Source organism: Gossypium raimondii, chromosome 5, assembly GCF_025698545.1.
Source record: "Gossypium raimondii isolate GPD5lz chromosome 5, ASM2569854v1, whole genome shotgun sequence".
Taxonomy (NCBI): Eukaryota; Viridiplantae; Streptophyta; class Magnoliopsida; order Malvales; family Malvaceae; genus Gossypium; species Gossypium raimondii.
Window position 1 is genome coordinate 22,679,554 of NC_068569.1, and position 71,216 is coordinate 22,750,769.

Sequence of the window (71,216 nt, forward strand, 5' to 3'; positions counted from 1 at the left end):
CATGCATATCTTTTATTCATACGATTTTTATATATTTTTTATATTTTTTAAAACCTTTATATACTTTATATCTTATATATACTTATACCTTTTATTTTGTAAATATATGCACATATATGTTTCTTTATCTTTATTTTATTTTTATGATTTTCACATACATATATACATGCATTATTATTAGTTTTTTTGGTTTGATGTATTTCGTTCCTTCTTTTTGTTTGCAAATTTACTTGTATATTGTACTTGTATATATTTGTAAATATTTATTCATTTATGTTTGAAATTAGGGTATCCGTTTCATGTTATACCTTAACCCTTTTTAGCATCCATTTTAAAAATATATTTCGATTTTCTCAAAGTATTTAAATGATCCTATTTTATAAACTCCAAAATGTTTGGCATTCATGATTCTCGTGAAAGATCGTGTCCTAACTTACTGGACCGCGGTTATTTTTCGATGAGTTTAGAAAGCCAAATATTTGTTTTGCAATAAATTCAAATTTTAAATAAAAACTTATTCTCGGGAATTCAAAATGTTGGGTCCTAACTTACTGGTCATGACATTTTCTTCCCGAAATAAGAATTTTCAAAAACAAAAGGCAATATTAGGGTATTTTGAAGATTTAAAAACATTGTGCCCTAACTTACTGGGTGTGGTGTTTTATTTCTTTGAAATAAGAATTGTCTTATTATTTTAATCCATTCATGAAATAAAGAGTTTCCTTTTAAAATCTTTTCAAATTTTCGACACCAAGGCATTAAAAAAAATTAATTTGGTACCAATTTTGGGCGTTACGAGGGTGCTAATCCTTCCTCGTGCGTAACTGACTCCCGAGCCTGTTTTCTCGAATTTCGCAGACCAAAATTATTTTTAAGGTGGGCCGATCACACCTCAATAAAGGATCGATGGCGACTCCAGATTTTGTTTTTATTTTTATGTCGAAACTAAAATTTTTGTTTTCAAAAAACGGTATCGACATCATCCTCTGTTGTAGTGTTATTTCCATTCCGGCCGTGGCTGTTATGTGGTTCTGCACAAATTCCTATCGTCAACCACCACAATCTCCCGAATTGCCACTGGCCCCTCCTCCACCCATCAAACATATCGCTTCCGAATGAAGCACTCCGCCGCCAACAAGTGAGCCAACCTATTACCTCCCTTTTTTATATGCTGGAATTTGAAACTTTCAAAACCTATTATAATCTTTTTAGATTTCCAGATGTTATTACTAACATTCGATCTGTCTATATCTTGTATTCTGAGCTATGAAATAATCACGAGTGAGCCTCCTTCAACCTCAACTTCTCGAAACCCAATCTCTTGGGCAAATCAAACGACCTGAACAACTGCCACTTGCTAAAGCTTTTGTCACCTCCACAAACAGTATGTTCCTTTCCCAACTACATGTTACACCCATTATCAAGCCTTTGTTGTCCCCAATGATTATGCCCGAACTTGATGCCTTCAGGTCACTGTAACATCTCCTGTCGAAGTTAACCTTGACCAGTCGATCTTTTGGGGGTAACCACCTCTTTGTTTCTTTAGTCACGCTTCTCGGGTAAGAGTCCTCCAATATTTCTAGTTCTTTGATATACCGCAGTAAGAATGTACATAGTTCACTATTGGATTGCCTTTTACCTTTATGCAATAATTTGTTTCTCGATAGCCATAGTGCCCAGATGGTGATAATAATCAGTACCTGTTGCTGAGTATTTCTAGTAAATAACTGTTGGAGCCATTCAAACAACGATTCCTCTGTCTAATTAAAATTCCAAGTGATACATAATTGCTACCATACTTGTACTACATAAGGACAATCTCGGCAAGCATGAGAAGTAGTCTCTGCTGCCTCTCCACAAGCAAACATACATCATCATTTACTAGCCTTCTAACTTGCAAATTAGATCTAGTGGTATATGATTATGTAAAACTCTTCAGCTTGTAATTTTTATTTTATCTGGCATATTTTCTTGTCATAACTATCTGCTTTTTTAGACCTATGTCTCTATACGAATCATTCTTAATTATTGGAAAGCCCCGCAACAAGAGCTGATACCCATTGCGCATCGTATACTCTCCAGATTTCTTGAGACACCATCTCAACATGTCCAATAATCCGTATTGCACCAATGGGATACTCAGTATTCTCTTAGCTTCCTGATCATTAACGATGATATTGACTACACTTTCCTTACATTTCCCACTATGTTCATCAATCAAATCAGTCACAAAATTTACCTCATTAACCCGTGGTGATCTAATTATGTAGGGTCTATCTCCAGGCAACTAGGCTATATCCCAAACTAATATTGATTTTCCACTGCCAACTTGCCAGCTACTCCCCTTCAACAAGAGCCCCTTTACTACCCAAATGCTCATTCATATAGCCTAAGGTTGACTCCCTAACTCCACTTTTAAAAATTCACTACTCCCATAGTGTTTTGCTTTCAAAACACGTGCTACAAATGAGGTAGGTTTACAAATTAACCGCCACCCCTGTTTAGCCGAAAGTGCAACATTAAACTTCGTTAGTTTTCAGAAACTCAATCCCCTACTCTCCTTCAAATTACATAACCTCTCCCATGAAAACCAATGAATCTCGCGATTTGACTGTGATTTTTGCCACAAATAACGTCAAACTATTGCTTCTATTTCCTCACAAAAAGAATTTTGCAATAAAAGACAAGACATGACATGTGTGGGAATTGCCTACAAAATTGATTTGATAAAAATTGTCTTACCCCCTTGCAATAATCATCGATTATACCAACCATTTATTTTACCTCAAATTCGATCCATAATTATTCAAAAAGCTAACTTTCTGTTTCGACCCACTACCATAGGCCCTAAATACTTCTGAGGATCCATAGAGCTTCTTACTTCTAACTACCTTTCTTTTAATTGCCTATTTTCTTCATTAACATTTGAGCTAAAATAAACAAGGATTTATTAAAAGTGATCAGTTGCCCAGAACAACTCTCATATTCATTCAAGGCATTTTCACATTTATTGCCCCCTCTAAAGATGCATCCTAAAAAAATTAAGCTATCATCTACAAAAAAATAAGTGTGATACTATAGGTCTTAAGCGACTCACTTTCGCTCCCTTCATCAAACCTTCTTGACAAGCTAATCGTAATAGAGCTGATAATCCCTTACTACGAAAAAGAAATAAAAATGGGCTCAACATGTCACCTTGCCCAAGTCCCGAAGAAGTGGAGATTTGCCCTCTTTTTACACCATTCAGAACCACTAAGTACTTGACAAACTTTACACATCGCATTACCAACTTGACCAATGCCTCACCAAAGCCCATCTTAAGCGCTATCTTCACAACCAAGTGCCACTCCACTCTATCATATGCCTTCATTATATCCAGTTTCAACGCAAAGAATCCTTTCCGTCCACCCTTTTTCTTCTTGAAAGAATGCAACAATTTGAAAGCCACTATTACATTATCTGTAACCAACCTCCACGGTACAGATACATTTTACACCTCATCAATACAATGCGACATGATCATCTGCAATCTATGAAAAATTACTTTGGAAATTATTTTAAATAAGACATTACAATGGCTAATCGGTCTAAAATGCATCATATTAACAAGATTAGGTTGCTTTGGAATAAGCATTATATTAGTATAATTGATCTCTGCCAAAGACCCATCATTATTCAATATATTAAGGCAATAGTTACAAACATTGGTACCAACTATATGCCAAATATTTTGGTAAAAAAGAGTTGACATCTACCCCCGGTGCCTTCGTAGGGTGCATACTACGAATTGTCGCCATTATCTCCTCCCCCGTAAATCTTGATCTCAAGAACTCATTCAAGCCATTAGTAACATGAATCAAAATACTTGAAAGGAGCCTCTTATTATCTCCTCTACCTTGTGAAGTGGACAACTTCGAAAAATACTGATAGGCAATTTTTTCAATCCCTTCATCTCCAACCATCATCCGACCATCCCCATCCTTAAGTCCATCAATAGATTTCACCTTTCTGCGTTGAGAAGCAAACCTATAAAAAACATGTATTTTGATCACCATTTCTCAACCAATTGGCATTTGCCTGTTACTCTCAATACCTCTTTCATTTATCAATCTCCAAATTTAATTGTCTCTTCGTGATGACTAATTCTTCCAGCACCTCATCAGCTAGAGACTTACTATTTAGTTCATCTAACTGATGCTGTAATTTACTCATGGTCATCCTCGAAAATCGCCTCACCTCCTTTGCCCACCTCATTAACACAAACCCTCCGAATCAATCTATAGCTGTTAGACCTCCTCCTCACATGACTTCTCAAGTATCCAAGCTGCTTCAAATTTAAAGCTACGATACATATTCTCTTGCCTCTCAACCAAACTGCAAGTGTTAAGTAATAGTGGGCAGTGATCAGATATCGATTGCATATAATGTTTAAGGCTATAATTCAGAAATAAATCTCGGCACACCGTTATTGCTACCCCTTCTATCAAGCTTTTCCCGAATGTTACTTTGAGACAATTTTCCATGCTTTCACATAAACCATTGGCCTGTGTCCCACATCTAAGAGATCAGTCATCAAGAGCAAACCTAAAAGCTTCCATACTCCTTTCATCTTTTAATCTCCCATTTTGCTTCTCATAAGAATACACTGTCACATTGAAATCACCCATAAGTAACCATGGTTCAGTGCTCTCCACTGAAAGTCTTCATAGTAAATTCCATGATTGATGCCTTAAATTTTCCATTGGATGCCTGTAAAAACTAGTAAACTGCCAGCTGTTATCCTCTATGTCACCCTCCACCATCACATCTGTAATACCCCGAAAATTATTACAGTAAGAAAGTAAGATAATATCCTTGATATAGTAAAATAAGAAAATAAAGTGATAAAAAGGGTAATATTGAGTTATGTCAACATTGGGAAGTATATTATGACATATTAATTCAAGAAAGGATTAAATTATAAAAGTGAGAAAAGTTTTGTTACCCAATAGTAAATACTCAAAATTTGAGGGGTTAAAGTGTAAATAAAAAAATTTGAAGACCAATAGTGTAAATATTTAAGGGTGGAATAATCTAGAAACTAATGAAAATGGATGAATTAGGACCAAATTGGAAAGGTGAAGAATTTTGAGAGACTAAATTGCAATTTTACCAAATTAAGTGATGACTCAAGGATGGAATTTCAAAAGATTATAAAGGGTAAAATGGTCAAATAGAGAGAGAATTCTAGAAGGTAATGGTGATGTTTGTGATATTTTTAATTAATTAATTAGATAATTGTTATTTAATTAATATTTTATTAAAATTTTTAATATTATTTTATTATTAGATGATTAATATAAAAGGGAGGAAATATGATGAAAAATCATCATCTTTCCATGCAACCAACGTTAGAAGAGAAGAGAAGAAAGAAAATTTTACTTTCTTTACAATTTGGTCCTTTCACCAAAAATTCACTATTTTCACCTAGAAATCAAAAGAATTTCCATAGCTTCCAAGAGAGAAAAATAATAAGGAGACAATGGGGAGCTAGAATGTCAAGTTAGATTCAAGAAATAGAAGCTGGAGGAGAGAGAAAATCAAGTTAAAGATTGAAATCAATAGCATAAGGTAAGAACATCAAGATTTCAATATATTTTTAAGTTTGTTATTGTTGAGAAAGTATGGAAATGATGTTATAGTAGAGTTTTCTTAAATAAAGTCTTATGTTCTTGATATATTAGTGAAGGGAAATAAGTGAAAATGATGGGAAATATTATAGAGAAAGGGAATAAGGGAGTTATAAATTTATCAATCAACATCTTGCACTAAAACAATTTTGGACAGCAGCAGTAGGTTAAATTTGAAAAATCACCATAAATTGTGGAAATCGAATTAGAGAATGAAAAAAATGGAATTTAAACTTATTAAGTCTAGTTTCCCATAAAAGAAACGGTGTAAGTAATGGAATTGTAAATCATGAGATATAATAAATTTTGTGAGACAAGGTCAGAATGAATTTGGGTTCCTCTGTTCTGAATTTGGAAAATCATAAAAAATTGAATAAAAATAATTATAGGCTTAAATTTATATGTTTAAAATCCTGAATGAGTCTATTTTAATATAAACAAACGGAAACATCATCCAAATTCTGTACAAAGAGATAATTAATTTTTAGTGAAGAGGGTCAAAACTGTCAAACATTGAAATAAGGAAACTTTAAAGAATAAACTGTACTTATTGGCTAAACCAAAATTTTGAAAATTTTATAGTAAGAAGATAAGAGAGTCTAGTTTCATAGTAATTTAGAGGATCTTAATTTGGAGTTCCATAGCTCAAGATATAAATAATTTAGTGGCTATCACTCAAGTGGACAGCTTTGAATTAATATATAAATAAATGATGGAATTAGAGATAATGTTACATATAAGCATATTATACATTATGGATGTGGAATGGAGAGGAGGAGGAGGAAAATAAATGATTATTCAACTAGCATGAGTTTTCATTAAAATGGCCAATTTGCATGTTTTAGGTTGAATGACTAAATTGAATAAAAGTAATATTTTAAGGGTAAATTGGTAAAAATGTCAAAAAGTGACCAAATTGCATGAAATGAATTGTTTTATTATTTAAATTAATAAATTGAATGAAATATTAATTTAGATCATGATTGGGTGGAAATTGAGGAAAATAGAAAATTACCAAAATATCCTTGAATTTTTGGTATTTCGCAATTTAGTCTGTAAGTTCGTGTAACTTGAATTATATTCTTAAATGCTTGAAATGTATGTTATTTATATGAATATGATTTGAATGTTCATTGTATGAAACTTGATGAAACATTGATATATTTGATAAAAAGGGGAATAATGCATTGAATGGATGTATGAATGTTTATCACACTATCCATTAATTCTATCGGTAATTTTGGATGTTTTGATTCTAGTTATAATGACATGTATGAATTAAATTGGCCAATATTAGCTCATTAATGTTTTGATTTTGATTGATTTTAAATATGAATGCTTGATGAAATGAAATGTCTGTAAATTAATTTGTAAACTCCGGTAATGCTCTATAACCCTATTCTAGATATGGATACGGGTTAGGGGTGTTACAACATCAATATGGTGCAAAGAGAAGCTACGTAACAACACCTTACACCCTTGTTTCCAACATAATGATAATCCATCATTGTATCATCACTACTCACATCAATTCCTTCCACAAAAGTCCAACTCTTCCGAACTTTGTCCGTCCTTGAATTCTGTAGCTTAGTTTCCATGAAGAAAGCCATCTCGGGATTACTCTCCCTTAGCACGTGTCGAAGGCAAAGAATAGTCCAGGGGTTCCCTATCCCTTGGACATTCTAACTTAATAGTTTCATTGCATCTGGCTGCCCTGCCTCGCAAAGGTCGTTTCTTTCCTTCCCCAACCTTCATCGAACAATCCTCCTCCACCAGATCCCTATTCGAATCCATGTTTTCGTCCCTTCTAAGATCACTTGTTTTCATTCCTCCCATATTCAATCCTAATTTTGCATTAACTTCTCTAAAATCAACATTTCTGAAAAGACCCTATATATTCATTTACTCACCCTCCTCCTCCTCCTTACCGAATGCCTTTCCCAAATCACTAAGTTGAGGACCTTTCCCCTCTTCATGTAACCAACTTGATGCTACCATTACTCATTTTGCAATTGCTTTAATTAAAAGATCCCATTCAAACACTGTTTCTTTTTTTTGTGAACAATCCTCACTAGGCAAAATCTCTTCGAATGCCCCAACCGTTCACACAGGAAACAAAACGCTAATAATCTTTCATATTGGAATCAAGCAAATATGCAGCTTTTGTTACCCAAAACAATATTCTTCCTTCTCTTCAGCATATTCCTCACATCAATCTGTACCCTAATTCTCATGTAGCTTCGATAGCCCATATTTATGGATTTAGCGTCATAATCTAAAAATTGCCTAAGGAAATCACCAAACCATTTTTCCATCACCTTGGACATTAAACCCATCAAAAGATCATGAACCTGGATCTAAATCCACCCAAAACAACGGATCTTCCCCTACCTTTAATTTGTGGGAAATCAACAAATGATTATTAAACGTCCAAAGGCTTCCTTCCAAAAACCTATCCATGTTAATCTCAAAATAGAGCTTGAAAAAAAAACTTATTTCCCCCCAGATTTGTAATCATCACTCCCCCAAAAGGATGTCATAAATTAGTTAGGGTTGTACGCATAGCCTGAAATTGCACAACACTTGCAGTTAAGAAACTGCCCACTACACTCAAATTTCCCCCTCCTCCTCCGATCCCTCTTCCAAATCGATCTGTCGAGTCTCATCTTCTCCACTAAAAAATAGACAGTGTCGCCATCTCTTCCTCTATTTCGTTGTCGCCGCCTCCAATCTTGTCCTTGAACCTTTCGCTGCGCAAAGGAACCGCTAAACAAAAAAACCTACTTTGGCTAAAATTATGCTATTAAAAGCAGACTCGAGATATATTATTTTTAAACATACATTTGTGTTCTATATTTATAGTTTCCACTATATCAATAAGGAATTCAACTTTTTACATTTTACGAATCTATATTATAGTAAAATTTTTATATCTCAAGTCACATGGTGATTTGATAGAAAAGTGATTTAGAATTACTTTTAAACAAATAAGAGTTATAATGATATTTTATGTGAAAGGTTTAAAAATAAATAAAACTCACTGCTTCAAATTAATAAAATAAATAAATTCCAACCAATCGAACTTGAAATTGATAAGGATTTATAAATAAGTAATTTAACACTTTACCTGCAATGTAATTATTGAATACTTTTTTATAAATATATTTTTAACATTAAATATTTTCTTTTACAAGTAGATATGATTTAATCTAACATATAAAAGAAAAAAATGTCTAGTTTTTAAGAAAGAAATTGGACAAGTTCCAAATTATTTAAAAAATTAGAATGATTTCTTTAAGGAAACCCATCATAATGAAATTAATAAAAAAACTGACACGTGTCACTATATTTAATTAGAAGAGTTGTACATATATCAAAGAAAGGGTAAAAAAAATTAGATTTTGAATATATTAGTTAAAATTTAGTTTTAGTCTTTTTAATACATTCAAATTTGTAGTACTTTAATTTAGTGTAAAACTGGAAACTGATTTTAATATTTTTAAAAAATCATCATGTAACACCCCCTACCCGTATCCGTCGCCGGAATAAGATACGAGGTATTACCAAATTTTACTGAAATTTTTTTTAACTCAATATAACCCGTTTATAAATATCTACTCTTCCCTAAAATTTTAAAACGGAGACCAATCCAACACAACAAATCCATTTCAAAATATTTTCAAGATAGATTTATTGTATTCATAAGATAATCTCATCACATGCCAAAACCAAAATTTGTTAGTCATACCAATGGCTAAGCATACATTCATTCCACATTAACATCTACTTTACTAGCTTATACATGCCATTGATTTCCAAAATAAGTTTCTTTATGTACCGAGATCTTGACGTTGATAGTGTGATGCTTCTCCGACCAAATCCAACCTCTGAGCTCTTAACACTACAAAGCAGGGGAAAAAGAAACAGGATAATCACTTTGTGCTTAGTAAGCTCATGTAACAAGAATTATACTTACCTAATATTTTCCATACAATGTAATAAACATTCATACACCCATTCCATACATTATTCCCCTATCATGCACAAATTCAACATTCAAATTAGTCCAATAATTTCCATGTATCAATAATATATATACCATGATTGATGAGCTCATCAATCCCATGATTTCCATTTCCTTGTTATTTTTCCATATTTATCCCGTTGAACTACTTGAAATTTCGATGGATTTTTAGGGGTACACCTAAGTGTACAAATTCCGGGTCCGTCAATTCATATTCATGTGCGCATATTTCCATTTCAGAGAGCACACTCCCGCGAACCTCATCCTTACAGCGGGATTACCAGTCCAGGCTAAATCCCCTGTAATATAAACTCATAGAGTATTGTCGGGATTACCAGTCCAAGCTAAATCCCCTGCAACGACAATTACTCTAATGAGCTTGGATCTGAATTACCGATCCAGCTAAATTGAGACCCTAATTCGGATTACCCGTCCGGCTAAATCCATTTTCCACATATTCTTCGGAGGGCTATATCGAATAGGATCACCCGTCCGGCTAGATCCTTTTACCGTCAATTCCTTTTCAGAGATCCATCGAATTTTCCTTTCATTCAACCGGGATTTATTTCCTCTTTTCATCAAGTATATCAATACTTCATCAATTATCATACAATAAACATACAACTCATATTCACAACAATAACAAACATTTCAAGCATTTAAGAATATAATTCAAGTTACACGAACTTACCTTGATACTTGTTCGTAAATAAAAATCTACTAATCCCGAACTTTTTCTTTTCCTCGATCTAGCTTCGTATTTGAATTTTCCGGATTTGGGGCAAAAATTATGAAAAACCAGCTTGAAGAAACCCTTAGGACGTTTTTGGCTGATGAGAGTGCAGAAAATATGAAGAGAACTCTAGATATTCCACTTTAGTCCTAACTTTTAAAGCAAATTTTTGCAATATTCCAATTTTACCCTTAATTCTTCAATTCTCCTGATTTTTCTCAGCTATTGCCGCCCAAAATATCTTCTTTTGGGGTTATTTGTAATTTATGTCCCTCCTCATTTAACAATTGAGCTATTTAATCCTTCTAGTAACTTTTACACCTTTTTCAATTTAGTCCTTTTCACTTAATTGACTACCCAAACATTAAAATATTCTAACGAAATTTTAATACCATATTATTAACACTTCATAAATATTTATAAAAATATTTTTGACTCGGTTTTACGAGATTGAGGTCTCAATACCTTATTTTTACCCAATTTCTTCACTAATTTCTTTTTCTAACTAATCACTAAATCGGTAAAATTTTTCTATCTATATTTTCATACTATTTTCCTATCATACCAATATTCATGCAAAAATATTAAAATAAATTTCTCTTTAAATCGGATTTGTGGTTACGAAACCACTATTCCGATAGCCTTGAATTTGGGCCATTACACATCAACATTTTAGCTTAAATAATTATATGAACTATTTTGACTGAAACCAAAATTTGACAAATGTATTCAAAATCTAAATTTCTTCTATCCTTTCTCCGCTATCTTTAAGTTGTTTTGATTTCCTGAATAATTCAAAACCTTGATTTGCTTTTCCTAATCAACTCTTCTTTTCTTATATATATCTGGAAAAATATTGGTCATTCATGGTATTTTAGCATTTATATTATGAGTTAAACTGCATTTGATCTCTTTTATTAAAAATATGTAAATTAATTTATACAATAATTAAAGAACAAATTAAATCTTTGCATGTCGACATGAGATACATACGACATGTCACATACGTTAATTTTAACAGTAAAGATAAATAAAATTTTTAATTAAAAGATTATAATGACAAATCGACTTTTATTATTATTAAAAACAATACAATCTGACTCTAAACTCGTAACTTCCTAAAAGAGTTACAAATTCTGCACGTGGTTTTTTCTAATTCGGATAGAGGTATAGGGTAAACATATCTTAAAACCTACACATAAAGCCAACTTTTATACCATTTAAGAAGAAATTAAGGATTTAATATTTTATTATTATATAATTTACAACATTATAATAGTTTTAACTCAAAGCGCCAAGTTAAATTCTGAAATCATCATCTTTAATATTTTTTTATACAATGCCTACTTTTATCCATAAACTAAAGAAAAAAAACACGCATTAACGCACTCGAATTTACTTCCGCCTGCATTCATTTTAGATGTCATGCAAGAAAAAGGGTATATCAAAACAGGGTGGCGGGTATTCTTCACATCTTGCTAATACATGGGTGCAGTTTAACCATGAAAAGCAGAAGAGGCGTGTATGGTAAACAAGAAATGCTTGTCATCAAAACATAAAAAAAAATTCATTTAACAAGAAATGTATGTATATATAAAATAAATTATAAAAAAAATGAAGTAAAACACAAAACATACCACCTGCTGATGCTTTCACAGAAATCCCTAAAATTTCAGTTTAAGAATTGAGACTATACATGATGGGCTTACTGCTTTCCTTGAATAAAAAGAACCCAAAAATTTGACAGTGAGAAGAGATACGAGTCGCGAGAAGCCGACAGGTCCTCCATCTTCGTCAGACTGGAATGTTCCAGTGATCATAATATCGAGCAACCAACATATGACTTTTTCTTCTTAATTTTTTTCGGAGGCTGGAGCACTACCTTAATCGCTGAATCAAAGACTGCCTTCACATTCTGCAGTAAAGCAGTCACACAAAATCTCATGGGAAATAAAAAAACAGAGACTTCCACAGGTTTTCGGTTAACAAAATATGAAGAAAGTATATAGAGAATATGTAACCTGCTGTGTTTTTGAACTACATTCGACGTAGGAAGGGGATTCTATCTGTTTCCTTAATTCCTCTCCCTCAAGAAAAAGCAATGCAACACAGATATTTTAAATAAATGAGACACATCCCACATCATAAAAAAGAAAGAAGAAACAAAAAAGAATCAATATCGTTTAAATATGTACCTGAGCTGCGGATATAGGCGTTGAACCTGGATGGTCTATAAAGAATTGTTCATCATCCCGAAGATCTGCAGCCAGAGAAAACAAGAGAACGTTTGACGAAACAAAATGAATTTCATCATCATTGGTATAAAAGGATACTCTATGTGGCAATGACATGTGGACTTCAAGTCCATTGGCACTATGTCCAAGGTTCAAACCTGGTGCTCCAACCCATCCCATCCATAAATATATAATTTGTATGCTTGTTTCGATACTCTATTAATTTGAGAAAGTTTTCAAACCAAATGCAATTCACAAACAAGACTTAAATCATGTAAAAGAATACCGTTGTCCTGGGAATAAGAACCATACCAAGCTTAGTTCCAACAAGTACTATTGGAACACCAGGTGCGTAATGCTTTAATTCAGGAATCCACTGAAATGGAGAGAATGAAACACACATGAAAATCAGGCACATGCATTACAGATATACTGCACCAAATTATTATCTAAAAAGAGAAGACATTTGATGTTTAAACCTTCTTGGCAACGTTTTCATAACTGGCCTTGCTGATGAGAGAAAATGCAAGAATAAATACATCAGCCCCACGATAGCTCAGTGGTCTTAATCTATTGTAATCCTCCTGACCTGTTTCAAGACCATGATTTCAGACCCAAAAGCAAGAAATAAAACAAACTTAATAATAGAAGAGGAATTTCAGAAACTAATTTTCCAAATTACCGGCAGTATCCCATAAACCTAAGTTGACAGTGTTACCATCCACAACAACATTTGCACTGAAATTGTCGAAAACAGTCGGCACATAGTCCTGTACCATAACAATGTAAAACCAAAAAAAAAAGTTAGCAGAATCAGTACCAAAATAAGCTAACCCTCACAAAAGAGCACAAAGCCCCAATCTTGGTTTAAATTTACTGCGACAAGATGTGGTTGCACCTGACCTGCTTACATTGTGAGGCATTAAAACAAAACTTAACAGCATTTATAAAAGACAGCATAATTTTCCGAGGAAATTCAAAGTTGCAAATACAGAACCAAGCTCACACAAACGTTAAAGAATTCTTCTTTCACTTATTCGAAAACAATAAATACACAGACACACACACATGTTCAGCTAATATTAAAACCGCAGATAAATCATGAGATCATGCAACGAAGATGAGGAAAATGCAGGAAAGAGGCTGACCGTAGGAAAAGTATTACTGGTGTAGGAAATCAGCAAGCAAGTCTTGCCGACCGCGCCGTCGCCGACGGTTACACATTTTATGAATCTGGAGGCGCTCATTTCCCTTCGCCGCCGTACGGAAAACCGCCTAAAGCCTGCTTTACCCCTCTCTCGGATATATATATATATAGTTTTCCTCCAAAAAAATGATATTCTCAGATATGGTTGACGGTGTTGTTGTTGTTGTTGGAGTTAAGCAAAGAATGAGGATCCATAGGCCTCATCATTTGTCTCCACGAGGCAAACCCTAAGGAGCAGAAAGATTGGAGAGAAAAATGCAAAGTTAAAACGAGAGAGAAAATGTGGAGAAAGAAAAGGGGGGAAATGTGGCAAAATGAATGGAAGGAAATTTGGAGGAATTTAGAATAAATCACAAATGACGATTGCGGTTTAAGCGTAAGCCTCTATTAACAACTCCCTTACTATTAATATCATCCTTTTCACATTCCAATGATATCGTCGTCGTCGTCCTCCTCCTCCTCCTCCTCATCATCATCATCCAATAATTAAACAAAATTAGATCATTTGTTAATTTAGACGAATGGATCAATCATTCGCATGATTCAGGTTGATCATTCATATAGTACTTGTTTTTTTTTTATCATTATAATATTAATAATAATAATAATAAATTTAAATTCAGTAACATAAATTTTATCCATTTTTCCAAACTCATGTTAACACCAAATTTGAGTAAATCACACAGGAAAATTTCCTTCTCCTTCTTTTCATCTTTTCATCATCGTCTCATCGCGGATGCTCTTTGAAAAGATAAACAGTTGACTATAAAAATATGCTCTATTTTCATGAGTGAATATCAAACTTCAAGTACATGGTTAAAAAAATAAATCGAGCAATCACACTACACCTCATTTATAGAAAGCTTTAGCTGATAAATTTCCTTTGTATGGAGTGAATTTGCCTCCGATGAGATTAAAGAAAATGATGTGGTGTGCATTTAGATTCAACCGCAACTGTAGTGATGAAGTGAAAATGAAAAATAACTATTAAGAATATTATATTAAAAATAAAATATAATATAAGTTTTAGAATATTTTACTTTTATGAAATTATTAAAAGTGCCTGAAATTATAATTTTATTTAATAAAATAACAATGTGTATCATAATATTTTTATAAACATTTTAATTATTTGTTTTATATTTATTTTAAATTATTTATTATATTAAATGATAAATATTATTTATTTCTATAGTTAACTCATTTCTTTAAAATGACAAGTATTATTTTTAAAAATAATATAATAACACCATACTTTTGTCTTTAAAGAATTTACTTGGATTTTTTAAATACAAGAAAATATATTAAAATTGGAAATTGGAAATTATAATATTATTAATAAAACTATATGTATAAAATATTTTTGAACTTTTTGATTGATATAATTAATTATTATTTATTTAAATAATTATTTAGCTTAATCCTAATGTATTGATAATGATTTTATAAGTACTTAACGATATTTAACCTATAAATTTTTTAGTATTAACATATAAAAATTTACTTTAAAAAACCTATGAAATTTTAATAATGTCATCTATATGTTCATATAAAGTTTTTAACTAATGTATTTTTATTATATATATTTTTTGTAATTTAAATTAAAAACGCACTTCAATATGAGCAATTACAAAAGAAGCTAATAACCTTCAGCATCGAAAAACATTATAAAATGCAGGGATAATTTTGACAGAGAAGTTTTGTTTTTCTAAACCCACTTCACCCAATTACACTTCAACTTAGATAAAAAATGTTGAACTCAAGTACGATCAAGCCCACCCGCATTAATTTTTTATATAAAAATAAATTTAAAAAATATAATACATTAAATACACTAAAAATAGTTTAGGCAAATTCGGACCGGACAGGACTTGGGACAAAAATACTCGTATCCAAAGCCCAACTAATTTAGAGAATAAATCTTATTTTTTTTGTTGCAACTTAATTTTCAGACCTATATTTATTTAAATCCTTTTACTTTTCAAACAAATATAACCGGATTCATACATAAACGCCGGTTGAACCAAATATGCTTCACTTTCATGTATCGTTCACCGAGAAAAAGAAAAAGGGAATACAAGACCGAACGGCATGTAGCCTGGACAGCAATTAAAGCTTTTGCCTATTAGCTCTAAATGGCACAATTGTAAATTTACTTAGGCATAATAATATTTTTAATCTTTTAACTTTTCTCTAAAAAAATAAATTAGCTTTTAATCTTTAAATAATAGTGCCGTTAAAACATGACGTGGCATCCGCACGAGTATTTTTTAATCCAACAAAACTCTCGTGTTTTTATCTGTTTTTTAACCTTTTCTGTCTTCGTAATTTTTTCTTATTTCTTCTTTTCTCTTCTCCTTCTTCTCCATAGAAACCCTAGCCGCCTATTTCAGGTGACAGGTGCGCTCTTCCCTTTTTCCTCCTATTTTCTTTCGATCCTAGCCCTAGGACTTATTTGATCTTTTAGAGAAAGGTTAAGTGCTAAAAGTATCATTATGCAATTTATTTATTCCTAATTATTAACAATTTAGTTTAATCCATTTTAGTTTCTTTTGGTAAATGATTTTTTTTCATAAATGTTAAAAGAAATCAATTTAGATAATTGAACGCAAAAAGTTTAGATTTTTCTTTAATTCTATCTCACTTCTGTGGAGGTTTTGTCAACATGTATTGCGAGGAGAGACCCTATTGGAAGCAGAACAATATTGGTGGCTTTATTCCCTAAAACACCCGTTTCATATTCTTCTACCATATATTCTAAAAGTATTCTTCATACCTAAAATTCTCCAACTAGCCTGTTTAACAGAATATGAATTTACAGTGTATAGACACCTGGGAGACTAGCCTTCTCACTCTGCCTCTCATAATCTACAAAGCAACCATTTCAGTTTTTACTTATTACACCATTTAAATTAATCCTATTTACTACTCTACTAACATAAATATTATTAAATTTTATATATTAAATAAATATGTAAAATCATATAGGGTGAGTATTGGAATCAAAAAGTTTTGAGTTAATCGAGTTTACAAATCTTTTTTATCATTCTAATTGATTTGAAATTTTCTTCGATTCAATTAAGTGAAATAGAATTGAATCTGATCTTAAATTAAAAAATGACTGGAGCTTTTTATTTTTATGTAATTTTTCAAAAATGTTTTTTTAGGTTTTGAAATTAATTTGGTGGTAAAGGAGAGAAAATAAAAGATTTTGGGGGTAAAGAGGGAAGAAATACAAAAATTGTGGGGATTTTGATTCTCAAGTAAAAAAGGAAGGGAAAGTAAAAAATTTCGAAGAGAAGTGGGGTAAAGTGTTGATCGGGAGGAGATTTTTTTTTTAGTAGTTTGATATTTGGTTTATTTGAATTATTTAAGTTATTTTAATTTGAAAATTTAATTTGATTTAATTTAAAATTCGAAAAAAATATTGGAATAATTAAAAAAATTCGATTTAAAGTTGCTTCTGAGCATGAGAGTGTCAACTTTCAAGCCTTAGAATTAACCAGCAGTTCACTTTCCACTTATTCTGTTTCTCTAAGCAAAGAGAAGGAAATGAGAAGTTTCTACAGTTACCTTCTTCTCTATATTTCCATGATTCTTCTACTATTCTGTACCAGCACCAAGGGTTACAGTGATCTTGAAGTCCTGTTGAAGCTCAAGTCTTCCATGATTGGACCCAAAGCTTCAGGGTTAGACGACTGGGAATTCTCGTCGTCTCCATCAGCGCATTGCCATTTCTCTGGTGTCAAATGCGACGAGGATCACCGTGTTGTTGCTCTGAATGTGTCGTTTACTCCCCTCTACGGCACCATATCTCCCGAGATAGGGCTTCTGAACAAGCTCGTGAACCTTACCATTTCTAAGGTTGAACTTACGGGGAATATTCCTACGGATATGAGGAATTTGACTTCTCTCAAGACATTCAACATCTCCAATAACTATTTCCGAGGGAGTTTCCCTGGTGAAATTCTTACAGGTATGACCCAGCTTGAGATTCTCGATGCTTATAACAATAACTTCACCGGCCTTCTCCCCGTTGAACTCGCCAACCTGAAACATCTGAATCATCTGTCTTTCGGAGGCAACTATTTCACGGGAGAGGTCCCCGACAAGTACTCCGACATCCAGAGCTTGGAATTCTTGGGTCTAAATGCCAATGATTTAACTGGGAAAATCCCTGCCTTCTTGGGTCGTTTAAAAAACCTTAAAAGCTTGTTCCTCGGATATTCCAACGCCTTCCATGGAGGAATCCCACCTGAGTTTGGGTCCTTAACTCAACTCAAATCCCTCGACATGGCAAGCTGTAACCTAACCGGTGAGGTTCCCGAGAGTTTGGGTAAACCGAGAGTTTGGGTAATTTGAAACGCTTGCGTACATTGTTCCTTCAACAGAACTCCCTCACTGGTCGGATACCTTCCCAACTCGCTGGTTTAACTAGCTTGAAGGATCTTGATCTTTCCTTGAATGAACTAACGGGGGAGATACCAGAGAGTTTCTCTGCCTTGCAGAACATTTCTATGATCATTTTGTTCAAAAATAAGCTCCACGGTTCAATCCCGTCGTATGTAGGTGACTTACCCCAACTCGCAGTGCTTAAACTGTGGGAAAACAACTTCACGGGTGAATTGCCGGAGAATCTTGGCCGCAATGGGAAGCTCTGTAATCTTGACGTTTCTTCGAATTACCTCACCGGATCGATTCCACTAGATTTGTGTAAGGGAGGGACGTTACAGGAGTTGATTCTGATGGATAATTTCTTCTTCGGTCCACTCTCTGAAAAACTCGGAAACTGCAACTCTCTTACCAAGATTCGTATCAAGAAAAACAATCTCAATGGAACGATTCCGGCCGGAATTTTCAACTTGCCCTCGCTGAGTTTCGTCGAGCTAGACGATAATTTCTTCGCCGGTGAACTCCCACAGCGTATGTCAGGTGATTCGCTTGAAATGTTAAAAATCTCAAACAATTTGATCAGTGGTGAAATCCCTCCAGCGATCGGAAACTTGCGCAGTTTACAAGTTTTGGAGCTTGCAAGGAACAAACTTTCAGGTGAAATCCCTCCTTCGATCTCTCGCTGTACTTCGCTCACTTCAATTGATTTCAGTCAGAACAGTCTCAGCGGTGAAATCCCAAAAGGAATTAACAAGTTGGAACATTTAAGCAATCTCAATGTCTCCAGGAACCGGTTAACAGGTGAAATCCCTGCTGAAATCGAGAACATGACGAGCCTCGCAACACTTGATGTTTCGGACAACAATTTGATTGGAAGGGTCCCCTGTGCAGGCCAGTTCTTATTCTTCGACGATAGCTCGTTTAGTGGAAACCCCAACCTCTGTACCCCGAACGATAGTCATTGTCCAGCTAGAGGTTCAAGCCATGGTCACGCACCATGTTTCGCTGCTTCCAAGCTCATAATCACAACTATCATGTTAATCATACTAGAGGGAAACTAGAGTTTGGAGTCCAACCAACACAAAGGATGTTGAATCTTATAAATGTATACGTAATTCGTGTATTATAAAATATACTAGGTTAATGTAATATGGAGATGTTACTTCACTTCCAACTTCCTTGCTTTCCAAACTTGATCAAGCTTGGTGTTGTACTAAAATATGGGTTGGGAAGATTTACTGTTGTGTCTACGGACGTCGCATCAGCATGCATGGTTTCTTCCCTCTTGTTACTTTAAAGCCTTTATAAGATAAATGCCCTAAAATAGTTTTTAATCCAATCAACTCCGTTTAGCAACTTATGGAATATAGTTGCAGTTTACAACTGATGGAAAAAAAAATGGTAACTAATTAGGGTTTAATGTGGAAAGCTTAATTGATTTTTAAATTATTCAAGTCTAATAATTATTAAAATATTATAAAATTATCGAAAAACTATAAAAATTTAAAAAGAAACTATTAGAGATTAAGCAATATTACCAATATGTTATGAAATTATTATAAAAATTATAAAATGATAAAATAATATACAACATTTAAATATAAAATTTATAAAAATAAGGGACATATTTGATAAACTGCCAATGAAATTTAAAAATTTTACAAGTAAGATTGGATTAATGACAAGTGTAGATAGAGTATATTAAAAAAATTGGGCATGGCACTGCCAATTTACCAAATACTCACCTAATAAATTATAAATAAATATTATAGAAAATTTTTGTTGTTTTGTATGTTTGGGATCTTTAGTTTTAGTAATAAGAGACTCTTGAAGTGTGATGGTGATCGTGCTTGTATAGACTACTGACTAAGGAGTTTGAGTGACAATAAATTTAGTATTTGGTGGCTTAAAATGAATTATGAATAATAGTTTTGGCCAAAGAGAGGTGATGCAAGAAATTAAAGATAATTTTAAAAAATATATTATAAATTATTAAATATTATTAAAATAAAATAAAAAGTAGAAAAATATAAATCATTAAAAATTATTGAATATTATAAAAATTTAAAACTACTACTTTTATAAATTTTCATGATAAACAATCGAGTACATTTAATATTCATGATAAACAATTAGAATACTTTTATAAATTTTCATGATAAACAATTAGAGTACATGTAATAAATTTTCAACCAAACGACCTTCTCTGCAATTCTCGTACCAGGAACTGCTTCGAGTATAGGCTCAAACGAATTCAAATCAAATATAGAACCATAAATTATTTACTTACTTTTGAGTGAGAAAGCAAAATTCTCTCTTTAATAGAAATCGATAGAATTATTATTTCAAAAAAATTAGAATTTATATTTAGAAAATAAATTCTCACTATTTTCAAGTCTCAAAATTGTGTATTTAGCCCTACCGGTGTCATCTATTTATAAGGAGAAGAAGTAGAACACTTGTTGGATTAGTAGAAGTTTATTTCAATAAAATAAAAATAAAAACAAAATACAACTAGGAAAGAGAAGGGCGGCAACCCTAGTTAAATATACTAGGGTTTGTCGTCCTATATACTAATATAAGGGGTTTTAAGGCCTCTCCTATATCGGGTCTAATTATAAATGCTTCCTGAACTTTTAACCCAACACTTTATAATTCAATCCAATCCAATACATGTTTTTCTATTTTTCAAAATAAACATCATAAATTAATTTAAATAAATAAATAATTTTCTCAATTAAATAATTTTCTCAACCTGATTCTAATTCCGTCAAAATCACTACAACTTTACCGTAAAAGAATCTATGAGAAAACATATTTAATATTTCTACATTCAACGAAGCCACAATGACCAAATAATTTAATTCCATTTTCAAATTCAATTAATTAATTAATGTTCTAGGTCATTTCCATTTAGTGAAAAACTACATTAATTTTTGAATGTTTCTGATTTCTCTAACTTTACCATTTCTATTCATTTATGTTCATTTGATTCAATGTGTAATTTTTTTCTAGTTTCAACTAGCTAGTGGAGCGACCGATTGGACATACTCAAATGATTAATAATTAAGTTCCAGCCTTTTGCCTATTAATTATAAACTCATTTAGTCACGAAGTCATTCTACTATAGTATCGTGACTAAGCTCTCCTAATGACATACCATTAAGAAAGCAACTCGATCAGTATTCGTCTAATGACCTTGTCATAAGTGTGTTACCCGCATATGATATCCTTAATCTCTTTTGGATAAATCTTCTCTCCCAATATGATCCTATTTTATCTCATGGTAATCATTACATCTTTCTTCACGAAAAGTCAATTACTACTAAATAGTAATCAAGTCATTCATCACAAATAAGAACAACTCGTGGCCACTTTTACTTTTCATCAATCATGTAATGCTAATGAGAGAATATCATTTACTCGTGTATTGGGTTATGAATTCAACTATTGTGAATGATGCTACATAATGTAGAATTCATATACCTAACACACCAACTTTTGATTCTATTTAAACTCAGGTTTTTACTTACATCAAAGTATTCGAGTCACGCATATATAATTCATCATCCACTCAAGATTAATGTATGACACTCTTTAAACGTCATAAGTGAATAAACCCATAAACAAATTTAGAATCTATTCTTCTTGGCTCAAATCCGATGTATTGTTAGTCCAGCCAGTCACATCTATGTTTCTATCTTCTGAGAGTTATTTACTCTGATACCCAAGATAAAACATCTCTCCAATTGGACTTGATATGTGGCATATTAGTCTTTCAATCGATTTACTTATTTTCGATTAGACTAAGGACATGTTTAGATTTGTCTAATAATATAAGTTGTCTTTCTATATTGCAATCCGACCATGTAATATCGCTTAGTAGTAGATTAAACATTAAAAAACCAATAAGCTAATATTTGCTTCTATTTTGCTTTGCATGCAAAAACCATATGAGGACATTATACAAATAATATTAATTTAATTTATGAATAATTTTATTAACTAATCTATTTAAAAATTACAAGTTTACAAATGAATATAGTACACTTAGGGTACAAAATCCAATAGTTTACATACTCATACGCGTGTGATAAGATTTTTAATATTTAGTAAAATAACTTTCTTATGTTTTCTACTTATGAATTTTAATTCAACTTTTAACATATAATTAAGATTATATAATATATATTTTATTTTATTTTGTGAATTTAATATATTATATAATATTGTTTAAAATTTCGAAACAGATAAAACCATTTCAAGATAAAGAGCAAGAAATTTAAATAAAATCAAATTTAGAACAAAATTTGAAATTTAGTCATTGTACTTTTAACTTTAAGAATTTAGTTTCTTTACTTTTCAACTTTTAAAATTTTGGTCAAATTGTTAATTGTTTTAAATAATTTTATTAAATTTATGTTCACTTTTGTTATACCTCCTTTGGACTTGGACACGTGTTAGCATGACAGGTTACATGAGAAGTGCCCATGGCCAGCTCTTTGATTCCACTTGGGCGCTTTTGTGACTAGTCGTCCTGGATCCTTTGATCTCAGCATGGGACCTAAACTACTCACTCCCTCTTGGAGGACCTAAACCACCTGTATCTAGGAAATGTCCACTTGTTTAGCAAGTATCTTTGACAGGCACATACTCTTTAGGTATGAACACTCATTAAGTCTTACCACACCTCTAATGACCACTAAACTTCACCTGAGCGTAAGAACCTTGCATTGTCTTAACAGAATGGGGTCCATGGTGCGCGTTTTGCACATCCTACACGTCCTGCATGTACCCTATGAGGGTAGCCCCTTTGCAACGATCTGTCATGTCACACTAGTGACAAACAATCCTTCTCTCACCTCTATATTTACTACCCATTCTCCTCCCTTCCCTTTTGCCAAAACAAACCCCCCCCCAAAAAAAAAAACAAAGAAGCCTCTAAATCCCTCCCTCTCTCCTTTCTCTGTTTCTAAATTTCCATCTCACCCAAACTCAAAACCATGAGAGAAATCCTTCATGTTCAAGGAGGTCAATGTGGGAACCAAATCGGCTCTAAGTTTTGGGAAGTTATCTGCGATGAGCATGGCGTCGATCCTATGGGAAGGTACCAAGGAGATGGATCGTCTGATCTTCAACTGGAACGTATCAATGTGTATTAGAATGAGGCTTACGGTGGAAGGTACGTCCCTCGTGCGGTTCTCATGGATCTAGAACCCGGTACCATGGATAGTATTACATCCGGTCCTTATGGCCAGATCTTTAGGCCTGATAATTTCATCTTTGGACAATCCGGTGCCGGCAACAACTGGGCCAAAGGTCATTACACTGAAGGAGCCGAGTTGATTGACTCTGCTCTTGATGTTGTTCGTAAAGAGGCAGAAAATTGTGATTGCTTGCAAGGTAATACAAACATACATACATACATACATACATACATACATACATACATAAATACATATATATATATATATATATATATATTTGTCTTAGAAATCTATATTTGGCTAAATCTGCATGGATTTTTCGGGGTCTTGGTTCTATTAATATGGCATTTCACTTTTACCTTAAAATTTTGAACTCTTATCCGTTTTGAGCTACCGTATCACTTTCATGATAAAGATATACAATTGCTTTTGCTTTTGTTTTTTTTCTTTTAATTTTTCCAGCTTTTGACGATGACCACATCGAGAGGAAATACTCATTTAGACCTATCAAGATTAACTCTCTTGAATACAAATAACTGTGAAACTGATATGGAAGGATTGATTCTTTCGTCATTATCTACCCTTTCAGCTTTAGTTGGTTAGCAGTAGCTCTTTACATTTTGTTCTAAATAGTAAACATATTTTATCGACGATATTGAACTATGATTGGTAAGGCTATTTTTTGTCTGGTCTGAACCTCTGAAGTCAAAAAAGGGCATGGGTTTTTATCTACCTTCTATATATATAATATTATCTATATAAGCTGATCTATGTTTCTATATGATTTATTTCTTATCGTGATTGTGATTGTCCCATATCTCTTTATCATTTTGTCCTTTATCGTAACCACAATCTTCTTTTCTGGTAATAAAAGAGTGGTAATTAACAAATCAAACAAACTAAATTGAAGCTCTTAACGCATTCTGGGCATCATTTTTGAGCAAGGACCATGAGCTTGGAATCGGATGCTCAAAACAATGAACAACTCCATCTTGAACAGACCCAATCTTTGCCATAAAATCAGCCACTTCGTTCGCTTCTCTCGAAATCTTAGCAAACTGGACTTCCCAATCCCGACGGCAAATTTCCTGGATATTCCCAACAAGGCCTGTTGAGTGTTGGTCCGTATGCAAGTCGATTAACATCCGAACCATCATCTCGTTATCGCTCTCAACGATGACCTTTTTGTAACCCCTTTGCTAAGCTAAACACAAACCATCCCATATTGCTTATAATTCAACTTGTAAAACTGAACCAGTCCCCATAAATCTGTTTTAACCAAGCAGCCAATTACCAGATTCATCTCGCAGAATTCCGCCCGCAACCGCCCAAGGATTAGTCGTTGCAACTGCCCCATCCGCATTAAGCTTACCCCAACCGTTGGAGGAGAAATCCAGGTATTGACAGGGCTGCTATCCGTTCTCTGAAGAGAACCCGAAAGTGAACTGTGTGCAACATGCTTAGCCCAAGACCAGCATTGTCTAACAAGATCCTCAGCACTACACGATTCCTCCTTGAAAATAATCATACAACGGTTTTTTCCAAATTTGCCAACAAGTTATCGAGAAGATAAAGCACCGTGGGACGGACTCATTGCGCCAACCGAATCTGTCATAGATGCCATCCATTAACCATTGGGATAAATCTGAAGAGTAGAAAATGGACGAGCCTAATGTAGGGACCAACTTCGGCCATATTGACTGGCGACATGGCAGTCTCGTAAAGCAGGCGAAACAGTTTCCTGATCCGCTCCACAAAGCTGACAAGAAGTAAACAATGTAAGATGGCGTCTCCACCACTCATAATTACAGAGCAAATGATTTTTCATTGCAAGCCAGAAGAAACTCCTAACCCATTGCGGGACATGTAGCTTCCAAATCTTTTTCCAAACATTATCCTTGGGATCAAATGTGACTGTGACGGCACATTATATGCATTGGCAACAGAAAAGGGTTGTTGATTAGAAGTTAGAACCTTGCCACACAAATTTATCTTCACCCTAGCTTCGCATGGGGAGGCATAGATGCGATCCGCACCAAAGCAAAACAATCAATTAAATGAGCAAATGCATCTCACCTCCAAATCTCATTCCCATCCACCATATCAGCCTCCCTAGGTCACAATTAAATGGTCTTTAAGCGGCCCTAAGCCCGAAATCTATTCATCCGTCCAAAATTTCACTTTCTTATCATTGCCAATAGACCACCCAATGTGTTCTTTAAAAGAGTTCCAAATGTTCACAAGGGATCTCCATAAAAAAGAACAATTGGATCTTGCTAGCAAAGTTGGACAAGCTTCCTGAATCTTATATTTACTCCTCAAGATCCTAACCCAATAGGCATCCAGCTTTGTCACCATACCAAGCCCCGACTTAAATTAAAAAAACATTTATTTTGAACCTCTAAATTCCTGATCCCTAGCCCTCCATTTTCAATCGGTTGGCAACAAGTTTTTCAATTGACAAGTGCAATCTTCTTCTCACCATTTCTTGACCCCCAAACAAAATTCCTTGCAATTGTCTCAATTTTCTTGCACACCCCCACAGGAATAAGAGCAAAAAAAAATTAGGAATCGTTAATGAAACAGATTTAGCATGCGCATTATACCCAAGGTGTTTCCGGATTTTGTCAATAACAAACTGAAAAGTCTCTTGGTCACCCTCGATGAAAAAGAGGCATTCCCAAGTAGCTTCCCAAATCAGAAGCAAATCCCATGATACGACAAATAGAATCCGCACTAGATTCAGAAACATTAGTCGAGAAGAAGACTCTACTCTAGCCTTGTTTGAATTCACTTTGTGGCCTGAAAAGGAGTAGAAATAATTAAGCACATCAATAACTATTTTCGCTTAAAAATCATCTGCTTCACAAAAGGGAACTAAATCATCCGCGAAAAATAAGTGCATCCCTACTAAGTCTAATTGGTTTCCAAGCTCCTCGCATCACAGAAGCATCAACACTTTGCCCTAACCTCTTCATCCCTAGCACAAAAAGATAGGAGACAATGAGTCTCTTGTCGAATCCCTTTAGTCGGCTTAAATTCATCAGAAAAGGAGCCGTTCCACAGGATTTGCATGAAAAAAGTAGATACACACTCATAATCACCTTTTAATGCATTTGACGGAGCCTTGATGGCCCTTAATTGCCACTCTTACCAGCTCATCATCATATGAATGATGTCTTCACAGTATTATGTGTTGGCCACATTTTAATATCTGAATCTTGAAGGAAAATGAAAGATGTTAAATGAACAAGGAGAATAATGATTATTTTATCCGTCTAAGAATAATTCACATAGTAAATTACCGCGCCCATTCGAGTATCAGATTTATATTTTACCCAAAAGTTGAAGAATAGTAAGTATAAACCTATTATAAAAAAAAAAAAAGGGACTATTTCTTTCATCATCTGATAACGGTATGATTGCTGTGAAACTGTGAAATATACAACACTATATTGTAGACGATGGTAATGGTAGACTACTGAGTACCATCACATTAAGGGAACACAAATATATGCGTGGGATACATTAGGTATCACGATGTGGAGTACAATGATCATGGCTCACTTCGAACATGTAAGGTAGCTCGGGTGTTGCAAGAACTTTTCCATCCAGATTCCGAGTGGTTAGCTGTTTGGCTCCTGGTATTAGTAAATTATAAAGCATGCATGATAATCTTATTATTCAAATTGAGTTCTTTTGCTAGTACGAAAGGGTTACTTTGAAAAAAATCCTTGAGTTGAACTGTTGCCAACTTAGCAATAAAGTCTTGCTGGCAAGTAAACAATGGTTATTTTCATTTTGATGATGATGCTCACTTCTTCACGTTACTTATGGACCAGGCTTCCAGGTATGCCAATCACTTGGAGGAGGCACAGGTTCCGGGATGGGAACTCTCCTGATATCAAAAATCAGAGAAGAATATCCAGACAGGATGATGATGACATTCTCTGTTTTCCCTTCACCTAAAGTCTCTGACACAGTTGTGGAGCCTTATAATGCCACCCTCTCTGTGCACCAGTTGGTAGAGACTGCTGATGAATGCATGGTCCTTGACAATGAGGCACTTTATGATATTTGCTTCAGGACCCTAAAGCTCACCACTCCAAGCTGTGAGTGATATAATCTTTTCATTTTGATGGAAAGTTTGCTATATAGTGTTAAAACAATTTAAAATTCTGACCCTAACGCTACATTTGTAATTTGCAGTTGGAGATCTGAACCACTTAATTTCTGCAGCAATGAGCGGTGTAACATGCTGCCTAAGGTTCCCCGGACAGTTGACCTCTGATCTCCGAAAGTTGGCTGTGAACTTAATCCCATTCCCACGTCTGCACTTCTTTATGGTTGGGTTCGCACCACTTACATCCCGTGGTTCCCAGTAGTACTTTTCTCTCACTGTCCCGGAGCTGACTCAACAGATGTAGGATGCAAAGAACATGATGTGTGCCGCTGACCCTCGCCATGATCGCTACCTGACAGCTTCAGCTATGTTCCGGGGCAAGATGACCAAAGAAGTTGACGAACAAATGACCAATGTCCAGAACAAGAATTCATCATACTTTGTAGAGTGGATTCCCAACAACGTTAAGTCCAGTGTTTGTGACATTCCACCAAAGGGTCTGAAGATGTCATCCACATTTGTCGGAAACTCGACATCGATCCACGAAATGTTCAGAAGGGTAAGCGAGCAATTCACGGCAATGTTCCGTCGCAAGGCCTTTTTGCATTGGTATACTGGTGAGGGAATGGATGAGATGGAATTCACAGAAGCAGAGAGCAACATGAATGACTTGGTGGCAGAGTATCAGCAGTACCAAGATGCAACTGTGGAGGATGAGGGTGAGTACGAGAAGGAGGGTCTTGAGGAGAACTACGAGTCATAAAATGTGTGGCCAATCACGTTTAAACCAAATGAAAATTGCAACCTTTACCTGCCTATATACCTACTATTGTGCGGCTACTGCTGTTTGTTCAGTTCTCTGCTCTGCACTTGTATTTCCCAAGTTAATATTGTTTGCTTTTCTTTCACCTTTTTTTTAGACTTCCAAATAATGATTTCTGGTTTACTTACAGCCCTCAAACTGAATTTATTGATTCTTCTGACAATTCTACAAATTTTTAGAAAAGAAAGAAAAGAACAGCCATTTAGCATACATATATACATACATAGTAATTAAAGAAGAAGTTCATAGAAACAGCTGTCGATTGAAAGAGAGACAATATGACATACACAGTGAGGAACAAAATGGAATGAAATTTATAATCATCTAGCACGACAAACTAATAGAACCCCCAAAAAATAAGGAAATAGCCATTCATCATTATAATCAATTAATAATATATCATTAGAGGCGTACGCATCAGAGTCATGGAAGTATGAGGTTCAAACATCGCTCGCATTAAAGTATCGGCGAGCTTCTCATACCCAAAATGATTCTCATCATTTGCATGCCTGTCTGGTCTATTACATTATAAAAATAATCAGAAATAAATGACCCAACTCAACCTCCATTGGGAATAGCATAAAAAGAAAAAAAAAACAGTATCACTGTTGTCGGAGAGTGGCAAGTTGCAGCGGCAAGTAGGAGAAGGATGTTGGCGGATTGAGATTATCAAAGTTTATATACCCAAGGAAGGTTCCCTAGGGTTGCTGGGAGAGTTTAACTTAACCAGGTCTAAACCATGGAGCAGAACTAAGGTTAAATAAATGAACGCACAAGATTTCCTCTCTGCAGACTGGGCTGCCGCCAACACGATCCGATTAGAGAGTAGATGGACAAGTACTTAATGCTATAGAGTGTTATCACGTGACATTCATCCTCGTTTGATTTCATAACCCCTCTCGCTCCACATGAAATCCTAACTCAGCTTAAACCCATATTCTCTAACTCACTAAAAAACTATTAAGGTGATGAAACAAGCAAGAACAGAAAAATATCGATTACCCAAATGAATAGGTCAAATTTAAATTTATCTACAAGATAGAGATTTAAACAAATTTAAACTCCCTGTTATATCCTTTAGAATTAAAATTTATAAAAATATTTATCGGTTCACTGGAATTCAAATAAATAAGTTTTTTTTTTTTTAAATTATAAAAATTGTCTTATTTTCTTAGATGAATGCTTTGGGCTACATGTATGTCTTGACCATAGGTCTCTGTGCGTGGGCAATGACACTAGTGCATACCTTTAGCCAACGAATTTTTGTTTTATCTTTTTAGTCAAGTGCTATGTCCAAAGAAAATGAAATGCTCGTTATGCATCTTAACTAAAACAACTAACTGTTATTAGCTTATGGTATCTGATAGTCACATTGAATCTCGATTTAAAATCAAATCATCGGACCCTTAAAAGTGAACAAAATTCTCTCATTACTATTTTTTTCTTTTCATCTGCGATATTCACACTGAAAACTTTGCTTAAAAGATATTAAATGTCTTACTTCTTGACTCAAGAAGCATAGACTTACAAAGTTTGATAGTATTGTTCTGTTAGATATTTAGATCAAACATGGTTTTCGAGAACCACTCCACCAAACTTGTACGGTCTTGTAATAAAATGCTACGGCGGCGCCATAGCCTTATATCTATATGGCTGCTCCTGGAAAAAATATATATATATACTCTTCACAAGCAACCATAGGGTATCTAATCTCTCTTCAAGTTTACCAATTAAGAGTAGAAGGGCTTTGGATAATGGCTGATCTGATCTTCTTCCTCTTAGCCTTATACTGGAGAACCAGCCAAAGATTAGCAACTTCTTTATCTGAATCGTTGACCCATTTTTTTAATGCTTGCTGTTTCACTAGTTTCACAGCCATAATGCAGGTTTTCTTGTTGTTAACAAATAGGGGTTAATCTGTCCTCAGACAACTTCCATTGGAGTCAAGTGTCAGTGTCATGCAAGGGTTAATCTGTCCTCAGACAACTTCCTTTGGGGTGTAAGAACATAGTTCTCCATTCAGCAGAAACAATTTTAGCAGATTAGGGAGATTTTGAACACTTCCAGTCTTCCATTGAATGTTCACTAAACAATGCAATGATCATTTAAGATCAGTTCAATCAGGCCCGGATTCAATTAGTATTGGTACAACTAATCAAATGAGTTAAAAAGTACCACAACAGAACAAACTAGAAACAATCAGTTATGGTGGAAATCAAAATTAGTTTGCTTTCTGTTTCTTCATTCTACTGACCAAAGTATTCTCAAAATCATCATCAGAGCTTTCGCTTTCTTCGGCCTTGCGTTTCTTAGTCTGCTTTGGGGCAACCTTGGAATCTGTTTTCTTTTTATTCGAAGAACCCGGGGAGACCATAGGAGTTCTCTTAACGGTGACGGATCCTGTACTACTCTTTACAGCTGAACCAGGTTTCATTGGGGAACTCAGCTTTTGCTGCTTAATCTTCTTCTGTTTCTTTTCGAAGACTTTCTTTGCTTCTGCTAAGGGGAGCAAACCAGACTCCATCATCCTGCAATTACATATCAGAGCATCCTTCTCAGTAAATGCATTCAACAAAATATGGTAAAGAGAATATATGTTCTCCAAGATGAATGAAAAAGTTATGCAAAGGATTTTTTTTCTATTCATTTCTGTGTGTAAAATCAGTTTAATCAACCGTGCACTGTATTGATATGAGTTGAAATGGAATGGGTATAAAGAGATGACACTGATCACAAGAACCAAATAAATGAGACAAAAATATTCATCATCAATGTAGCAACATATTGCAGTATCATTCTTCCATCCAAGAAGAAGAAAAGTCTAAATGTAGCAACATATCGAATTGATGAGCAAATTATTGAGGTACGAATCAGCAGATTATGACACTCAGCTAGAGATTCTGAAGAAAGCTTTCTTGCATTGTACAAAGAAGGATCACAGACCATTTGGCACAATATTAGCTGTTTCAGTTTCAGATGCACAATCAATTTTCTTTCAGATTGATGAGTTCATAGCAATAAAGTAATATATTTGGGGCAAGGCTTGCCCCATTGCGGGAATTAAAGAGAACAAATAAGAAAAATTCTGGCTATTACAAAAGAAAATTCGTCACTTGGGACTTGAGAGACAGAAATAGGAATTACAAAAGAAAACGAAAAACTATCAATAGAACCAAAACCTAAAGATACACACTTTAAGTTGCATCAACTCTATCTGGGCAAATTTTTGCATTACTTCTATGAATAAACCCGACCGACCGAGGGAAATATAGTAACCCAAATGACAACCTTGACACCCCAAATCTGGTCAAGATTTTGTTTATTCACCATTCTTAACTGCACCAGTCTTTGTTAAGGCAAGGCTATCACAGCATTCAAGCACATACTGCCCCCAAGGAAAGTAGCAGACACAGCTTTCAGTTCTCAAATTAATGAGATCACAGCACAAACAGTCGATAAAATGACTTCTAAGCATTCACAATCCTTATATTGCATACATTACAGAACTACAACACGCCACAGAAATGAACTACATTATCCATAAAAAGTTAATGCAGGACTTGGGGAATTATGTCTTACCAGAATTGTGCCATTTCACTATGGGGAATTTGCTGGTACATTGTTTCATAAAATATCCGCAGTGGATCCCTCTGAAATTCAACAGTGAAAACAATGATAAATTACTCAAAAATTAGGAAAATAAATCCCCAAAAAAAATGCTTAAGTCCAGGTACCTCCTCAGGAGGATCCCTCTTCTGACCAGGCAAATCATAAACCTTCTTCTCCCGCTTCACTTCCTTCCCAGCAGCCGCTTTCTTTTCTTCCCCCTTTTTCTTCTTTTTCTTCATCTCCCTTTCCTTCAAAAATTTATAGCGGAAACAAAAATACCGAACACATTATCTTTTTTTTTTCCTGCAAATACCGAACAGAACAGAAGTCTTTTTGGACAAAGAGAAAGCACAAAAGGAATTCCAAAAACCTTATCTGCTTTAGTAGCGGAGCTCCTTTTGGAGATGGGTTTTTCGTCTTCATCGTCGCTCTCTTCCTTCTTGGGCTTGGTTGCTTTAGTAGCGGAGCTCCTTTTAGAGATGGGTTTTTCGTCTTCATCATCAGTCTCTACGGGATCTTCTTTCTTCACTTTGGCTTCTTTGGGACGCGATTTCGAGTTAGAAACAGCAGCATTGTTGCTATTACTCGCGGATTTCTTCTTACGATTCTCCGCCATCGAACTCAGGCTTTTGAGGTCCTCATTATCGTCTTCGGGTTCCTCCTTTTTCACTGACTTGGAGTCCTCAAATGGCATGCTTAATCTTCAAGAGAACAAACAAGTTCTGCCTTTGTGCCCCCAAAGAAAGTATACAGAAAAGGGATTGGGATTTTCCAACTGTTTCGGCGCAGAATACATGTAAAAAATCCCTCCGAGCTGCCGCTCCAATCAGAAAATGGTTGAAGACGGGCCCTCCAAGCCCTAACCAACCACACGTTACGGGACCTAACGGCATCGTTTAAACGTCCTTGACCCAAAACATAAAGTTGGCTACTTTTCTTTCTCTTCATCAAATTTAAAACCAAAGATAATGTAGGAAAACCCGCCTTCTTAAATTTGCACGGAAAGAATAAATTATGTTTTCTCTCTCTATATCTTCTTCAGAAAAACATATTCTCAGCTACACCTCATCATGCCCCTCTTGAGTTTGGCCAGCTTCAATCTACAATTTTAGGTATATCTTTTTAAGATTCGGGTTGATTTTAAATATGAGTTTAAAATTTTCATCAAGTGTTAAATTTGAACCTAGTTCGTTTGTATTAAAGTTTTCATATTTTTTACATTAAAACAAGTTTAAAAATATAATATATCAAATATATTAAAAACATTAAAATAAATGTTTTCTAACAAATTAAAAATACATTAAAAAAGTTGTATACTTAAATAGCTGCAACTTAACAAATAGATGTCTCTAAAATAGTAATAAAAATAATAATAAAACAACAGTTATATAATATCTAAATAATAATAATAAAATAGTAGTAATATAATAGTAAAATAGTAACAAAATAACATCAGCAGTGAAAAAATTAGACAAATTTGAGCCGAGTCGAACCCAGGCAAAAAAAAATCTCACCTGAGACCCAATCCATTTAAGAAAATATTTTTACTTAAATTCTTCCACTTTTTGAATGAGGCTTACGATGAGGTTTATTTCCAACCTTAATGATAATGAGTTCAAAAGAAATATGTTGGTTAATTATAAGGTTTGGTCATTCAGTTATACTTTTATTATTATTATTATTATTATTATTATTATTATTATTATGTAGTAAGGATAAATTAAAACTACAAATCACTTCTATGGCCATTCAAAAGGTCTAAAGCTGAAAACGCATGTTTAATATTTTTCACATTTTATTAATTTGATCTTAATTTTAATTTTAAAAAATTCAAAAGTTATTAAAAATTTAGTAATTTCTCCTAAATCTCTAGAATCAAAATCAATCTGACAGAATGTATAAACATTGAACACTAAATTTGTTATTATACTAATTAAAGCCATTATTAATTTTCCCTAATTTACTTCAAAATTGGCAATGCTTTTCTAGAAGAATCAATTTACTCAATATCAAAACTACACAGGTTTTATAGGCTCTCTAAATTACCTTCTCATCACTTATTCTTTTACCTAAAATGAAAACTACATTCACTTTTTGTGTTAATCGCTTACTTGCTTTTCACATTATTGGACGAGTAATACAGTTAACTCTTTCAATAAGAGTCCTATTTGTCTGTTCAAATTTTGACTGGTATAAAAAGATGGTTGTTATACAGAGATAATTGTTATAAGCTTGTCATATAAATTATATTGTGAATTTTCAGAGAGAAATAAAACATAAAAATAATTAATTCGTGAAAATTTATTACAAAAGATTTAACTGTTATAGCATGAGACTGTGATATAAAGGGTTAATAGCACCCACCACTTATAAAAGGAAAACATATCCAGATTGATATAAGAGGATACAAACATATCCAGATTCATTAATAATTAGCCTTGTTCCAGGGTATGGAACCAATACATATTGCACAAACTACTTAAGACAGACGTTGATGGAAAAGCAAGAAACGAAAATGACGGTGCAGAGTCATCTTGTCTTGGGAGAGGAGGTTTTCAATCTGGGAACTTTAAATGTAGAAGTGAACAATTTTGGAGTTTCAGATATGGGTTTAGCATCTTCTTTTTTTCTCTTCGAGCTTCTACTTCCCTGAACGACAATAAGAAATTAACATTTGATTAGACAATGAATCTTTCATGCTATTAACAGAATATGTTCTGCCTGCAAACTAACATAAAGAAGTACCTTTTCATTCTCCTTCTGAATATCAGGAACATGAGGAGCAGAATTTTCTTTCTTCACAGTAATGTTACAGGGATCCCTGCCACTGTTCTTACCGCCCATGACATAAGTTCTTCCGCCTGCTGCGCAACGTTTTATTACAGGTGTACAAGAAGCACTTCTCGACTTCCTTAACGATTCTACATCCCCAGAAGTTTTAGAAACCTGTTGGAATCTACTTGCATCAGCCTTTTTCCGAGACAGTTCCGCTTTTAATCTCTCGATTATTTCATCCTTTTCAGCAATGGATGACCTGAGCTCCTCCATATCGGACATAAGTGCCTCAATTCTCTTGTTAGCCTTGTCTAGTTCAGACTGCTTGGTGTTTAAATTATCAGTGTACCGACTTTCCAGAGCATTAAACTGATTCCATGCAAATTTATTCTCTGCCACAAGTGCAGTGACTTGACAACTCTTTTCCGAAACAAGATTTTTGTATTGAAGCTGCAGCCTTCGTATATCGTCTTCCAACGCCTCCAAAGTAACAGACTTGGAGCCACTACGCTTGCGTGCCGACGTCCCTTTTTTGGTTTCTATGGAGTCCCTTTGAGAAATATCCTGAAAATTATTAAAAAGATTAGAAACTGTACAATGGATATGATTATGCAAAGAAGAAAAGCCGTGGGAACATACTTTTGAATTTTTACCGAGGATATCAAACCAGATTCTGAAATCAGTCAGTTCATCCTCCGCTTCCTCTGTAAAAAGCCAATTTAAAAAAAAAAAATCTACAAACATCAGACCATAACTAAATTACCAAAAAAAAAAGAGCATAAAATCAAAACATGAATCTAATTCAACATAAAAGAATTCGAAACCAAATTGAACAACCACCATTACATCACAAGTTTGTTCTTCCCTAGTGAATTTGACCAAAATATTAAGACGAAAAATAACAGGTACCTAATTTCATTTTGCAAAGATAAGCTTCTCTGTGCTTCAATCCTACCATCATATCGGCTTTTGTAGCCTCAAGCACACGTGCTATCTCTTCCGATTCCAAACCACTTTTCATCTAAACACCAAAATATAACCAAGATCTCCATTATGAACCCTCCGAATAGGGGAGCAAAAAAAAACCCTGAATTTACAAAAAAAAGGGTCAAAACCCTAGATTTAGAAGTCATACCTGAGAAATGTGATCTTCGTAGAGGCGAACATCAGAGACCCAACGTTCATATTGCATCTTGATCCGATCTTCGAGAATCTTTCTTTCTTTACTGAGAGTTTCAAGCTGTTGTTGCTGGGTTTTAAGCATCTTAACTAAACCCTCAAAAATTTTGTCCCACTTTTGACGCTCTGACGAGCCTTCAGACCGCGTTTTCGCCCCCATTGTGGCCTTCTTGATAGCAGAATTACCAGAAGATGAAGAAAAAGAAAATGATTGAGAGAAAATTCAAATGTTGCAATTTGAAAAGGGACTTCAACGGTCTGATTTCTAGTGTATTTCAAACAAAAAGGATAGGGGGTAATACTAACGTACGCACCTGGCGTACTAATACCTTTTCGCTTTTTGGGCTCTCACTTGGGTTCTGAACTGAAACGCTTAGCCCATCATAAACACTCGATTTAATTAGAAAAATAAATAAATCACATTTAGTGTAATACATTTAATTAGAAAATTTCAAAAACCAAAAAAGTTATTTCATCCATCAAAATCAATGTTTTCAAAACTAGACCAGGAACCAATAGGGGTGTTGGGCCAGATATAAGGGTTGAACCGACTGACTTGTAAATTGATACATACCAATTGAACCAAGCTAAAAAAATCAGTTGAACTGAATTTCTATCTATTTTCTTAAATATTTTTATTTTTATGAATTTTAATAATTTATTTGATTGAATCAAATGAATTGATCAAATCAGGAACTGGTTACATGACCGGCTTAACCTTTAATCTAGTTCTAAAGAAAGAAAATAAAAAAGAATATATATATATATATATATATATAAAAGAGAAATAATACTTTTTGTGTTTTTTTTTATCACATGTCAAATTTTAATTGGTTGTTTTTCAAATAGACTTAATAGCTTAACTAACGTTTGGACTAACAGAGGCACCAACTTAGAAAAAAAAAAGTTTAGGTACCACTTGTGACCTGAAAAATATTTAGGTACAAAAATGAGAAAAAGAAAGGACATATTTTAGGTACCAATTTGTAGGTTAAGCCTCTTTCAAAATAGACTTAACAGTTTGACTAACGAATATACTAATTTGGAATTAGGTATCACTCATGACTAAAAAAACAAGTTAGATACCAAGACGAGAAAAAATATATAATTTAAGTACAAATTTGTAGGTTAAGCCTTTTTTATAATCATGCAACACCTCTCTAATGTTACTATAAATGTGAAAACAACATGAGTCCAAATTTAACAAAATTAGAAAGATTAAGCCAAATGAGTTTTAGCTCGGTTGATATCAACATTATTGTTAGTATAGGAGGACGTGAGTTTCGAGTGCATTAAAGCGTGTTTATCTTTTTATTTAAGGATTGAGAATGAACTATGAATAGTTCTAGATGTTGTATAATAATAATAATAAGAGGTTAAAATATCCTTCAATTCTAAAACTCGCTAGCTAAAAATTATATTGTAATGAACCGAAATTTATTAAAAGAATATTAACTGTATTAATAATTGAAGTTGAATTTTCAAATCCAAAAATTAAGAAAACTAATATTATTTTAAATAAAAGGAAGAGAATGTATTTTTGTATTGCAATAATTGATATTTGTATTGCACATTAATTAGGCATTGGCTGCTAAGAAAGCAAAGTAGGGGAGGGCCCTGAAACTGATATAGTAGAGAGTGGGGGGTCCTTTGATCCGTTGGGTATAAGATAGTTAAAGAGTCCCTCTCTTCCGCCATGAAACAGGCGAAGCGAAGCCCATATGAACAGATATTCCAGTGAAGTGGACGCGAAGCAACGAACCTCCCCCTTCCCTTCCCTTCCCACCAATATTATTATAATTGCTTTTGCTCTCCTCTCTCTAAATATTTAACTAACAACACCCTTCACTGCTTCCCTAACTTTCCATCTTCCTTTGTCTGCCAAAACTAGTTCAGCAGCATGGACCGTGAAGGGGGAGTTGTGATGATGAATAGGGCAGAAATCGATACCAGGGCACCATTTAGGTCTGTCAAAGAAGCCGTTGCCTTGTTCGGTCATAAAGTTTTGTCTGGCCAGCTTTATCCCATCAAGCTCAAGGAGGAGGAGGTAACCTCCTTCTCATTTGCCCATGCTTCAGTTCACTACTTTGATTTATTAATGGTTCCCAAATCCCTGAATACTATTGTGTTTTGCCCTTCTTCATATTAAAAATATGGATGTTAGTGTATTATGAAATATTTCTTGATCAAAAAGCTTTACTGTGGTGTTTAAACTCCAGGTAATTTCTTTATCTGATGCTTGCTTGTCGCTGAGTGTAAGTGTTATCGGTGTAATAGTAGAGAGAATATAAATATAATAATTATCAGGGGGCTTAATTTAGCTTTTTTTAAGGAATCATTCTCTTACTCTTGATGAAGATATCTCCATTAAAAGTTTAAACATGGAGGATTATCTATCAAGCAAGCAAGCATATCTGTTACAGTACTTCCCTGAAAATATCCATATATAGTCTTCTAAATTCATCAACTGAATTAATAATCAGGAAATGTTAGTTTACCAAGTTCATTTACGACAGATGAATGGGCGTGAAGGCAGTGAAAATGGTTGTTCAAGGCTTGGAACTGTTACAGCTGAACTGGAAGAGACAAAATACAACCTTGAAAAGGCCAGAGAAGAGAGTTTGATGATGGCGAATTGCCTGTGTGCTCTTAAAGAAGAGCTCGAAAGAACAAAGACCGAACTGCAGCAAATGAAGGAACGAGAAACCGAGAAACTGATGATGGAGTTCGAGATGGAAGATGTCAAGATTGTTCCAGGCTCCGCAAGATATGAAGTCAATGAAACACGCACGTTTAACGAAGAAGGTACCACCGAGTTTCAGCAGAAGAGATACGTGACCTTTTCAAATCAACCTTGTTTGACTCAAGTTGTTGGTCCACAAGGTGTGGAGAAACTTGAAAGGCACCCTTCATTGCGCAAGAAGAAGAAGAAGCCATTGATCCCTCTGATTGGAGGGTTATTTTCCAAGAGAAAAGGGAGTCAATAAGTTCATAGTGCCAACATAAATAATACCTTATAAGATTTTACTTTTTGTAAGGTTTCATATTTCTCTTGTATGTACACGCCTAGCAAGTTTAATGTATAAGAAGGGTGTAGATGTTTTATGCGAGAGTTATATAAGAAAAGATCACATAAATCACTTCATTTTCTACCTTAAAGAATAATCCAAAACTTAGCTTAATTGATTCATTATATTCAGGTGGCTTAAAGTTCGAACTTCGAACCATTGAAGCATCAGAAGCGTCGAGAAACCTGAAAGAAATCAAAACCAACAAAAACATACCTCATGTGAAGTGTACAAAAGAAGAACAAAGTAACATTCCAAGTTTCCCAATGTCTCTTTCTATGGTAGATTCGTAACCCACGAAGGAAGAGACTAATCGAATATATATTCATTCCAAAAAGCTGCTATGCATTAATAAAATAAACTTCCAAACGAAAAAAACAAGGAAAATATAACGAAGAAGATCAGCAGCAGCAGCAGCAGCCAAAATTAAAAATATGATGATTAAACCAAAACATCAGACTTTCGACCATCATAAATCCCTTCTTGCGATGACTTGTTGAAGAACTCAATGCAGTCAGCAATGGCCTCAGTGTAATGGGAGTGAGAAGAGTAATAAGAGCTGCATGAAGTCTTGGGTGGATCGAACCTGTCGCAGCAGTTATTTTGCTTGGCAGCCATAGTTGAGGTGCTAGAAGGTCCACCACAAGGAAGGGAAGAAAATAAGAGCCGCATAAGAAACTTGCGGAAACGGTGAAAGAGTTTCATTGTAGATCAGAGAAAGAACTGGCTAGAAGGGTATGGTGTTTATTGTAGGGTTTCACTGCTTCATCGATCTTTCATCTGAGGCAACATTGTGTGAATTTGTAGTCTCTCTCTCTCGGAGGTTTTGGCTTTGCCACTTTCCAGATACCCTCGGGCTATCATGTGTGTGATTCATTGTGAAGACATTAAAAAAAGTTCGAGGTTATGAAAAGGGTGTGTTTATCCATGTGCCCAAATCATTTGTATCTGTGCGCTTCACTTCACTTGTGTTCTCCTATGTAGTTTTGTTTATTCTAATTTTAACTGTGAATAAATATGGATATGTATATTGCTTGTTTACTATGAATGATCTGAAGTAAGCAAATCCATGGATGAATGTACATGGAAAGTTTTAAAAGGCAAGGTGAATGATGAACAGTGACCCTCATTTGTCCCATAAAAGAACCCTTAAAAAGTGTCTTTAACCCAAGACTTGAACATTTGTGGGGCCCATATACTCATACACTTTCACTGTGTTGATATCAAAATCCGCCATTAAAATTTTAAAAGCTAAAAAGAATGGTGAAATAAAGTGAAGGCGCTGGAGCCGGGTATGGGTAGTATGTTTATTCATGTTCTTTGGCGGCCTTATTAACAAAGCTATGATCATTCATTGATTAGGTAAGTTTGTCTAATGCAGAACAAGTACTATGTTTTTAGGCATTCCAAAGGCAAGGAATTTGTGGTCCTAACAAGCTAAAATTCATAGTTTTTATCCTCCGTACATGGACCAATCCCAAAAGCAAGTCAAAGAAACGAACAGTAGGGAAAGCAAAACAAATTATCTGAAAAAGTGGGGGGGGGGAGAAAAAAGAAAAATTGGAAAGAGTGAGCGATGATGAGAGTTGAGATGAAATCATTAAGAGTGGAGGGTTTAGATAATGATTCGGTTAAGACAGACATACGTACATGATTGTGTCCTCGTACTTGCATCTTTAAACTAATTAACACAAAAAGGAACAATCATGAGCTTTTACCACATTTCCTGTTAAGTTTCATTAACAAGATAATAACATTACTTGCTTTCTTTTCTTAAATGATGTGGTTTGGATCTCTGCCCATTAAATCGGGTTTAATTATTTAAAACATAAATCCAGCCATTTTGATCATTTTATACTACTCAACACGTTTGAATAAGCTCACCACAAAAATCAAGCCGCATAATTTACTAAAAAAATAACAATTTTACCCTCTAACGAGATGAAAAGTGACCACATGCATCAGGTTCAACCATTTCCAACAATCAAAGCAATTTAGATTGCAACGTTCATGTTCAACAGTTCCTTATAACAGAAAAAATAATGCTTGATATACAAGACATTATTGTTTTTTTCAAGTCATTAATTGGTAAAATGTCAATTCAAAAGTTGATAGGTGATCAGAAAAAAAAAAACAAGACTACTTTACGGCCACCTTCAAAATATGTAATATAATAGAAGACAGAAAAGAGGGGGGAGAAGCGACCATCTTATGCAATAAGACTAACGCAAACAAATCAAGAAAATAAACCCACGTTACATAATGCCTAACAACGAAGGACTTATCTTTCACCCGCAAGGAAACCCCTAGCCACTCGAACAAGTAGTATACAACAATTCAAACATCAAATGAGTTAGAGGAGCTTTAGTGGTTGGGGGGCCTCCGATGACCTCGCCTGTCTAGTGCAGAATATGGGTTTCCTCTCTGTTGTTGGCTACCCCCATGCTGTTGGTTGCTGCCATAATACTGTTGACTGCCCCTATGTGGCTGGCTTCCTCTTTCTTCATAGTCTCCTCTCTGATGATGATGATACGATTGGTTACCTCTTTGTTGCTGCTGGTCACGGCCTCTATAAACACCCTGGTTCACTCCACCTTGTTGATATAAGCCATACCCTCCAGAAACATTTTGGTTGGCCTGCGGAGCCATTCTACCACCCCACTGCTGATAACTACTGTTTTCAGGTGCCTGGTACCTACGGCTGCTGTCATAACCACCTGGATGAGAAGGATACAGATCAGCCTCTGTTGACATTTGTGCCATAGGAATGTGCCTTGCCCGACCATCCTGATAATGTCTTGGAGGGTAGTGCATGTTATTGGCAGCTTCTTCGTTATTTATTTGGTAGTGATGGTAGCTTTGGGAATTTGGATGACGTGATGGAGGATTCTGAGAATATGGGTAACTTGCACCAGGATAATCTTGTCTAGGAGGTACCATTCTAGGCTGCCCCTGGTTATGATACCCATAATTTGCATGGGAATTGACTGATGGGTTATAGGTAGCAGTCGCATATGATGAAGCCTGTATATTATTGCCAAACCCGTTACGATCCATCTTCAACTGTAAGCTATTAGTAATAAGTCTGTGTGATGCATCCTGGCCAGAAACAGATCCAGAAGAGTTATGCCTGAAATGAGAAGGCAAAAACATATGGTAAACACGGATGTAAATGGTTTCTCGCACTGAATGACAAGCACGGTGGCAAGGAAAAAGGGAACTTCAGAAACAAAGATAAATATATTATCTTTTGAACACAGACCGATCCATTTGATGACCTCCAGCAGGCTGCCTTCCATTTTCCCAAGGCCTCCTCCCAGAATCTTCATGCCATAACGCAGGTGCAGGTTTTAAATCGCTGAATTGCACCATCTGTGAAGCACAATATTGAAAACTATCAGCAGAAGTCGTATGACTAAATCTATCAAGAGAAGCATTTTTTTACTCCTTTTGTTAAAGGCAAGCTCACTCAATACATAAATTATCCCAACTTCTTTTTCCTCCTTTCTGGTGTGTTTTAGTGGATAGAACAAGCTTAGTACTGTTTCATACTAAAAATTTGCTTCTGGCATGACATTTTGAGGATATTGTACATAAGCAAGTGGAAACTATTTTTTTCATAAAAGGCCCCAACAATGCCATCTAGAAGTCCTTGAGTTTGGTAAGCAAGAAACTTCACGAGGAATATAAGTTGGCAGGATTAAACAAAAGTCTACTGCTTTAATTGGTCACTTCTCATAATTAAAACCTCAGAAAATTAGCTATGGCTACAATATTTGGTCAGCTACCATATCCAGATAACTTCAAGGAGTCAAGCACAAGCTAAGTTGAGATGACACAGAACAGGCAAAAGTAGATCAAATTAAAGGTGATACAACATTACTAAGCAGAACATACCTTAGGAGGGAATGCAACTCCTGGTGGAGGACGGGTTATATGCTTATGAGCTCTTGGAAGTCTATATATACAACATCTGTAAAGCAGGCATGCAAGATAGTTAAGGTATCTTCATTTAATAACCTGCCCCATGCATATGATCAATAAATACGTAAAGCATCAATAATTAAAACTTACATGACTTCATTGGCCAAAATATCTTCCATGTCCTTGATTGGAGACCTGAACACTGGAGGCTGTGTATCTCCAGCACAAGGGGATATGTAACCATTCATCCCATCACTGCATTCATACCTAAATAAATCAGAAAAAAGTGGGACGTGTCTTAAATTCAACTAGCATGGAAAATAATCAAGGCAGACTGAATTCTAAATTATATCCCACCTCAAATCAGGTTTGACTTCCTCCTTGACTTCAATCCGTTGCCTTTCTGGCAATTGTTTACAACGACTGTCAAGAGAAAAGATTTGTTCAGAGAGGCGGTGTGATGCAGCCACAAAAAGCATGTCACACATTGTACTGTTTCTCTGTGCTTCTTCCTCCTGCATAAGATTGTAGCATTTAAGAGGCAGCTAAAACAAAATTCAGCGAGAGAATATAGATTCTAAACCAAAGGAAGAAAGAGTGCAAGGGACACATGAAATGATGACTTCAACAAAGAGCCATACCGTCAAAGTGTGTTCTATTTTTGCAACCTCAGCAAGAAGTCGCTCTTCATCAATGAAAGGCAATTTTGCAATACCCTTCAGAAAGAACAACAACAAATAGATCAACTTTCCACTTCAGGAAAAGAGAATTTCCATAAACCAATTGGCATATGAAAGTAAACGATAAACCTACCTGCCAAGAATACCGCTTGCCATTCATGTCAACTTCAAAATCTGATAGAGAGAGGAAGTTCAAGTTTATGGATCTTATGGAAGAAGTTAAGAACAAAAACATATGATGCATGTTTGTTTAGCAAAGTTGCATACCGGTCGGATAAAAATCAATAATGGGTGAATTTGGATCAGTCATCAACTTCCTATATTGTTCGGGAAGGGCATGGGAACTGCAAATTAAATATATTATATTACCATACTGGCTCAAAAATTTAGATGGAGAACAAAGCAGAAACAAGTAACAGTACCTTGCAGCAGGAAAAACCCCCAATAACTGATTGAATGGTTTGAAGGGGGAACCCAACTCAAACTGAATATCAAGCTGGCCAAGATCCTTCAGATCAGATGCAAAGGGTGCATAATGGTAAGGATAAAACCTGAAACAACAAAGTTCAATGACAGAACAGTGACAAATAATGTCTATTACAGCAGAATGATGATATTCTGATTAACTGACCAGTCTCACCAAAACAAAGCACAATCAGGCCTAAAAATTCAACTCAGGTAAAAACCAAAAAGGAATAAGATGACTGATTCTATGCACTAATAATAACATCCACAACCTCCAAGAACAACCAGTAATAGGAAAGTAAGAATGTAAAAAAAACTCACCACCTCCAAGAACAACAAGAACAACCAGTAATAGGAAAGTAAGAATGTAAAAAAAACTCACCACCTCCAAGAACAAACACCTTCATAGTAATAATGCATGACCCAACATAGACCTTCAGTGAACTTCAAAACCTACACAAATGAAGCTCCACTGATTATTAAAGAAATAATTCAAAAATACAATAGACAACAACCTCAAATAGATCCACCAACTTACAACATCTTTTCGTATTTCTTCCATTTCTTCTGGAGTTTTTGCTGAAAACTTTTCTTGATAATACCTTTCTTTCCACCCTGGCTCTCCCAGTTTAATCTGACAAGAGCAAGCAGCTAAAATATTAAAGTCATGGAATAGAATGGCAAAAACATTGTGAGCTAATAAGAGAAAGAAACAGCAGCTTTTTTTGTATTAAGGTGGCATGCTGTGTCCAAGCATGCTGGTCTCAACTGCCAAAAAGTTGCAAGTATTAGGTAAAGCCCCTTGAATGTTGCATATGATGACAAATCAATATGAATTTTTTTTTTAACTTGTTTGAGATAAGAGTGGGACAATCTATGTTTTGAAAACTAAATCACAGAAAAAATGAAAGCAGAGTTCCCAACCCTACTGCCTATACCCAAAATATTCGTAGAAACTGCATTATTAAAAAAAAAAAATCATAAATTACTTAAGAACATATTCAAACCTTATCTTCCTCGTGATTACTGGAGTTAAAAACATCAGATTTGTCACGGATCAACTCCTTAAGTTTTGCTTTCAATTCTTCTTTGTTCTCATGCACCTGATGCCAATGGGAAGAAAGAAACAGCATAGTAAGTGTCATCAGGTAAAAATATATAGCAGGATAATTAATACTCTCTTAACTCCTCGCCTGCAAGGCTCATACCAAATCATAGGTTAGCCCATGGAATATGAGTCCTAAAGAATGGCTGAAGGAGTCAGAACTATATTAAAGTGTCTCTCCTGAAGCAGGAAAACATACATCTGTTTCAATACTATCTTCTGCTTCAACAATAGCAGCACCAATATTGGCCCCCGAGGATAAACGTCGCACTTTATGTGGGCGATTAGAGGATCCATTACCATTAGACTCCACCATTTGCTGAAATGGCACAGGTGTAGGGCCTGAGGCAAGACGGGAACCATGAAATCTAGCAACTGGAACCAGAGAATCAGGTTGAACTTGAGGCTGCGCATCATCTCCTCTTCTAACTTGTGCTTTTTCTCGTTTGATTCTTTCTGCTTGACGCTGTATGAAACCAGCATAGAACAAATTAGTACTGAATTCTTTACCAGCTTAAAGGATGAGTAGAATTCATGTGTAATACATTCATTCCAGGAATCCTCAAGTCAGATGGTTAATTTGAGTTGCATATATACCCATATAGATCAATGGCCTAAAATTATAAAACAACTAAAAGAGAAAACAGCATAAGGTGTTGCTACATCCTTAATCTCAGGAAGTTATTCAATTACACAAAAGGTAATCTTGCCACCAAAGAGTGCTAGACAAGTCTCCTTTCATGGTTCAAATCATGATAGTGTAAATCTCTTACACAAGCACTGAAAGAGGATTGAACACATAATGAATACCACATGCAGAATGAAATAGAAAGAGACTAAGAGACTACTGGCTCACAAGGTAAGACCCAACCTTTTTTACATGAAAAATGAAACAAGACCATTTGCAAGTTTTCCAGAATAATTTGGATCAAAGATAAACGCTATATACAAACTAATTTTTTGTTTAAGTTAAAGAGAATCATATTGATCCTAAACTCAAACAAACCTGATGCAACCGTGCTCTTTTGTTGAATATTTTATCTTCATAGGACCCCACAGCTTGGATAAAAAGCTCTACCCTGCTCAAATTAGGCTGAAATAAAAATCATACAGTCAATAGCTTTAGTTTACCAGATGAAATTTGATGACTGGAATAATAAGTGGCCATCACAAATAAGATCAACAGGCACCTTGCTTCCATCAGTCAAATAACCACCAAATGATCTAAATTCCTTCTTGTATACTGCCATTAACAAATTGATTGCACCCTGAAATTAACAAATTGAAAAGGGGAAGGCTTTCAATTAAAACCTTGGCTTCATATAAGAACCCTAAAGTTACATTCAAAATCACAATATAAAAATACAACCCAACAGTAGAATAATTACTTCAACAACATACAAACCTCACGAATCTCAAGTGTAGGCATATGAGGTAAGAAATCATTGCCAACAAAGAAGCATATGAATATAAAATCATCCACAACGCGTTCCAAGTCAATTTCAAAAGGAGGATTGGGGATTCTCATCTCATATTCCAGATACTCCCTAAGGGTCCATATGTTCAGGAACTGCAAAGATGAAGCAAATAACAAGTTCTAATTTTTCCAAATAATTCATTATAATAATTCCAACTGTAAATTCAATTGCAAAGTAACCTGATATGGCTTTCTGGCCACAGCTTTTCCATCAGCTTTCTCATCAAATTCTCCTTCCTTCCTCTTTGCCTTTCCTTCACAATTTGCCGCTATATGGCCCATCTGACCACATATGAAGCACTTATCTTGCCCAGGGGTGAAGACAATCTGAAAATATTTCATAAACCCTGTTACTTTTGGGCCAAGAGGGAACATGATAATAGAATGATAAAACATCCTTCGAAGAAAATTCATTTAAGTGGTAACATCTACTTATTCCTACAAACAAGTAAAATAGCCAACCTCGGGTAGAAGTTACAAAATGAAAGAAAACTAGATCATAGATATTATTTTGCAAAGTAAAATATACGAACCTCTCGAAGGATTGAAAAGTGAACTTCATGAGTGGCCAAGGCCAACATAATTAAATCAGCATCCTGTCGTATTTCAACAATAAGCAGAGTGCATGATCTTAGTCCACTAAAGTAGGCCAAAGAAAATAAACAGAACACATGCTTAAATTTTTTATTTTTTTTTAATTTGAAACTTAGAAATGAAAATATTGAAGGAGAAATATACCAAACCATATAGGCAATGGCGTGTGTTTGGATCAAAACCAGGAAGGTTCCTTTGGAGCCGTATATATGACATAATTTTATGTTCTCCTTCACCAGGAACGTTTGCATCAGATAGAATAACCTTCAAAAAGAAGAAAGTAAGAGAAATGCTAAAACTCTCCACCATATCAAGAGAAAGCAAAGAATAACACATAAAAGACAAGGAACCATAAAACTGATACTACCTTGATGTTTTTCCAGCCGGGATCGTAATTTAATCTGAGGTGGATATAATACTGCAAAGCAATTGATAGAACAGCCATAAATGGAGTGCCAGGTGTAATAACATTCGAATCAACAAGCTGTGATTCCTCTTTAGGAGGAAGCCTTCTGCCCTCCCTCTCAAACTCCTCTCGAAGTCGTGCTTCTTCAGCTGCCTGCAAAAGCAAGATTAACAAGAACAAAATTACCAATCAAATTGTCTTCTTTCTTGCAACAATTTCTATCATTAAAGTGTGGGAGAAAATGAAATATCAGTACCAACAATATCTTGACGACCTAACATTTCATCCAGTATTCAAATTGGTACCGGAATCAACCAAATATATACATACCGCCTCTGCAGCATCTTTTGCTGCTCTAAAACGCCTAGATCGCTGTTGGTTCATTTTAGCCCGAGGGGCAACGCCATCTACAGCAGTTTCCAGAAAGAAATGACAGTATCATCAAATAAACATAAGTACACGATATCTGCATGTCAAGAATATAAATACACTTTATCTTTCAACCTAAGACAAGCACTACTTACCAATAGCCATATACAAAAGCTTTCGAGGACGGACCATGACAAACAATCTATCAATGTAATCAAATATGCATTGAAAAACTTCATCAAAAGTTGTTGGTGAAGGCTGCATGAGACATCGAACAAGCCAAATTACATTGGTTCTAAAAATTCCGAGGAAGGAAGAAAGAAGAAACTATGGAAAATGCATGTGTCAAGACGGTTACCCTGTCTTCGGGGTGGAAACAAGGATGAATAATCCCGTTCATGTCGAGATAAAGATTATCGTACTCAAGTTTATTTGGATTGGGTTTACTAGTATCCACCGGAATGGAGACGCCTTCGATCACCACCGGTTCTTCCTCGATAACGTCCACCACAATCAGCGGATACTTCTCCGCTAACCACCTGTAGAACGCTGGCACTCCCATTTCCAATCGCTTGCAATTCCAACCGCTCGCGGATCTCTAATAAAATCGAACACCAATGAGGAAACCCTAACCCCTAAATTCGAGAAAAATGCGGAAGAAGAAAACAATTTGGATAGCTTCGATTTTTCTTTATAGCTTCTGCTAGTGTATGTTTCGCAAACAGTCGGGTTTAGGGCACAAAAATAATGTGAATGGACAGTTATACCCTTATTGATTTGGCAGTCTGCTAGTCAGAATAGTTACAGGTCTTTGTGCACACACGTATGGGTAAGGTAAGTTTGGAATTTTGCTAATGGTATCATTTATATCCATTTAAATTGGGACAATTTACCAATAAAAGCCCTTTTTTTTAAAAAATTACTGAAATGGGCCCATTATTTAATTATTTACCGGAATGGTCCTTTTTTCCGCGAAATCGCGTCCACGTCAGCGCGAGTTGTTGACATGGACGCGATTTCCTGGCGCGTACCCTGACATCGTGCTGACGTGGACGCGATTTCGCGATTTTTCCCACGTTAGGTTTTTTTGGCTTTTAGGATTTAGGGTTCAGGCTTTTAAGGGTTTTTAGGTCCTGGAAGAAATAATTTCGAGTTGACGTTTCTAATAAAATAGTATAAAATCGCTTCTAGCAGAATGCTATTTGAGAATAATTTGTGAAATCGCGCCCTCGTGGACGCGCTTTTGCTACAGTAGGTCACGGAAGAAATAATTATTTTTTTGACATTTCTGAGCAAATAGTATAAAATAGCTTCTAGGAGGATCCTATTTGAGAAGAATTTGTGCAATCGCGACCTCGTCAGCGTGCTTTTGCTATAGTAGGTCATGTAAGAAATATTTTTTTTTTGACGTTTCTGTAGAAATATTTTTTTTTGACGTTTCTGAGCAAATAATATAAAATCGCTTCTAGCAGGATGCTATTTGAGAAGAATTTGTGAAATCGCACCCTCGTGGACGCGCTTTTGCTACAGTAGCATGTTTGGGCTGAGGCTATAAATTAGGTAGAAAATGTTCTCAGAATGCATAAGTCACAGCAGAAACAATTTAGAGAGGTTAAGAAGGTTAGAGTTTCAAATATGAGTAAACGTATTAGTGCTGTTATTTACTACGATGGGGAGGTTTGCCACACCGAGAATGGTGTTATTTTTTTTGTCGGAGAATACGGTGCGACTGGTTTTTAACCAGAACATAGATTTGACAGAACTTCGTAAAAGGATTAGGCGTAAAATTTTTGGAACGACGCCAATGAAAGTTCTGTCTATCACGTATCGATTTTGTTCGTCTGTTGATCCGGTGACATATGACTCGTTCGACATAAAAGGTGCTCGTAGCTTAGAGGTAATGGTGCAGGCTCATCTTGCTAGTGGAGCATCTTATATTGAGTTATATGTACAATTTACATCGCCAACTGATGTACCAGCGACCGGTGTTCGAGATGTATACACCACCCCTGGCCGACACTCAGTCAGCGGGTTACAAAATACGGAATAGCCCATGTTTGGTAGCAGTGTCGAATGCACATCCCCTGCAAGACACTCTGTCAGTGGATGGGACATGTACGTCGGTGGCTCGATGTTTGATGCTGGAAATACGTACTAGGGAGCGACATCAAGTTCTAGTGGGTGGCAATCTACGTCCAATTGGGGACGTTATCAAATGCCCAGAAGAAGGGATGATGTACTCCCTACGACGTCAACCGGTGAGGGGACTTCGTACACTGCAGATGATTGTGGGTTAGAATATGACTCCAATGTGGATCCACCTCGAGAGCTCGGGCCGGATAGTGCAGAAGTTGGCTTATTTTCTGAACCGGAGTCTATTCCAACAGAAGCTGAAGATGCTGAAAGGAGTTTAGATGAGGAAGAAAATCCACGATTCAGAGCATACTCACTTCTAGCCCACATGCATAATGTCGATCTGTCTGCAGATGATGCGTTAGAGTTTCCAGATCTACCACACTGGTTGCGTGATCGTACAAGTTCGGGGGTAGCTTTCAGTAAACTTGAAGTTGGTAATCAGTTTACCAACAAGGATAGTTTTATTGGTGCTTTGAAACAACATAGCATCAAAAACGGCGTTAACACCACGTCGTTAAATCAAAATCTGATAAGTTTGAGGCGAAGTGTGCGGTGCAAGACGGCACATGTTCATGGAAAATTTACGCCTCGTTAAGTAAAAGGACAGGGTTGTGGGAGATAAAAAAGTACAAAGGTCCACATACATGTGCTGCAGGTACAGTATTGACTGTATCTGAATAATACTTTTATTATGCAATGTTGCATTATTTAATGTACTCCCTTTGTAGGTGTTTCACAATATCACCCCAAAATGGATTCAGCTATGTTAGCTAGCTTGATACTGCCCACGATAAAAGCATATCCTAGGACTTCAGTGCCGGTGTTAATTGCCAATATCCGTAGCCAAATGGGGTACACGTCCTCTTACCGCAAGGCTTGGATAGCTAAGCAAAAGGTGTTGGAGAAGATGCATAGTGGGTGGGACGCCTCATATAATAAAATATGGCAGTGGTGTCAAGTGCTAGAGAGATACGTCCCCGGTGCCATCACAGACCTTGAAACGGAACATGCGTACTACAACGGCCGATTGCTACATGGATGCCAAGTGTTCAAACGCCTGTTTTGGACCTTTAAGTAATGCCGAGGCGTGTTTCCATACTGCAAGTCGTTGGTATAAATTGACGGTACCTTCATGTTCGGTAGGTATACTCATCAGCTATTGCTTGCAGTGGCACAGGATGGCGGTGAGAGAATTCTTCCAATTGCATTTGCAATAACACCGGGGGAGTCGTCTGATGACTGGGATTTCTTTCTCTCTAGGTTAAGGAGGCATGTGTGCCCCCAACCTGATATCTGTGTTATTTCAGATCGGCTCACCGGTATACTAGCTGCATTTGATTGAGAGGGAAGCTTATAGCAGCGCACACACCATAGATATTGCCTAAGACACGTTGCTTCGAACTACTACAGGCAATATCCATCTAAGAGCGAACGACGACAAGTGACCAACATGAGTATTTAGTCTATATATGTGTTATTTTGTTTGTCAATTTGAATTAGTTTTATTGGTAGAAGTGGTATAAATTATTCGCTATGATCTTATATTGGCAGGGTATGAAATAAATAAAGATCGTTTTCACGAGATGTTGGCAATTTTACGATCTCAAAACGGAGAAGGGGCGGACTACCTTTGTAACATACGTTTCGAACAGTGGGTACAAGCATACGACGGTGGCCTACGATATGGCCATATGACGTCGAACCTGGCAGAATGCATAAATTCTGTTCTTAAAGGAACGCGCCATCTACCGATAACATCAGTTGTGCGAGAGACATATTTTCGTTTGGCAGCGCTATTTCCAAAGCGAGCAGCAAGTTATGCAGGCCAGATTCAGGGAGGCCATGTATGGTGCAGTAAGGTAGTTCAAGAAATTAACAAGGCCAAGGTAAGGGAAAACCCTATGCACACAGTGTGTCATGATCGAGACAATTTATGGTTTCGCGTGACAGAGTTTGACAGACCGCACCAAGGTGTTGTTGGCGGGCAATATCATGTACACTTGGGAAATAGGACTTGTGATTGTGGGATGTTTGATGCACTTCGTTATCCATAAACTCATGTTATTGCGGCTTGTCAGAAACTCTGTCTGGATCCGATGAGTTATGTGGACGAACTGTACAAATTAGAAAACATGTACAACGTATGGAGACACGTTTTCCCACCGGTCCCAGATGAACGTAAGTGGCCGCCCGTATCTCTTGCTCTTTTAAGTCATTACGGATAGAGAATTACGTCGCAAACTAAAGGGTCGACCTTGCTCGACTAGAATACGTAACAATATGGATATCCGAGAAATAGCTAGTCAAACGAAGTTGTGCGGATGGTGTAGGAATCCAGGCCATACAAGTCGATCATGCCCCAATCACAATAGTTGAATGTAATTGTAAAAAAATTAAGTTTGTGAAATTATTAATTGATAAATTGTATTAAGTCAAAAAATTGTATTAATGGTTAGTAAAATTATCAAATTATATAAAATTATTAATTGTTAGTACCAGTCAAAACATTTTTTCAAATCTAACATTATGTGAATGTAAAATTATTAAGTCAAAAATTGTATTAATGGTTAGTAAAATTATCAAATTATGTAAAATTATTATTTGTTAGTATCACCAAAACATTTTTCCAAATCTAACATTACGTGAATGTAACATTGTTAACTTAGTTTAGGTTTTTAATTAAATTAGGTTAAGGTTAGGGTTTTTAAGTTAAGGGTTTAGGGTTTTAATTAAACTAGGTTAGGGTTAGGGTTTTTAATTAAATTAGGTTAGGGTTTTAATTAAATTAGGTTAAGGTTAAGGTTAGGGTTTTTAAGTTAAGGGTTTAGGTTTTTAATTAAATTAGGTTAGGGTTAGGGTTTTAATTAAATTAGGTTAGAGTTTTTAATTAAATTAGGTTAGGTTTTTAATTAAATTAGGTTAGGGTTTTTAATTAAATTAGGTTAGAGTTAGGGTTTTAATTAATTTAGGTTAGGGGTTAGGGTTAGGGATTTTAATTAAATTAGGTTAGGGTTAGGGTTTTAAATTAATTTAGGTTAGGGTTAGGGTTTTTAATTAATTTAGGTTAGGGATAGGGTTTTTAATTAAATTAGGTTAGGGTTAGGGTTTTAATTAATTTAGGTTAGGGCTTAGGGTTTTAATTAAATTAGGTTAGGTTTTTAATTAAATTAGGTTAGGTTAGGTTTTAATTAATTTAGGTTAGGGTTTAGGGTTAAATTAGGTTAGGGTTTTTATTACATAAAATAAACTTCTATTTTATTACATCAAATAATATCAAAATATCTCGAAATTTTTTATTTTATTACATCAAATAAATTTCTATTTTATTACATCAAATAAACTTCTATTTTATTATATCAAATAATATCAAAATAACTCAAAAAATTTATATTTTTTACATAAAATAATATCAAAATATTCAAAATATTTGTACAAATAAATTTAAATACGGCAATCAATGTCTATGCCCGGGGGATTCAGTGCCACATGGCGGCCGTCGACGGTTACGTGCTGGATTCCTGCTTCTCTAACTTTCGGCGGCAGTTGTTGTTCCTCCGGTGGGGATTCTGGGTCTTCCGGTTCGGCATCTAGTTATCGGACTTGGGACGATGATCCACCTTCAAAGAATAGTGTATATGGAGTTGTTTGCATCAGGAACGGCGACGGTGTTTGAAACCCATACGTTGGTGGGGATTGGTAAAAATGAGAGCTCCCCAACGGCCCCCCTTGCGATCCCTCGTGCGCCGTTGGCCTACACATCGGTGGTCTGCTCGGCATAACAGGAAATGGAGCTAAACCGGGCATTTGGCTCCAACCTGCTTTCTCTAGCTTTCTCTAGATTCAGTGCCACATGGCGGCCGTCGACGGTTACGCGCTGGATTCCTGCTTTCTCTAGCTTCCGGCGGCGGTTGTTGTTCCTCCGGTGGAGATTCTGGTTCTTCCAGTTCGGCATTTGGTTGTCAGACTTGGAACGATGATCCATCTTCAAAGAATAGTGTATGTGGAGTTGTTTGCATCAGGAACGGCAACGGTGGTTGAAACCCATACGTTTGGTGGGGATTGGTAAAAAGGAGAGCTCTCCGACGGCCCCCTTGAGATCCCTCGTATGCCATTGGTATATACATCGGCGGTCCGCTCGGCATAACAGGAAATGGAGCTGAATCGGACATTTGGCTCTAACCTGCCATAGGACTTGGAAAAGGATACATATAAGGGTTAGGGTACATATAAGGGCTAGGAAATGCACCTGGCATCATCTAAAAAGGCGGTTGCGTGGGTATCATCGGTTGAACTGCTGCGTCAGTGCTCTCGTTGGGCCAGGCGATTGCATGGCCGCTGATGATGAGCCGAGTGAATGTCTGGGCCTCGTTGAGGGGCTACCTTCGTCTTGTCGTCTTGGATTTAGAGGCCCTCGCCTTTCCCTTTCGACACGTATTTGTCGCTGCCTCTCCTCTGGCGTCAGTAAATACGGCTTGCCATGGATCCTAAACCATGGCATGTATTCTGGAACACACGATAACTCCGGAACGATGATTGGTTCCCGAGTAGGTAGATATTCATACCGATCTTTCCACATTTCCATATACTCAGACCAGTATCTCGTCCAATCCGTATTCAATTACCGAAGGTCAACTTTGTGTTGATCGTCAAACACATCAGGATCCACCAGAATCGGTTGTCTACATCCAAACTGCTGTAGCACTCTGTCTGTCTGGTGCAGCTCCACGGTTGCGTAGTTGACCAACACAACTTTCACGTGTCAAGCTTGTGGATTTTGTAAAAACTCTTCGGGGATTACTGCCCGAATTGTCGGATCCTCGTATGGTGTCCATTGAAACTATATGAACATGATAGAAATATTAGTTATATACATAATACTAAATACTAAATACTAAATATCAATCGAATAAAGAATGTATGAAATATCTATTTGCACTAATATTAGTTTTAGCAGCCATCTTAGATGTACGCGGCTCCGTGACATGTCGGGCATCAGATAACCTCCAATTAATTGAAGAATGTATGTCCGAGCATATCAGATTCTTTCAATTTCGGTTGAATCTTCATCCGGATCAGGGAATGTGTTACGTAACTAGCCCATCTCGACCTTACCTCCCTCCATTTTCTCCGGAATAGCGCACTAAAGCTCGTAGCACACCGCCTCCCAATTGCTAGATTGGGCAGTCCCGGTGACTGAGTGCCTATCCACCGGCAATCCCAATGCAGACTAACATCTTCTAGAGTGATAGTACACTCTCCACATGGAAGATGGAATGTGTGCGTCTCGGGTCTCCACCTCTCAATCAACGCACTGATCAGTTTCCGGTCCAACTTGCATCCCCGGCCTACCGTCGCCACGTGCCAAAAACCCGCTTCCCGCAGGTAGTTCTCTACCAATGGTAATGGAGAAGCATGCATATTCCGGATATTGCATTCCAATACCCGATCTACAGACTTTTATAACAAATAATAAATTAATAATTATCTAAAAATGCATAAATAAAAAATTCTTAAATAATATTTAAAAATTAAATTTAACACTTACCATTTTCATTTGTTTCATCGATATGTGATGCCTATCAAGACGAGTCAATGATCCGGCCATTGATGAAATCGTACAAATTTTTACGATTTATAAAAATATAAAATTATTTTAAAATTATTTTAAAAAAGGAAATTGAGAGGAAATTGAAATTAAATATGGATTTGAGATAATTTTGGAAGGAAATTGAGAGAATTTTGGAAGGAAATTGAGAGGAAATATGAGAGATGATTTGTTTGTGAAAAAATAAAAAGGGGTGGGGGTATTTATAGTTTTTTTTTGACCGTTGGGGTGGGGCAATGGTCAAATTTTTGACCGTTGGGTACTGTTCACGTGCGGGTCGAAATCGCGTAGTGGATGCGATTTCCAAGCGCGTACCCTAAAATCGCGCTGACGTGGACGTGATTTCGTGGAAAAAGGACCATTCCGGTAAATAATTAAATAATGGGCCATTTCGGTAATTTTTGAAAAAAAGGGCTTTTATTGGTAAATTGTCCTTTAAATTGGTGTGATAAATTAACTTGATGAAACAAAAAAATAGTAATGAATGAATGTTTTCGTCTTTTATTAGTATTGAAAGAGATTAATTCTTTTGAGAGAAATTTTCAAAATGTTAATAGATGGATTCCTTAACAATCAAATGTATTGTCTCTCGTATTTTGTCGAGAGTTAATATGTCATGAGTGGCTATCAAATAGGCTTAATTCATAGAGTTGGGAGGGCTTCGGTTGGTGGTGACCCATGCAAGTAAGCAGTACCATGATTGCAAACAAGTGACCTATATGTCTCAGGTTGGTGGTCTGAGTCCTCCATGCTTAGGTAACTTCATAATTATTCTACACAAAATAATAATAATTTTCTCGAGTCTTGTAAGTGCACCAACCAAGATGCTCCTGGCTTTGTGAACCAAGCCCATTGGGTAACGGCTCAAGAAACATTAGTTTTCATCAGAGTACAATAGACAAAACTCTTATAAGGGAACAATAACTTTGGTTGTTGAGGACTTGAACAACTGCTTGACGGACGATATTTCGAAGCCTTGGGGCATACAAAAAGGGATAATTGGGTCAAGATATCCCTTTTCTTCATTTATCTATTTTTGTATATACTGCAACATTCCTATGGATGAGAAAAAGGGGCATCCATCAAAGTCTTGTTTTCTAACCAATTTTATTGAGACTTTGGTCAGTTAGTTAAAGCTAAAGTATCATGTAGACCTATGTATTATGAATTAAATTGTATTTTATTCTCTTTACTCAAAAATTGAGTAAAATAATTTCATTTTTATTGTTAAAGACTAGTCATTTCTATTAAAAACTCCATTCATTTCTATTATTAAAAATTGACGTGACTGACAAACTAGCTAGACAATTATACGTGGCATGCCACGTGTTCCTCTTCAAGATACATAGATTGATTTTTTAATTTGCTCATTAATCTAATGTGTATGAATTAATTTACCTATTTAAAAAAAAATAGCAAAATGTAATACAACTCTGTAATATAAAAGTATTTTTGGAGTATGGTGCTTGGAGCACCTCTTTCTGTTTTTAGCTACCCTAGGTAGTTTTTAAGATTCTCATACATCTTATGATATTTTGTTAAAATGATGATGATGAGAGCATATGGGTAGTCGGGGTTTTTATATTTGGAATGGATATTTGAGTTTAGTAGAGATGTAAATTTGTTTAAGCGTTTTTTGGGGTTTTCTTCTTTAGATTATTTTTTTAATTTTATATTTTTTTTACACGTCATCTTCAACTTGGCATGTCACACTTACTAACGGTCAACTAACGTTTTTCGTTAAAATTAGTCGATTTATGAAAATTTTACTTTATATTGATAATCAAACTAATAAATCAAACCTGTGATTTTTTTTCACATTGGTTAGATTTATATTTTATTGATTTCTCAATTTTAGCTACAAATTTTATTTTAGCAATTTAAATTGAAATTTTACTTTTAATTTCAAATTTTTTACTGAAGAGATAAAATTTCCAAAGTCTCATTGCTGTCTACCATATTTATTTTTATTAATTTTAATATTACATGTGTGGGATGTAAATTACACATTTAATTTTTAATTAAAGAATTTTAATTAGGCTTAATGATAAATTTGGCCACTAATGTTTGCATGTTTTGTTAAAATGACCCTAATTGTATTTTTGAGTTTTTTGCCATCAACCTTTGTTTTTTTTCCAATATGTTTTTTCTAATGATTTAATGAATAAATTTAATGTTTCAAATTTTCTTTTCTTTCAAAAGGTTTCAATCTTTCATACGTTTTTTACTAGGTTAACTTTTTTTAGATAATTAGGTTTATTTTCTTTAAATTAAGAGTTATTTTTTAATTTAATGTATTGTTTTTTATTTTATTATTTTCCACATGTAATTATCTTATTGGGTTATCTAAGTAATAAATTACATCTCATTAAAAATATTCCACATCATCCCGTTAATTTTTTAACGGTATTTTCATTAAATCTGTTAGAAAAAGCAGATTGAAAAAAAATAACAAAGGTTGATGGTCAAAAAAGGCTTAAAAATACAATTAGAGCCATTTTGACAAAAACATGCAAACGTTATTGGCCAAATTTGTCATTAAGCCTTTTAATTATTACTATGATCTATCATTAATTATGATCATATCTCTTAATTTTTAAAAATATATAAATTTGGAGCTATATGAAAAAGTAAACTATAATGTTAATTTGAAAAATAAATAGATAAAACAACATGCAACAACTATAATAGTAGTTCATAATAAATAAGAAAATGTTTAAACTAAATTAATAAATACATTTAATAATAATAATTAAAAATAATGGTTGAAATTTGATTTTTTTCATATACAACAAACAAATAATAGTAAAAGAAAAGAAATAAAGTTTTAAGAGTGTTTACTTCACAGTATAAACTTATAATTGTTTTTAAATATTATATTGCCTCATTAATCTTTGATCTCTCTAGTGCCATTGTTATTCAAATATGATACGATATTACCTCTTCAAAGAACCTTGGCTTTAGTTCTCCGTTCTTTTTTTTTTATATATAATTCTAACTTATTAAAGCTAAAATTTTCCATCTTTTTACAGGTAATTTTTCTTAGACACTACTCGATTAAATATGCTTAATCACTGAATACTATTTATAAAGTTAAACTTAAATTAGAGTTTTTTTGAAAAATCATATTGATGTGGAAATTCAGGAGAATGTTGATGGGGGATAAATGGAGGATGATAGGATTTTATGGTTCTCCTGATATGCGATTTCGTTCAGGGACGTGGGATCTTTTACGGGTTTCGGGTCAGGATCAGGACTTATATTGGTTAGTGTGCGGGGATTTCAATGAGACTCTCTATTCTTTTGAGAATAAGGGAGGGGCTTTTTAGGATAGGGGTCGTATGGAAGATTTCTGAAATGTGTTAGCAAATTGTCAGTTAGAGGATTTGGGGTACGAAGGGCCTTGGTTTATATGAGAACGTGGGAATTTTATGGAAAATAATATTAAAGAACAGTTAGATGAGAGGGTTGCCAATGTAGCTTAGTAGGAGCGATTCTTTACTTTTTCATTTAGGCATCACCTACCTCATTCGTTCTCTGATCATTGCCCGTTGTTGATAGATACGGTATAGAGGATGGAAAAGCAAAGGGTGGAGAGGTTCCGCTTTAAGACCTGTTGGACTTTGAAAGAGTCGTGTAAAGCTAAGATTAGTCACTTACAGAAAAATAGTGTAGAGAGTGTTCCCCAACGGTTAACGTCGTTGTGTAAGGGTCTGAATCAGTGGGTAGCTCACTTGAAATCAAGGAATGGGGCAAATTAATAGGCTACAAAATTGTCTAGTGGATCTCAATAAAGATTATAGAGATGAGGAAAATCTCTCTATCTTTTAGGTACTAAGTTGGAAATGAACCTGAAAATTGACAAGGAAGAACTATACTGGGAGTAGAGAGCGCAGGTGAATTGGTTGAAGTTAGAAGATAAGAATATGAGGTTTTTTCATCGATTTATGTGGCAAAATAAGAGAACAAATAGAATTAAGGGTTTAATAGGGGGTGATGGGCAAACTGTTTCAGATAGAGATAACTTGTTTGCCATTGCAGATGACTATTTCATGCAACTATTTTCTTCGTAATGAGGGGAATTTTGATCATATTTTAAAGGGGTGGAAGTATGCATTATTGATGAGATGAATGTTTGTTTAGATGCTAGCTATAAGAGGGAGGAAGTTTTCACTACTTTGAGAACTATGGCACCAACAAAAGCGTCGAAACCAAATGGTTTACCAGTTTTGTTCTATCAGAATTATTGGTACATTATGGGACAGGATGTTGGGGACTATTGCCTTGAGATTCTAAATGAAGGTAAATCACTTGCTGACACTGATAAAACAAATATAGTCCTTGTCCCAAAAACTACTAACCTAAGTGTATGCAACAGTTCAGTCCCATTAGTTTATGCTCCATCTTATATAAGATCATTTCAAAAACAATGGTGAATAGGTTCTAAAAAGTGTTGAATGTGTGTGTGGATGAAGCGTAGAGCACTTTTGTTCTTGGAAGGCTAATCACATATAATATTCTTATTGCACATGAAATTCTCAATGTGTATAAAAGGAAGATGTTGGGCAAAAGAGGCCATGTCATTCTTAAATTGGATATGAGTAAGGCTTATGATAGGGTGGAGTGAAATTTTTTAGAGAAGATGATGTTGAAAATGAGTTTCTCAAAAAGATGAGTGGATTTTATTGTGCATTGTATTAGTATGGTGCCTTATTCTGTTGTTCTGAATGGTGAGTTGGGAAAAAGACTTTTCTCCTGAGAGGGGTCTTCGTCAAGGGGATCCTTTTAGTCCTTACTTGTTTTTGATTTGTAGTGAGGGATTGCCTTCCCTTATGTGAATAACAATATGGGAGAAGTTGGTTAGGGGAGCAAAAATTAGTTAGAGAGGCCCGAAAATCTCACACTTACTGTTTGTGGATGGTTGTATTCTATTTGGGGAGGCGACAAAAAATGGAGCTATGTTTTTTTAAGTAGATTTTGGCAAAATATGAGAATACGTCGGGTCAATGTGTTAATTTGATAAATCAGTTGTTTATTTTAACACAAATGTTCGAGGGTGTAGTAGGGAAAATATTGTTGAATCCATTCTTCTATTGATCCAGAGTAGTATTTGGGTTTACCCAACATGGTGGATTGAAATAAAATGTGGGTTTGTCAGGTTTTGAAGGATCGTTTAAGAAGTTGTATTGCAAGTTAGTGTGTTAGACATTTGTTGCAGAGGGTAAAGAGATTTTTATTAAAAGTGTTTTACAAGTCATTCCTACCTTTGCAATGTCATGCTTATTGTTACCAACCTTGTTTTGCTTGGAGTTGGAACTTATTATTAGTCGATTTTGGTAGCAGAAACATGGAGGAAGAAAGAGAATTCATTGGTGTAAGTGGTTGAAGTTGTGTGAACTAAGAGAGGATGAGGGCTTGGGTTTCAGAAATTTGGTGAAATTTAATATTGTTTTACTTGCGAAACAAGGGTAGCGTTTGATTAAATATCTGGATTCACTGTTAGCATGATTGCTTAAATGACAGTATTATTCGTCTACTGATTTCATGAATGCAAATCTATGTACTTACCCATAATATACTTGGAAGAGCATTTTTGCTGCAAGGGCTCTGCTCCAAACGGGACTGGGCTGGCGAGTGGGTTATGGGACCAATATTAAAATTTGGGAGGACGTATGCGTTCCCGGGCTGCTTAGAAGGAAAATAGAACCATGTGAGGGGAACTCATTAGTTCGATTAGTGTCCGAATTGATTAATCATCAAGAAAGACAGTGGGATGAGCAGAAACTTATTGTTCATTTGGGTGAGGAAATTGCTAAAAGGGTACGATATGTATTTCTATTGCTGAGAATCTATAAGAGAATAGGATAGTTTTTGGGAGAGGAGCCGTCAGGTGATTTTTCAGTAAAGAGCAGCCATAATATCTTAATTCAGAGTGCTGAGTGTATTGATAGTAACTATAATTATACAACTTTCTTTAAGAGGCTCTGGCAGATTAGTTTACCAGAGAAAATGAAAATTATAGCATGGAGAATCATTAAAAATTACATCCCTAGCTACTACATTTTGTACAATAGAAGGTTACGAAGTTCACCAATGTGCCTGAAGTGTACAAGATGTCGAAACCTCTGAGCATGTTTTTAGAGTTTATCCATTTGTAGTAGAAATATGGAGAAAGTTAGATTTTGAATGGCTTGATGATATTGTTAATGGATCTTTATTACATTGTTTCCGCGTTATCTACTACTACATGCAGGATTGTGATTTGTACCCAATGGTATATGTGGTCAGTAAAAAAATATTAATTCATGACAGGATAATTTTATTATCTCAAGACATAATTAAAAGGTTCGAGTCCTACATTAGAGAAGTTGATGTGGTTTAGAAGAAATTACTTATTCGAAGGGTTGAAAATGAACATTGAAGGCCTCTAAAGGATCCTTTCCTCAAAATAAAATTTGATGTAGCGTTTCAAGGTAACAATAGGAAATCCTGCACAGAGATAATTATTAGAAATTTGGGAGGGTTAAGTGGTGGGCTAAAACACAATAGTAAACTATCACATACTTACACGTTTTGCAGTTGAGGCTCTTGCATGTCTCCAGGTAGTGAGTTTGGGGATAGATTTAAGTATTCATGAGGTGCTAATGGAAGGGGACACATTGTCAGTTATAAAAAAGATGAGGTCCTTGAATGAAGATGGGTCGGTTATAGGGGCTTATATATACGATGCAAAGAAAAAAAAAGTAGAAGGGTTCTCAAGATGCTCGTTTAGACATGTTGTAACAACTCAATTTTGACCCTAATCGGACATAGTGGTTTCGGGACCATAAATCCGAGTCTGAAAACTATTTTAAAATTATTTTTGGTATTTGCAGTATGTGAATTACTATGTGTGAAAATTTCGTATGAAAATTTAATCGTTTGAGTCCTCAATTTGATAAAATGACTAAATCGTGTAAAATGGAAATTTAGGGGGTCAAATTTAAAAGCACCCAATTGTTGTTGTCTTTTAAAAATGAGGGTTTTAAATTGGAATTAGGCCATTTAGTTGATAGTGGGCGGCAATGGTCAATATTGCCCTTAAGTTATATGTTTTGTAATTTATTTAATTAGGTTAAAATAGCAAATTAAAAATGCATGATAATATATGTTAATTAAAATAAATAAATTACAAACCATGTTCTCATCTTCCCTAAGCCGAAACTAAGAAAAGAAAAGAAAGAAAAAAACTCAAGCAAGGGTTCGACTATTAAAAAGCTTGATTCAAGATCAATAAACGAAGAAAACGGGATTAGATCGGGAAAAAACGAAGATAGTCGAGTAGTCGATCGTGTCTGTCGATATCCGAGGTAAGTCAGTTAGCAATTAAATGTTATTTAAATTGAATATATATATTTATTTATAATACAAATGATAAGCTGAAACTTAAAATATGTAATTTGAATAAAACTTTATTAGTTTTCTATTCGATACCCGGATATATGAGATGGTCTTGGTAGGTTGATTTTAATTATACAAATTATAGGTATGTTAGCTAAATATGCTTTAAGTTCAATGATATGAAACTAGCACTAGAATATGTATATATATATATATATATGTACATAGATATGTAAATCGAATGTAAGGCTTATTCCTTGGGTTGAATTTAAAGTTATGAGTTATAAATATATGGTTCAAAAGTATAATATAAGTTCTTGAGTTAAAATTAATATTATGAATTACTTATATTTTTATGCATGTGGTTCAACATGTATATATATATATTCAAGTTCATAAGTTGGAAATTAATGTATGAATTTTATATACATAGGGGAGTTTGAACATAGGTTACAAAACCCCTTGTGCTGAATGTAATATTTTTGAGTTATACCTATGTGGTCCGAATGTAAGTTTACTATGAAGAATCGAATATAATCCAATGTTACTGATATACAGTTATTGAGTAATATTTATGTAATTATAAAGAACTATACGAAAGATCATCTTTGTATTTGAGATTCTCGAGCTCGTATGTAGTGTGCTTAATGCCGATATTCGACTTTACGCCTAATGTGCTTTTTGTTGGTGTACTGAAGGTGCTTTAAGCCTAATAGACTATGTGCCGGTGAATTTATTCAAAACATGTGTTCAGAAAGTTATTGTCAATGTAATATTAAATGCAGTCGAACATGTGAATGAATTTCATTTGCAAGTATTTATTAGTTAAATGAATGAATGGAAATAAGGTAAGTTGTCTATTTGGAATGAAATATCATAAGTGATTGTAATATCATAAGTTATCATGTTTATTTAGAGATGTAAATTGGCTTAGTTGATAACTAAGCTACCATAATGAAGGCTTATATATTTATATATAAATGAATTAAGGTATGTTTAGATAAATAGAAAAGTATATGAAATTAAAAGTGTAACCAACAGATGTATATTATCTTTATAAATAAGTTAATTGCTCTTTTATTTATTTAGTTAAATTTTATCTATGCTATTGATTTACTAAGCTCTCAATGGCTTACTGTATGTGTTTGTGTCTGTTTATTTCTGTCTTATATATTTTGAGGTTGTTACGAGCTCGGGGATCGTCAGTAAAGCTTATCACACTATCGGCTAATTACGGTATCTTAAGATGAATTTTTTTTTGAGACTATGGCATGCATAGACTAAGACTAGTTTGAAATTGTTTATTTTGAAAGTAAATATGTATTAAAGCCATGCGAATATGACTTAATTATCTTGCCTTATTCGGTTTTGGATTGGATTGAAGATCATGCATATTTTGATTTTGGTATATATATATTTGATAAGTAAAGTTGGTCATATGGTTTATGACATTCAGAGTTAAAGTGAGGAATTATTTGTATATGTGTTCGGTTTAGATTTAGGATAATGTTAAATATAATGTTTCATAGAATAGATGAGCAATCCGTTTGATATATGTTTATAATGGTAATGTTGAATACTTATGTGTGGTAAATGATATGAGATAATTGGATTAATGAATTTTGATTTGTGCATAGATTGTTTTCGAATATGATATGTGCTAAATTGGTGTTCATAAATATCGTATATGTAAATGGAATGTATTGAAATTTGTTTAATTCAAGTATATAGGTGGCTTTGAGATTTATTCGATGTTTACGTTATATTGATAAGGTGTGTTATATTCTAATTGATGTAAAGGTATATTTGATTAAAACAAGGAAACATAAGTTTAATATTAGTTGATTATATAAATAAATAATTATGTTCGAATATACCTAGATTAGTTAATTTAGTTTGAATTGATAGGAATGCAACCTTATTTAAATTTGAATAGTTCATTAAGTGCATTTAGCATTTAAAGTAAGAAATGCAAATTTGATATAATGTGAATTGTACTTGTGTCTTTAAATATTAAATGTGATCGAACATTTGTGCGTTTAGTAATAACGACTGAGGTATATATATATGTCATATCATGATTTATTATATGATTAAATTGATAAGTAGTACTTGTGTCATTAAGTTGGGATATGTTGTATTGCTTAAATGTAAGTTGTTTGAATAAGTAATTATAAATTTCTAATAGTGCAGTTATGACTTTATAATTAAATCTATTTGTGAATGGTTAAACCAGTCAAAGTAATAAAAGTAACATTGTTCTTGAGTGACTAAGAATGTTCAATAATTGTGTTTTAACGTGCTATGTTCAGTAATGCCTCGTAACCCTAATTCGGCAACAAATACGGGTTAGGGGTGTTGCATATATACTAGCAAGAGGGGTTGATGAGAGGTAGGAGTACTTATTTGGAAGGGGGTGTGCTGGACTTTGCGAGGGATGTGGTGGAGGACAACCGGCGCGAACGACAGTTGGGGGAAGGAGGATGAAATGGTGGAGATGTTCTCTGATGGCATCGTAAAGAACTTTAACGGGGTTTGAAAGGGAGTACGGAGATCAATGGATTACTTTTGAGATGGTGATGGTTTTTGAGTTTTTTGAGTTTTTAAAGATTCTTGAGGGGCCTCAAGTTGGATCAGGGGAGGTGAACGATGTGGTTGTTACCTAGGAACAAAGGTTACCGTTTTGGATTCCATGGTGCTGCTGATTGCCTATGGAAAAGGAAAGTGGGTCTAGCTTTGGAAATAATGCTCTGCCGAGTGATGCCAGCTAAATGTTGGGTTCTTATTTTATTTGTTTAGTCCCATTATTTTTCTGCTTGATTTGAATTCTTTCTAGTTGTTATTATTATTAAAATAACCCAAATTCTCTTAATAAAGTTGAATTTAAATTTAAATTGATATGTAACTCTAATATTAATTTAGAGCTTTAATATTAATAAAGTAATAACTTTATCTTATATCAATAAAACTAACACATTTAAAAAAATAAAATTAACACAATTTTTTCATGTCAAAACTTTTAACTAATAATTTTAAATTAAATTTTAATTATAATTATTATAATTTTTTCTATATTTTATACTCAAAATTTTATCCCAGAAATAACTATTTTAAAATTAACACAACCTTTTCAACTAATAATTTTAAATTAAATTATAATTATTTTTAAAGTTAATTTGATAATATGATGAAAAATAAAATTTATTTTGTCAGTTCAAAATTTCTTCAAACCCTTATTTTTATATAGACTAGCTCCCAAGTCACGTGATTTTATGGGTTTATTTTCTAAATTTACTAAATAATATATTTAAAAAAATACATTTCTAATTAAATGAGAGTTTACTTAATTTATAAAAGTCTATTAATTTTGAAAATAATTGAGAGAATAAAATAATATTCTAAAAGTTGTTAAATAATATTAGTAAAATTAGATAACACAATGATAAATAACACTCACAAGCATGTAAATTTTAGTAAAATTAGATAGTAGTAAAACTATCAAATATCAAATATCAAATGATAATAACTAAGCATCTCAAATAATAATGAAAAACCATAAAAAAAAATTGGTGATGAAAACAAAACCTTTTAAATAATATTAAAATGTTAGATATTTTGTTTTTCGGTCCGTGTGGACTGCATTTAACCAGTTTTTTTCCCCTGTGATTTCACTTTGTTTTAAAAGCTGCTATAAAGCTTCTGGCATTGTTGCAATTACTGCATAAACATACCATCATCAATTCGCTGATGGACTCCCACTCATCTTGGGCTCACCCATCGTAGCCTACAAGGATGCAGCTTGTTAGGCTAAAGCTGCCAAGGCCCAATAAAGCAACCCAGTAGCTTCATCCAACTCCAGCAACCGTACACAGAACGCAGCCAATGTCAACAACGTGCGCCATTGCCATCTAACCCACGGTAGATAAGCTTGACTTTACCAGAAGTTTCATAAATAGCTATCGAAATATCTGACTTCTGGGTCTTTCATTCTCAACGTCGCCTCTCCCCCCTGACCCATACACACAGTCATTCACCAAGCTGGCTTGGACCCCTCCCGATGAACTGTTGTTCCCTAAAATCACATTCAAAACGACAACAGATGCACAATACAGTTGTATTGTAGACCATCATCTCAAACATCTCATTTATTGTTTCCTTCATCTTACACGGTACATGCCGCACCCCCTTGGATCCCTGTTTTTTTTTTTTTTGAGGTACGTCCGTAAGTCCTTTGGCTGTCCGGATTCACGGTCTTAAGCTGTAAAATGGGGGCATTCTCCTTTTCATTTATTTTTACGATTGTGCTTTCGAAATTAAACCAAAAAAAAAAATTTGATGCTTTCATTTTACTTTGTTGTTATATATGTGTGGTCTCCATTGATTGTCTCATCCAAAATTCCTGATCTGTCGAGCTGGTTACGCCCTAAATAAAATTCATGCTTGCAATGTCGAATTCGTGTCATACTCTGCAATCCTGGCTCACTCAAATCTGATATTGTAGTGGCTTAGGCCTTAACTTAATTTCGATCACCCCTCTATAATATGATTGCAAACGAAAGGTGCATGCAGCAACTTTATCTAAGCTCAACTATATTTGTAAATATGAATATTTGTTTAAGTTTAGCCTTGTTTAAAATATGAATCTTAATTTTTATCTAAGCTCAACTCTATTTGTAAATAATTAACCTAAATCTGTTTATGTCTGTTAGTAAAATAAGAAAAGGAATGAATTGACCAATTATTGAACCGATGGTATAAAATCGGATATAAATCAAATCACTATTTATTGGTAGAAAACTAAAACTAGGACAAAAAACCGCAATTCAGTTTGCTCAACTAGTTTATGATTTCTTTATATATTTATTTAATTATTGTTGATTCAACAATTTATCTAATTTTACAGCATTAAAGTACATCCATATTATTTTTAAAATAATTTTTACTTAATATTTAATAAATATATATCTTTTATTCTCATTATATATATTTCTCTCTTACTAAATTTCTAAATATAAACAACTAATTAATATATTATTTTTATATTTACATTATTATAATATAATATAATTAAATTTTATAAGATATAAATCACATAACATAAAAAAAGCGATGTAAGTTTAAGCTTTAAATATAAAAATCGAGTCTAATTCATATAATAAATAATTTTGATGTCTCGAAAAATTCAACTTGGATAAATAAGTCTACATCAACGAAGTAATTAATACACATACAATAAATGTGATTAGGGAGTTCATAGATAGGGTACAAAGCAATTGGCCAAAACGTACGTAGCCGTAGCAAAGCATTAAGAAGAACAGGGATTAATTTGATAGAAGTTAATGAAGACCCTTTCTGCACCTTAGAACATGGGGTACCCTACATTTATAAGAGAGTCAAGTGGTCCTACTTTCATTTATTTCTAATTATGACTATATATGTCCATCCTGCCAAAAACTCCATGCACTCAAAAGAGATCTTCAACCAGAGAAAATTAAAATATGTGCTTTCCATAATCAAATTAAATCAATCAGTCACATGTGCTAGCTGAAACAATCATGGGTTTTTTCCCCATTAATTTGATTTAATTTTTAGAGATCATTAGTAATATTATTAAATTAGTACAATTTTATCGTATACATAAACTATTATATTAATTCAAGATTAAAATAAATGTATGTATTTATTTCTTTAAATGTGTATAATTGAATCAAAATCAAAATTCTTTATATACATATGAGCCGTAATTCAAGTTCCATATGTATAATTACACAAAATCAAAATTTATGTATCAAATTGCACGTTGAAACAAAGTTTATGTATAAATTTGATATTTACCCTAATAAATTTACCAAAGATGGTATAAAAATCTAAAAAGTTGAATTGGACTAAAATTTGAGAGTTTTGATACTATATTGGTTCAAATAACTGAAAACATTAAATTTGTAAGAAAAAAATCCAACTATTTATGATTTCTCCCATTCTCTCCAATTTTCTTGTACCAGTAAGGTATGGCAGGCAACTGGTAGGAAATATGCCACCCAATTAATGCCTACGGAATTAGCTCCCTAACATTTATTTATTTATTCATCTGCCAAGTTTAAACAATAGAAGAAATCCTATGGTTGCAATTTACATATAGGGGTACTGGATGTGGCGTAATATTGTAACTAAAACAAGAAAGTTTTGCATTTCTGCATACAAGAGGAAGAACTTGTAGGATTTCACTGTAATATGAGACGGCATAACCTGTAAACAGAGAAATATTGAAATGCTGTGAAACCCTGAAAGCTCCTTTCACTGTCAAAATATTCAGGGATAATGTTTGCAGATGAGACAAAGACCATATAATTCAAGGCTTCTCAATGAAATGATTTGAATCGATAAAGGCTATCAAAAGCCTGCAAAAAAACATATGCAACTATAGCAAGCACGTACATGCATGTGAATCGCTGCTGTTTCATCTGTCAATGGGATTCTCAGAAGAAGCTCAAAAATTAAGAAAAAGGGGGGAGGGGTGCCCAAGTGGTGTGATAAGCCATCAGTACACCTAATATTCACACTTGTGCAAAATATAAATCAATCAGTAACCAAAAGGGGGGAAGAATTGGCCTTGGGAGTTCCACCCATGTCGTCCCCCCTGCATGCGTATGTTTGTTCATTTGTTTACAATGTTTCCTTTCTTTAAAATTTATAGTCAGCAAGGCATCGCTTCCCCTTGTTCGGCCATGGGGTGTTCCATTATCTTCAAAGCTATTAGTATGAATGATCTCTTCACTTAAACTAAAGGCAAGTGTGTTTTAATTGGACAGGGTTAACTTCCCCTCACTGAAACTTTTAAGCTTGAAAATAAGCGTCCCAAACCACTTAACAAATAGCAAGAAATTAATTATTTTTTTACTGCAGATGTCCATTTTTTTCTCCCAAGGCAAAGGATATGAATCCAGGAAAGCGTTGAAAAGTAAGTGGAAGAATAGAAATATAGGGAATTGAAGGGGCCGGCCTACCTCTCTCACAAGTACTAAATTACACTAGTATTTTGGTTGAAGTCAGGATATTATTTTGCAATTTCAATTATGTTTATCTTCCACATATATCATAATTATTTATAATAATATATATATTTTTTAAAAATTAAAGTGTCTTTCATTATCTAGAGAGTGTAATATTGTTTATCATTATACTTATAAGTGATTATAATATTATTTGCTAAATCAACAAATACATGAATAAACGCGTTTCTTAAATCCGAGAGAGAGAAAGAGGGACCATGATGTCCATAGGGAGCGCAACAAGGGGGGTGTAATACCAATGGGGTTTCCTCCAGGCATGTCCTATAAGCTCTCAAAGACCCCCCCAAAAAACACTCATGGTTATGTTCTTGTCCCTACAACCCCCACATGCCTTTGTTTCTCTCTTTACACACCCATTAGCTCCCACCATATATACCCCCCCTTTACTCTCCTTTCTTCTCTAAACCTTTCTCTCTTAGCTCTTTTCTCTCCATTTACTCCCGGCCCACAATATTTTAGTGTTCCTCTCTTTACAGTTTAGTAAGAAAAGAAAATGGCAATCAGGAAATCAAACAAACTGCCACAAACAGCAGTGATCAAGCAAATCCTGAAGAGATGCTCCAGCTTGGGAAAGAAACAAAGCTACGACGAACAAGGCCTCCCTTTGGATGTTCCCAAAGGTCATTTCGTTGTGTATGTTGGTGAAAACAGAACCAGACACATCGTTCCCATCTCTTTCTTGACCCGACCCGAGTTTCAGTCCTTGCTTCATCAAGCTGAAGAAGAGTTTGGTTTCAATCACGACAATGGCCTCACAATTCCTTGCCAAGAACATGTTTTCCAGTCTCTAACTTCCATGCTCAGATGAACAGGAAAGGCTACCATTGGTGAACAAGATAAGGCCCGGTTAATAGTTTTTTCTGGAGAAGATGATTATGAGCAAGCTGCTTTGATTGCTTCTCTGATTAGATCTTTCTCCCTTTTTTTCCCCTCTCTGACCCGAAAAAACCCATGAATATATT

At 34.7% G+C, this 71,216-nt stretch overlaps 6 protein-coding genes, 1 non-coding gene and 2 pseudogenes across 9 annotated transcripts in view; 4 read left to right on the forward strand and 5 right to left on the reverse strand.

The window, feature by feature from the left end:
- Positions 1-11,922: 11,922 nt before the first annotated feature.
- LOC105770028 (rac-like GTP-binding protein ARAC11) lies at positions 11,923-14,248 on the reverse strand. Its single transcript, XM_012591056.2, has 7 exons — positions 13,809-14,248; positions 13,343-13,430; positions 13,140-13,249; positions 12,973-13,036; positions 12,622-12,686; positions 12,448-12,513; positions 11,923-12,341 (listed from the first exon to the last, which is right to left on the reverse strand). Exons 1-7 carry the CDS (start codon positions 13,905-13,907, stop codon positions 12,243-12,245), a joined length of 591 nt encoding a protein of 196 aa, XP_012446510.1. The 5' UTR covers positions 13,908-14,248; the 3' UTR covers positions 11,923-12,242.
- A 2,823-nt stretch (positions 14,249-17,071) lies between these two features.
- LOC105770023 (receptor protein kinase CLAVATA1-like) lies at positions 17,072-19,408 on the forward strand (annotated as a pseudogene).
- A 3,854-nt stretch (positions 19,409-23,262) lies between these two features.
- On the forward strand, positions 23,263-28,352 carry LOC105770024 (tubulin beta-6 chain-like; annotated as a pseudogene).
- A 472-nt stretch (positions 28,353-28,824) lies between these two features.
- LOC128041483 (small nucleolar RNA R72) lies at positions 28,825-28,919 on the reverse strand. The gene has a single exon (XR_008196503.1). It is a non-coding gene; the product is annotated as a small nucleolar RNA R72 (small nucleolar RNA).
- Positions 28,920-30,461: 1,542 nt separating this feature from the next.
- Positions 30,462-32,917, reverse strand: LOC105770027 (uncharacterized). The gene is made up of 4 exons (XM_012591055.2): positions 32,392-32,917; positions 32,147-32,269; positions 31,992-32,062; positions 30,462-30,940 (listed from the first exon to the last, which is right to left on the reverse strand). The coding sequence occupies exons 1-4, from the start codon at positions 32,713-32,715 to the stop codon at positions 30,634-30,636; spliced, it is 825 nt and encodes a 274-aa protein (XP_012446509.1). The 5' UTR covers positions 32,716-32,917; the 3' UTR covers positions 30,462-30,633.
- A 1,374-nt stretch (positions 32,918-34,291) lies between these two features.
- On the reverse strand, positions 34,292-36,235 carry LOC105770025 (uncharacterized). Its single transcript, XM_012591054.2, has 5 exons — positions 35,932-36,235; positions 35,706-35,817; positions 35,436-35,500; positions 34,767-35,360; positions 34,292-34,670 (listed from the first exon to the last, which is right to left on the reverse strand). Exons 1-5 carry the CDS (start codon positions 36,133-36,135, stop codon positions 34,551-34,553), a joined length of 1,095 nt encoding a protein of 364 aa, XP_012446508.1. The 5' UTR covers positions 36,136-36,235; the 3' UTR covers positions 34,292-34,550.
- Positions 36,236-37,671: 1,436 nt separating this feature from the next.
- LOC105765842 (WEB family protein At1g75720) lies at positions 37,672-39,078 on the forward strand. Of its 2 annotated transcripts, none has more exons than XM_012585105.2 (2): positions 37,672-38,022; positions 38,459-39,078. In XM_012585105.2, the coding sequence occupies exons 1-2, from the start codon at positions 37,876-37,878 to the stop codon at positions 38,960-38,962; spliced, it is 651 nt and encodes a 216-aa protein (XP_012440559.1). In that variant the 5' UTR covers positions 37,672-37,875; the 3' UTR covers positions 38,963-39,078. The 2 variants fall into 2 exon arrangements, with proteins under 2 accessions (XP_012440559.1, XP_012440560.1); XM_012585106.2 differs by having other exon boundaries at positions 37,678-38,022; positions 38,492-39,078.
- A 1,990-nt stretch (positions 39,079-41,068) lies between these two features.
- Positions 41,069-48,778, reverse strand: LOC105770030 (5'-3' exoribonuclease 3). Of its 2 annotated transcripts, none has more exons than XM_012591061.2 (23): positions 48,422-48,778; positions 48,219-48,321; positions 48,025-48,101; positions 47,656-47,847; positions 47,433-47,552; positions 47,228-47,290; positions 46,875-47,021; positions 46,623-46,787; positions 46,408-46,485; positions 46,224-46,310; positions 45,417-45,683; positions 45,120-45,215; positions 44,651-44,746; positions 44,495-44,565; positions 44,070-44,198; positions 43,915-43,991; positions 43,781-43,821; positions 43,609-43,683; positions 43,325-43,482; positions 43,118-43,222; positions 42,941-43,016; positions 42,306-42,415; positions 41,069-42,173 (listed from the first exon to the last, which is right to left on the reverse strand). In XM_012591061.2, exons 1-23 carry the CDS (start codon positions 48,623-48,625, stop codon positions 41,408-41,410), a joined length of 3,303 nt encoding a protein of 1,100 aa, XP_012446515.1. In that variant the 5' UTR covers positions 48,626-48,778; the 3' UTR covers positions 41,069-41,407. The 2 variants fall into 2 exon arrangements, with proteins under 2 accessions (XP_012446515.1, XP_012446514.1); XM_012591060.2 differs by having other exon boundaries at positions 43,118-43,234.
- Positions 48,779-70,572: 21,794 nt separating this feature from the next.
- Positions 70,573-71,216, forward strand: part of LOC105771216 (protein SMALL AUXIN UP-REGULATED RNA 51) — an 833-nt gene continuing 189 nt past the window's right edge. Inside the window, exon 1 of the mRNA XM_012592626.2 lies at positions 70,573-71,216. This exon is cut by the window's right edge and continues 189 nt beyond it. Coding sequence (XP_012448080.1) covers positions 70,748-71,062 — 315 coding nt within the window. The 5' untranslated portion in view covers positions 70,573-70,747 and the 3' untranslated portion in view covers positions 71,063-71,216.

Bases quoted from the DNA above. Each gene is read 5' to 3' on its own strand.
- LOC105770028 (XM_012591056.2), bottom strand. From the start codon at position 13,907: ATGAGCGCCTCCAGATTCATAAAATGTGTAACCGTCGGCGACGGCGCG. The intron at 12,514-12,621 runs GTACATATTTAA...CTTTTTCTTGAG, and splicing joins CGCCTATATCCGCAGCTCAG to GGAGAGGAATTAAGGAAACA. The intron at 12,342-12,447 runs GTTACATATTCT...GCTTTACTGCAG, and splicing joins GTAGTTCAAAAACACAGCAG to AATGTGAAGGCAGTCTTTGA.
- LOC105770030 (XM_012591060.2), bottom strand. From the start codon at position 48,625: ATGGGAGTGCCAGCGTTCTACAGGTGGTTAGCGGAGAAGTATCCGCTG. The intron at 43,822-43,914 runs GTATGCAACTTT...TCTCTCTATCAG, and splicing joins TATTGATTTTTATCCGACCG to ATTTTGAAGTTGACATGAAT. The intron at 43,235-43,324 runs GTGGGATATAAT...TGATTTATTTAG, and splicing joins GAAGTCAAACCTGATTTGAG to GTATGAATGCAGTGATGGGA.
- LOC105765842 (XM_012585105.2), top strand. From the start codon at position 37,876: ATGGACCGTGAAGGGGGAGTTGTGATGATGAATAGGGCAGAAATCGAT. The intron at 38,023-38,458 runs GTAACCTCCTTC...ATTAATAATCAG, and splicing joins TCAAGCTCAAGGAGGAGGAG to GAAATGTTAGTTTACCAAGT.
- LOC105770027 (XM_012591055.2), bottom strand. From the start codon at position 32,715: ATGCCATTTGAGGACTCCAAGTCAGTGAAAAAGGAGGAACCCGAAGAC. The intron at 32,063-32,146 runs GTACCTGGACTT...GTTGAATTTCAG, and splicing joins AGAGGGATCCTCCTGAGGAG to AGGGATCCACTGCGGATATT. The intron at 30,941-31,991 runs GTAAGACATAAT...ATGTAATTGCAG, and splicing joins AGTGAAATGGCACAATTCTG to GATGATGGAGTCTGGTTTGC.
- LOC105770025 (XM_012591054.2), bottom strand. From the start codon at position 36,135: ATGGGGGCGAAAACGCGGTCTGAAGGCTCGTCAGAGCGTCAAAAGTGG. The intron at 35,818-35,931 runs GTATGACTTCTA...TTTGGTGTTTAG, and splicing joins ACGAAGATCACATTTCTCAG to ATGAAAAGTGGTTTGGAATC. The intron at 35,361-35,435 runs GTATGTTCCCAC...AATAATTTTCAG, and splicing joins TCCTCGGTAAAAATTCAAAA to GATATTTCTCAAAGGGACTC.